Source organism: Alosa pseudoharengus, unplaced genomic scaffold (assembly GCF_046254945.1).
Source record: "Alosa pseudoharengus isolate Yale_2024_CS ecotype anadromous, Long Island Sound unplaced genomic scaffold, YU_APseudo_1.1 YU_APseudo_1.1_scf_12, whole genome shotgun sequence".
Lineage (NCBI taxonomy): Eukaryota > Metazoa > Chordata > Actinopteri > Clupeiformes > Clupeidae > Alosa > Alosa pseudoharengus.
Window position 1 is genome coordinate 1,114,855 of NW_027468587.1, and position 71,488 is coordinate 1,186,342.

The following is a 71,488-nucleotide window of genomic DNA, read 5'->3' on the forward strand; positions in this document are numbered from 1 at the left end:
TGTAGCAATTACATAGCCTCCGCTTGCCCTCGATAATATGGTGAGCACTCCAGTTTGTGCAGACTCCCGGCAATGGTGGCGAGGGCTCAGCAGAGCTGGCCTCTTTCTTCACATACCTAGCCTGAGATCGAGAAACAGCGCACACACAGACACAGACACAGACACAGACACACAGACACAGACACAGACACACACACAGACAGACACTCACTCACTCACTCACTCACTCACTCACTCACTCACTCACTCACTCACTCACTCACACACACACACACACACACAGACACAGACACACTCACACACACACACACACAGACACACACACAGACACACAGACACACACACACACACACACACACCTCAGTGCTTTTTAACTGTTGGAGTTGCCTTTGATGTGCAGCTATAGTTAAAAGGTGAGTTGAGAAAAAAAAAGCGAAGGGAACTTTTGAACTGTGACTCTTATCAAACCTGAGAGGCGGACTATTAGTCCTGCGGCTGTTTAAGTGATGCATATCCAACTGTTCAGCGTCCTAATAATGTCATTCCTGAGGATGCACACAAAGCGACTGTGAAAGCTTTGTAAGAGTCTGTATTTAATCTCAGCCATGTAATAATTGAAAGGATTTCTATGTAACAGAAGATAATACAGATTTTGTTTTGTTTCTAAACATTTCCTTGCAAAGATAAACTGAGTAGAAAGGAGTTAATTTTTCTCAACAAAAGAAAAAAAAGCACCACAGAGCTCTCTTCTGATCTTCCTCACGTCCAGATGGCAGATGATGATGATGAAGTAACAAACATTAGAAAATATTGGTGTCTGTTCATTGTTTCAAATCTCAAAGACAGTGGACTACTCCCCCCCCCCCCCCCCCCCAATATCAGATGGGGGTGGGGAAGAAACAATTAGCATTCCGTTGAAGCATAATGAGGACAAATGATAATTAATACAAATCAAAATGAAAACAAATAACAACAAACTCTAGGCAAACCCATGTAGGGAACTGACAACACTATGTTTTACAGAATTAGCCTAAAAAGAAACAGCAAATTGATGTACATTCTTTAGAAATCGGCTATGATCAGTCAGTAACAATACAGACCCAATAAACAAAATACTTTCGTTGAGGGCCTCAAAGCCTAGTATTTCACCAATCAGAAGTTATTTGCCTTATTGCTTAGGCCTCATAGAAAGACCACATTTCTTTGCTTTGAATTTTGGCATCCACGACGGTCTCAGTGAGGCTGAAACGTCCTTGAAATGCCTTTGGTCCTGTTGCCAGCATATCACCTCACAGATGTAGTAAACAGAATGTCTTGAGCACCATTTTTTTTCCTTTTCTTTGCTTTGGGCACAGCAAGAAAAAAATAACGATAACAAGGCAGAGAGCTCAGTTTGTCAATTACAGACTCACAATGTCCCTTCTCTCATACAGGCTAAATATGACAGGTGATGCCTCATTGCATTTTCAAATATGAATATTTCCATATGCAACTGATGATTAGCAATAGGCTGAGATTGCTTCTAATGACAACTTTGGTCATGTTTAGCATAAGCTTGAGTCCCTACAATTAGGCCACAGTGGATTACACAGTCTCTAAGGAATCTAGAATTCAGGATAAAACACAATATTATTAGTATTGCTCTAACGTAAATGTACATTATAAAATTGACATGGTGCTGCAAGGTCTGTTTGTAATTATGGTCTGGGTTGAGAAATACATCAAACCTTTTAATTTTTATCTTTTTGATATTGTACAGCACTTTGTAACTTTGTTTTGAAAAGTGCTATATAAATAAATATTATTATTATTATTATTTAAATCAAAGATGATTATGAGCCTTATGTATATTCGTAGAAGTCATTGATTTTAAACCATCATCATCAAAAATTTGCGTCATGTTTGGCATGGCACCACTACTGAACAATGAACTAAATAGGTTCCCATACATCAGATGCCAAGAAAGCAACAGTTCCACCAGGTCTTCCATCATGACACACAGAAAAATACCCTTTAAGGGTAGACTACAGTGCACTGAAGGGCATTAAGGGTAGACTACAGTGCACTGAGGGGCATTAAGGGTAGACTACAGTACACTGAGGGGCTTTAAGGGTAGACTACAGTGCACTGAGGGGCATTAAGGGTAGACTACAGTGCACTGAGGGGCATTAAGGGTAGACTACAGTGCACTGAGGGGCATTAAGGGTAGGCTACACAGTGCACTGAGGGGCATTAAGGGTAGGCTACAGTGCACTGAGGGGCGTTAGTGGGAACTGGGTCCCCGTGGTCTTTTTGTATGTGACTGACTAATTAAAGCAATCGATTATCTTTAGAGTGTCGTCAGGTATAATCCCCCCCCCCCCTGGCCTTCATTATTCACTAACGGTAAGGTTAGCACAAAAACCCCATCTCATGGTTGCTGCCTTCAAGGAAAAAAAAGGGAAAAAAAAAAAAACCTTCTTCTGCCCTTCCAAGCGAGATATCTGATCATAATATACACAAGCAGTATTTTTTTTCCTCCTCTGGTCAGTCAAACACGACCGGTGTCCCTTCAAGGTTGACATGTGATAAGAGAGCGATCTCTTCAAACAGGGCCTTCTATTTGGGCAGTTCAGATGGACACATTGTGTTTTACGGAGTTGTGCCTCGCTCTTCAGGAGGCTTAGTGGATAAGGCAGTGCTCAGTTGGCTCTCATGCATACAGTCGGCCTGTTCAAGGGTTAAATCAAGAGGAGCTGATGCAGGAACAGGTTTAAATCAAGAGGAGCTGATGCAGGAACAGGTTTAATAAGAGGCGCAGTGGAAGGAGTGTGTGTGTGTGTGTGTGTGTGTGTGTGTGGGGGGGGTAGAGTAAGGTGAAGTGGGGGGGGGGGGGGGTGGGATTGAAATAATGTCATATGTGTATCAAGTTGATATGGAAATGAAATTCAAGAAATCTTCAAAAAATTAACCAGCACAAACATCCTCAGTGTCACGCATCACATATCTGACAATAAATATTGCAATATTGCTGATACTGGGAGCAGGAATACCAGGGGACTGCTGGTAATGGCGGCAGTTTCACCAGGAGAACTTGCCCTGGGGGGGGGGGGGTGGGGGGGGGCTAGCTGTGGAGGGAAAACAAGTGGAATTAAAGATGAACCGTGAACTGCAGTCCAGTCCAGAATAGCCACCACACAGCACCAGTGAGGTGGCCGCGGCCTCCAGCGGTCCAAACAGGGGAAAAAAGGCAGAGAAGTCAGCCAGATGCAGGCCAGATGCAGGCCACCCACGTGAAGGAGCAGGTGGTGAGGGGGGATGGAGTGCACAGAGGGGGGTCTTCAGGTCTCAGGCTTTACAAGTTTTTCGTCCACCTCCTGAACTGCAACGCATACGTGTGTGTCTCTGTCCACTACCTTTACCGAGACGTCCACCAGCAGACTCCCCCTGAGACTCCGCCTCCTCTGACCCACCTCTGCCTGCGGTCACTGGGGCGGCGCCTCCAAAACCACCTCCATGCCCTGCTGCTGCAGCTGTGCTCTCAAAAGTGCATTCTCACTCTTCAGCTCCTCAATCTGAGAGGGAGAGAGAGAGAGAGAAGGGGAGAGAGAGAGAGAGAGAGGGAGAGAGAAGGGGAGGGAGAGAGAGAGAGAGAGAGGGAGAGAGAGAAGGGAAGAGAGAGAAGGGAAGAGAGAAAGAAAGAGAGCATGAGAGAAAGAGAAAGATACTCAGTCACTCTATTCAAAACAAACACTAAAGATACTCAGTCACTCTATTCACAACAAACACTAAAGTAATTGTTTATATCCATTAACAAGGCAAGCTCTCAGAATTCCATCTCTGACTAATCGCACGCCTCTTCTTAAAGGACTTTTGAAAAGCTGTATAGAGGAAATTAGAAGGACACGCTGCTTCCAGTGTAAATTGCTGTGCTGCTTGTCTCCTGGCAGCAACTTGCCTCATTAAATTATTGTGCACTTGCGTATTGACCGTTCCACATTGCAAGACACATGCAAATGATGCAGCCGTTGATTCCCCACTTCAGAGCGAGTGCTAATCCATGTGAATATGATAGAATGTGTAAAAAAGTGAAACTATGTGGCTATGAGACACCAACTACAGGTTTTCTGTTACTATATTTTTCTTTGTGCATGTGTGTACATGTGAGTGAGTGTGTATGTTACATATACATATCTATATATGGGTGTGTGTGTGTGTGTGTGTGTGCGCGTGTGTGTGTTAGAGTGTTTGTGTGTGTGTGTGTGTGTGTGTGTAGCCCTGACAATGATGTCTGCGAGCTAGAACAGGTGGGCCTTGATTTCTGCCATGTCGGCATTTTTCAAACCCTCACGTACACAATGAACTCCTGTCGTCCTGCTCACAGCATAATTGGCAAATCAACATTAACAAAGAAATCCGTTCTGGCCCGGCGGCAGCCGTGACATTTGCAGTCTTTATTTGGAATGGGCTCGGGCTAATTGTTGTGTGAACTAACGAGCTCTGCACTTTGCAGCGTCATTTGCGTCTGTCTTTGCGCGGGAGACATCGGCATATTACTTCAATTACTATTCAGCTGAACAAACAGACAGCAGCAGACCCTGGACCACCTGGGGGATCATTTGAATTTTTTATAAACTCGAGTAAACACTTCTCGCCAGGTATCCTGTCTCACCTGACCTTTTCCCGCGGTGGAGGAGAGGCTTTCATCCCGGCTCCTGACATTAAGGGTGTTAATGTGATCACAGCCTAAAAGCAGATTTTCAGGAATACATCGCCATCATTTCATATGCTGAGGCAATTTCTCGATTTGAAGCTGCCTTTCCATTTAAATAATTTTGTGTGTGTTGCCCATGGAATTGTAATCATTTGTATCGTGATGGGTGTGTGTTTTTGCCATGAGCTTTGTATTAGCCCTGGCTGGAGAATAGTTTTGTGCGAACAAAAAATACAAATTGACAAAACTTGCCTAAGTTAAGCATGTTCAACTGTAATGCTGAAGTATGAAATAGCCCAGATGGCTCAGATAAAGGTAAGCTGGCTTGCTTGACTGATGTATATTTGTAAATGATACTGTATGTGGCATGTGGTAAAAGTTTATATATTTCTTTTTTTTTCTGATGATCTACAAACAAACCGAAAAATAGTGAACAGCTTCGGTAGCTAATGGATTCAGAAATGCTACCAGAGGATCTCAATTTATGTGCACGTGTATAAGGCACTAAGAGGTCAGACATATAGCAAGGAGCTTTAAAAGAAATTTTAAAAAAATCTTGAAATCAATTGTTTATAGAATGACTTTTAAAAACGTACATCCAAATGAAAGCACAGTCCTTATCTACATGCTGGTAGTAGGCTGGAATGATTAGGACTTTTAAAAACGTACGTCCAAATGAAAGCACAGTCCTTATCTACATGCTGGTAGTAGGCTGGAATGATTAGGATCTGGGGTCCCACCTGCTGTGCGAGCAGCTTATTGTCCACCTGAATGCGCTCCACTTCCTTGAAACTTTCCTGCAGTCTCTGATTGGTTTGTCTTAACTCACGGATGTAGTCACACGCCTTGGAGAGGATCCCGCCTTTACTCTGAGAGGACAAAGGGAAAAGGAGGTTATTCACACACACACACGCACGCACAAACACACACATTGATGTAGTCAAAGACTGGGTTCAGCTAGTATTTACTCAATTCTTAGAGTCAATCTGTCTCTCTCTCTCTCTCTGAAGCGCCAAACTACACTTGTCAAATTCCTGACACACACACACACACACACACACACACACACACACACACACACACACACACACACACTGCCCATTCCGGTCAACAGCTTCTCGCTCACCGCTGTGGTCTTGCTCTCCATGCTGCAATCGGGGATGATTTTGGAAAGCGTGACGATCCAGTTGTTGATCTTGTCCCTCCGTCGCCTTTCCACTGCACATGGTCAGACAGACGGAGAGGTCAAGAGACAAACAGCCAAAAACACTCAGCAGGCAAGTCTTCCATATGAAACGTACGGGTGCCCATCCATGTGTGCCTGACTTACAGATTGCTGAATTAAAAAAAAAAAAAGTGTTCTTCTATAATCAATTTTAATTTTTCACTCTTTGAGCCCAAATCCTAACGATGCTCAATCTAATAAACTATGCTCCCATCTACTGGGGGTCTGTGTGGAACATTTGGCCTGGACACAGCACTAGCACCTTTGCTGCTACATGTGGATGGCTTCGCAATAACTTTGTAAAACCATAAAGTGGAGCTAACCCTCCAGCTGTCAATGAGAAGAGCTCTGAGTAAAAAAAGTCACATAGAAAAGTCACACAGCTACACCTGAAGATTAACGGCATCCCCTAGTGGCTGCTTGATGTCAGGTCAATGTCATGGGCTACTCATGCATACAGTGTTCTGTGGTGTTTATTCCGGAGCTGTAAGCAGCTATTTTCAAATCCTAGAGGAGGACTGTGAAAACGACAGAGCTCTGAAAATTCTCTTGAACTCCTCCGATAAGGACCCAACGGTGAAGAGCGACACTCTCACCTTCATTGTGTTGCGCTCGCCTCCTCTCATCTCTGGGTGTGCGAGTCCCGTCCACCTTCCTGACAACACACAAACAACGATGACAACAGATGAGCACGTTTCTACCAAATCTACTAATGCAAAGAGTTCAGTGAGGTCAAATCTACTAATGCAAAGAGTTCAGTGAGGTCAAATCTACTAATGCAAAGAGTTCAGTGAGGTCAAATCTACTAATGCAAAGAGTTGTCGCTCAGTGTTGTAAGAATAAATGTACACACACACACAGTCACACACACACACACAGTCACACACACACACACAGTCACACACACACACACACACACACACACACACACCTCCCACATGCACACACAAATGTACACTGCCTGACTATATGGCACTAGATCTCTAGAGGGGTCAATATAAACATAAACCTACATCAATAATGTTTTTTGCAATAATAATATAACGATGCGATAACACTAGATCTCTAGAAGGGATGGTCAATATAAACATAAACCTACATCAATAATGTTTTTTGCAATAATAATATAACGATGCGATAACACGAGGAGGATACGATGAGGACATCCCCCGCGGCGGTGATTCGGGCACCGTGGTCCACTGGGCACTAGCGGTCCACTGGGCACTAGCGGTCCACTGGGCACTAGGGGTCCACTGGGCACTATCCTCTTTGCCACAGGTCACGTCCTTACAGTCTTAAGACCCAAAAAAAAAACATTGATCCAAAGAAGTAAAACCTTAATCTTAAACTCTCGAACCTCCCCATGTAGGTTTGAGCTCTGTCTTCCGCCATGTGTGTTCTCGTTCAACATGTAAGCATGTTGTGGTGCATATGAACATGTCATTAACTAGATGGTTAAAATCGCATGATGACAAATTCTTATCATGGGGAGGAATTCTCCCGGTATATCATGGATGTTATGATGTAGCACATTATTAATCTCGCCATGTTCCTCTCAACAGCCTTGCCTTCTGGCATTTGTGAACTCTTTCCCTCTCGGCGCCTTCCAAAGCCATTTGTGAGGCAGCACACAGGCTCTGCGGGGACCAAGGGAGGATTCTACTCTATGCAGAAATTGCATCATCTGACACACCATCAAACATCCTGCAACAGCAGGCCGCCTGATCCTTGTGAGTGTCTCGTCAGCTGTGTGTGTGTGTGTCGAGTGCGAGTGTGTGTGTGTGAGTGTGTGCGTGTGTGTGTGTGTGAGTGTGTGTGTGTGTGTGTGTGTGAGTGTGTGTGTGTGAGTGTGTGTGTGTGAGTGTGTGTGTGTGTGTGTGTGTGTGTGTGTGTGTGTGCGTGAGTGCGTGTGTGTGTGCGTGAGTGTGTGTGCGTGTGTGTGTGCGTGTGTGTGAGTGTGTGTGTGTGTGTGCGAGTGTGAGTGTGTGTGTGTGTATGTGTGTGAGTGTGTGTGTGTGCGTGTGTGTGTGTGAGTGTGAGTGTGTGTGTGTGTGCGAGTGTGAGTGTGTGTGTGTATGTGTGTGAGTGTGCGTGTACAGCATGTGTGTGTGTGTGTGTGTGTGCGTGAGTGAGTGTGCGTGTGTGTGTGCGAGTGCGTGTGAGTGTGTGTGTGCGAGTGTGTGCGCGTGTGTGTGTGAGTGAGTGTGCATGTGTGCGTGTGTGAGTGAGTGTGCGTGTGTGTGTGTGCGTGTGTGAGTGTGTGTGCTGGCTGAGTGTTGTTGTAGTGTGCATGTGTGAGTGTGTGTGAGTGTGCTGGCTGGGTGTTGTAGTGTGTGTGTGTGAGTGTGTGTGAGTGTGCTGGCTGGGTGTTGTAGTGTGTGTGTGTGTGTGAGTGTGTGTGTGTGCTGGCTGGGTGGGTGTTGTTGTAGTGTGTGTGTGAGTGTGTGTGTGTGCTGGCTGGGTGTTGTAGTGTGTGTGTGAGTGTGTGTGAGTGTGCTGGCTGGGTGTTGTAGTGTGTGTGTGTGTGTGTGAGTGTGTGTGTGTGCTGGCTGGGTGTTGTAGTGTGTGTGTGAGTGTGTGTGAGTGTGCTGGCTGGGTGTTGTAGTGTGTGTGTGTGTGTGAGTGTGTGTGTGTGTGTGTGCTGGCTGGGTGGGTGTTGTTGTAGTGTGTGTCCCCATGGGAGTCTGGAGCGTCAACTAAGTTCATTATGTTAAAAATCTGAGCAGCTGTGAAACAGGAAGAGGAGGAGGAGGGAGAGAGAGAGGGAGGGGGGAGAAAATAAAGGGCTGGTGGAAGAGAGAGAGAAAAAGAGAATAGGGGGGAGAAAATAAAGGGCTGGTGGAAGAGAGAGAGAAAAAGAGAATGAAAGAGAGGAATATAGATAGAGGAAGAGAAGGGAGAGAGAGACAGTGAGAGAGAAAGCGTGTGCCTGCCCAGATTTAGTCTAATGACAAACTGTTCGCCGCATGGCACAATCCCCTTCAGGTGTGCTTTAATGAAGTCTCGACTCCCACATAAAGGCATCGCGGTGTGAGCGCGCTCCAATCATGCCTCATGGGACCTCGCTTCGCGAGGACGATGATGCAGAGCCAAAAAGACGCCGGCACCGTCATAAAGAGCCCCAGAGCCGAGTCGACAGGGCTGACAGCTCCAGGAGATGATATTAAAAAGCCGGCATCTGTTGATTTGTTTGGTCTGACCTTTTGTTGTTCAAATGCCATACTGGATAAGAAAGTGATCCAAGTTCTTATCTACTCGTTGTTGTTTTTTTTTAAACATCTTAAACGAAGTGCAATGTTATAGTAAGTGGAGGCTCTCAACTACTTTATTTTCAACAGACAATAAAATGCTAAATTAGCTAAGTGAGTAAAGTGCACATTTGAGACCTCATTCCAAAAATGGACAAATCTTTAGTGAATACAAAGACATTTTTCAGGATCAGTAGATATGGGTGATGACACGCTTGGCAGGGTGTCTGTGGGTTGCCAAAGCATCTCTTCCCTCAACTGCCTGGTGCCGAAGCATCTCTTCCCTCAACTGCCTGGTGCCAAAGCATCTCTTCCCTCAACTGCCTGGTGCCAAAGCATCTCTTCCCTCAACTGCCTGGTGCCGAAGCACTTCTCATTATCCCTCTAATGGCAAATCGAATGGGAAAAAAAATGAAAACAAAATCAACCTGTGATTGCCTGAAAGGCCGTCCTTCAAAACCCACAGACATCGTCTGCCCTGCGGAGAGAAACGGCGGCCGGCTCATCCTGCTGTTGAATTGTTTCCTATAATTGAACACACAGCCAGGGGTTTGTGAGGACGGCTCAGGTGTATTTGTTTTGATGGCACAATAAAAGCCAACAGCCTTGAGAAATGTCTTCCAATCTCACTCCTGGGAATTGACGTTCGACGCCCACGTTAGGTCACCGCATCAGCACTTAGCGGTCACATTTTTTTTCTATTGCAGAGAGATTTAAAACGTACAATGGGCTCCCCCGCAAAAAACGACTGACTTAGAGCATCGAGAACCTGATTACCTGGAAGCCATCACACCTCCCTTACCAATGACCGATGAAGGGAAGAGACCACACAATCCTGCCCTTCTACAGGCCACACGGGAGACTGTGCCGGAGGCGCGGGTCTGGTTCGGAGGAGAGATTAATATTAAGCATGTGATCAGTGTCTACGTGGGTGAGCGTGTGTGTGGGTGTGGGTGCGTGGGGGGGGGGGGGTGAAGGAGAAGGTCCTCACCAGCTTGATGGCTCTTCCTGCAGCTGCCCGACTTCTTGTCTGTGAATGGCAGGTTTAGTGTTAAGGTTGTTGGGTGGAAAAGTATGTATTTGCTCAGACGTTCACATGTCCCAGCGCAGTACGCACATGCCCAGGAGCTGAAGAGTGACCGTAGATGCATGCAGCACACCGCCAGTCCCAGCCCCACAAGTCAAACCATCCCCTGTGCTGCACAATGGACATCTCTTCCTGGTTCTTCCCTCCCCAAACCGTCAATGTGTTTATTCATTTGTATCTTTATTGATCTTTATATTTCAATGTGTTTATTCATTTGTATCTTTATTGATCTTTATTGATCTATTGATCTATTGTATCTTTATTGATCTTTATTGATCTTTATTGATCTTTATATTTCAATGTGTTTATTCATTTGTATCTTTATTGATCTTTATATTGCAATGTGTTTATTCATTTGTATCTTTATTGATCTTTATATTGCAATGTGTTTATTCATTTGTATCTTTATTGATCTGAACTCCCGTGCTCTTTTCTCTCCCTTATGTTCAAGCTCGGCTTTTATAAACTACACCAGTGCTGCTGTGACTGAGCACTGACCCAACACTGACCCAGCACTGACCCAGCATCGCTCCAGCACAGACCCAGCACTGACCCAGCACTATCTATTGGAGCCAAAGCCACAGATTTGCTCAAGATCAGCCCACACTACATTTTACATTTTACATTTACGTTTAGTCATTTAGACAATTTTATCCAAAGCGACTTACAAAATGAGGATTAACATTCAAGCTACATTGCCAAGGAGATCATAGTAACAAATACCACTACAATAAAGACTAATACCACACAATAAAGACTAGAGTAAAGAGAGCAGACATGTAAGCAGCAGTGTAGTCAAGGGAGATAATGGAAGAAGGAGAAGAATTGTAGGTGCATGTTAGGTGTGCTGGGTTGTTAGTTGTGCTGAGTTGTTAGGTGTGCTGGGTTGTTAGGTGTGTTAGGAGAGGAAGTACTCCCGGAGGAGTTGGGTCATCGAGAACGACGCCCCTGCTCTGGTAGCATTTGGTACTGTAGGTCATTCCACCAACGGGAACTACAAAAGAAAATAGTCTGGCTTGCTACGAGTGTGGGGTAGCAATACCAGACGATGTTCCTTGGAGGAACGTAACGGTAAAGGGGGAACAGAAAAAAGCCTTCATAAGAGCACATAAGCAAGTGGGAGCAGAGTCAGAGCAGAGACCCAGAAATCACTTTGTAGGCAAAACCTTGTGACTTGTATGTGATGCGGGCAGCTAAGGGCAGCCAGTGGAGCTCAACACACACACACACACACACACACACACACACAAATACGACCACCAACACACACACACACACATTCCACAAATACGACCACCAACACACACACATGCAGAGTCAGCCTCCACAAACACCACTTCAGTATACGAGCATCCATCACCATAACCAGGCACACCAAAACAAACAAACAATATAAACACACCAACAACCCACACACAACACAGAAGCAGAGTTCTACACTCACCCCTCCATCAGGGCAAAAACAAATGCTGTGGGGTGGGGTTGGGGAGGGGAGGGTTAGGGTGGGGTTGATCCGGATGCTTCCTCTGCTGAGCACGCGCCAAACGGCAAATTGTCTTAAATCTTCAATCTTCTTAAATTAAGATAAAATTACTTACTCCACTGGCAGATACATTTACTTGTTTTTATGTCTTAATTTAAGAAGATTTTAACTTATTTTTAGTCAAATAATCCTAAAAGAGAGCTCAAAGTAAGTATCTTTTTACTAAAAACATTACTAACTAGATTCTTTATCTTAATATAAGATATCATTTTTTGCGTGCAGCAGAAAACAGGCCTAAACTTGTTTGCAAAAACAGTAATCGGTATGCCTTTTCAGTGGCCAAGATCAAGAAATCTCATGGAGTTGAACGGAAGTGTCTGCATCTTCTGAGGAGCAGTAGAATGGGATAAAGAGGAGAGCTGATCGTCACCATTAAGCCAAAACTGCGTCCACAACGCTGCCAATAAAACCAAACCCGGCTGCTTTGTTCCCACATCCGTAGGAGTGGGATGATACATCTGGTTGCCTTTCACCACTTCAAAAGACTTACTAATCCACCTCTCCTCCCCTCAGAGAGAGAGTGTGAGTGAGTGAGAGTGAGAGAGAGAGTGAGAGAGAGAGAGAGAGAGAGTGAGCGAGAGAGAGAGAGAGAGAGAGAGAGAGAGTGAGGAGACAGAGAGAGAATCATGAGATCTCTCTGGATGACTAACAAAAAGCACCAACTGTGGCGAAATGCCTTTTTAACCCTTAGAACCCTAAGCTGTTTTTAGGGCATTTTCACTACCTTTATTCATAAGGATTTATTCTGGTCATTGTAAGTGCCACAAACACATATTATATTTTTTTTTTTTCAGCATGTATTAGTACTAGCATTGATTTTATTTTGATTTTTTAAGATATAATATAAAATATAAAATGTGTATTATAAAAATTCTTATATTTCAACATGTATCTCACCACAGCAAGCCCATTGCTCTACATGCATTTCATGTGTGTGTAGGGCAGACTGTCCTGAATCGGGCATTACAATTGTGGAGGGATACTCTGGGGCTGAGCAATTTACAGAAATTTGTGGTGTGTGATTTACGGAAATGAATGCCATTTTTTATTTAGTGATGAAAAATGACCTTTTTGCGCTCCATATCTGTGACACGAACTGATCTGACCTGACTTTACCCGAGGTTGCGTCTTAGCCTGCGTGCCTATGGTGTATGTACTCATAATGATACTGCATTGCCATGAACAAAGTAAAGGCAAAAAAGGTGTTTCTTTGTTGAACAAATTGGGATGCAATGTGAGCCTTGAATTGGATGCCATGCAGGAATTTGCTAGGATCTCAAAACCGGATTATGAACATGCTTTGCCATAGAGAAACACACGATAGCGTTGGATTATAAACATGCTTTGCCACAAAAACAGAAAAAACGTGGGGTAAGTCCAGCTATATGATGAAGTACTGTTTTATAATGTCCATTATAATGTGTTATAATGTACTTGGTATCACTCTGAGTCTCCTCTTTCATCTGACATGCGTGGCATATCTATCAGATCACGGGTCCGCGAGTAATTCAAACAAGAGTAATGGATGTGCAGCGTTGGTTTGTGTACATGATGTTATTATTTTGCAGTCACTTCGTCTGTTTTCATAAACCAGAAGGATCGATAAACATGGTACCAATGGATAGCCCTGTGTCCCCTCTTTCATCTGATAAGCTTGCCATATCTATGCGTTCACGGGTTCGCGAGTAATTCAAACGAGAGTAATGGGTGCGCAGGTGAACGCAGAGAAGTATAGACTGTAAATATGATGCAATTTGATTTAATTTCATGATTTTTTAAAATTTTCATACTTTAACGTACAGACAAGTGTGTAGTCTCGTTGGAAAGCCCCACTTCTGCTCTGTCATGCAATAAAGGTTTCATCTCGCTGCGATGAACAGTTCTGGAGCAATGTAACAGAGAAGAAAGGTTTTTTGACGCACTTTGCGTCTATCGGGTTCTAAGGGTTAATAAACATGGCAAAGCTGAATGGAGCCTTCTCTCCCCTGAGTGTGAACATTCAGGCATGTTAGTAGCACTCCCTCTTCAAGTGAAGTAAGCAGCCCTCTTTTGATCTCAAACTGATAAATTTCATGTCTTTTGATCATATATTTATTAATTTAATATATTTCAGTTTGTGTGATTTTTACTTTCTCATCAAATCAACTATAAAAATGAGGTATGTGGCCAAACGCTTATATATAAACATGGCCTTTTGTAAATGGGGGGGCACTCCCTGCATTGGTTCATTGGATTATCCTGTAATTTGCGCTGGTTCTTCTGGATTACTTCACACAAACACATAAAGATCACCACGGAAAGCAGTGAGGATGATAAGGGAGAAGAGAACATGAGGACAGACCTGCTGCAGAGGAACCAGGAGTGCACACACACACACACACACACACACACACACACACACACACACACACACACACACACACACACACACACACACACACACACACACACACACACACACACACACACACACACACACACACACACACACACACACACACACACACACACACACACACACACACACACACATTACATAACCCCCATGAGGAAAGACATGCTGCAGAGGAACCAGGAGTGCACATACACACACACACACACACACACACACATTACATAACCCCCATGAGGACAGACCTGCTGCAGAGGAACCAGGAGTGCACACATACACACACACACACACATTACATAACCCCCAGTGAGGCAAAAAGGAACACACCCGTCCACACACAAACACACACACACATAAAGTCCCCTTAGAAAGTACCACACAGTGAGAGGCATCTACAGTCATTAGCTGCCCATGTTCTCAAAGATCTCTTGCTCTGGCAGGATTTAAATGTGAACTCCAAAACAACGACTGCCCTTGGTGCTTGGCAGTCTAACTATCTCCGAGCCACTAGGTAGCTAGAGAGAAAAAAAAACTCCACACACACACAAAACACACACACACACACACACACACACACACACACACACACACACACACACACGAACACACACACACACACGAACACACACACACACACACACGACAGCGGTCCTCAACCTGCTGCATGTTTGTGTGCAGTCACAATTAGCCAATTCAAATCAGCCTCAGATGATTAGGGAGAGGGGCTGGAATAGCAGCTGTGTGTCTGAAGGGGAAGCGGAGCAGGTGAGAGGGCCTCTGGAATGCCTCACACACCCATGGAGCCCCTAGAGCACCCTACAGCACCCATGGAGCCCCTACAGCACCCATGGAGCCCCTACAGCACCCATGGAGCCCCTACAGCACCCTACAGCACCCATGGAGCCCCTACAGCACCCATGGAGCCCCTACAGCACCCATGGAGCCCCTACAGCACCCTACAGCACCCATGGAGCCCCTACAGCACCCATGGAGCCCCTACAGCACCCATGGAGACCCTACAGCACCCATGGAGCCCGTCAGAGGGAGGCTGGCAGGACCTGATGCCAATTAGAATGCCTGACATTGCTGAGAGCTTTGGAGCCCACCTGCTTCTGAGGCTCAGTGTGTCCTCTCTGTGTATCCGTAGAGACTGGTGTGTGTGTGTGTGTGTGTGTGTGTGTGTGTGTGTGTGTGTGTGTGTGTGTGTGCACTCACGCGGTGTATGGGTGTGTGCGTGGGGCAATGGTGCGCGGTGTGCCGGACTGGAGAACATCAGGGGGGGTCATCATCACATAGAACTGACCTGAGGAGAGAAAGACATGAACAGCTATTGTGTGTGTGTGTGTGTGTGTGTGTGTGTGTGTGTGTGTGTGTGTGTGTGTGCGCATTTGTCACATACATAACGTCACTGCTGTAAATGTAGTGTAGTGTCCATGTAGTGAAATGGAAGTAGTTGCTCAACTTCTTCCTGTGCAGTGGTGTCCTGAAGGATCACCAACTATTTATAAAAACAAAGAAAGATTAAAAAGATTTGATAGATAGTGAGTGTGAGTGTGTGTGTGTGTGTGTGTGTGTGTGTGTGTGTGTGTGTGGGGGGGGGGGGGGGGGGTGCAATGTGTCTTGAATGTCTATGTAGTGTAGTTTAAAAATGTAAAATGGAACCGTCTACCTGACCTTATGACTCAGTATCCTCTCAGTGTAAAAAAGCTGTATGGAAGTTTGGTCTAAGATGTCAATCATGTATTTCATTCCCTGTTCCTTACAGTACATAATGTGTGATGCTAATGTGATCGATGCAGGCTACTCCTGGGATAAGGTTGAGCGCTGCCAACAGCACCCCTGGTTTCTACTAGCTGACTGCTGGCTGTGTGTCGCAGCACAGGTGTCAGGAGCAGAGAATGTCCGTGGGCTCTTACCCCCCTGTGCGAGCGTGGGGTCGGCCGTGGCTTGGACCGAAACGGCCGTGCCGTCACTCACAGTGGCTGCTGGGAAATAGGCGAAGCGTGTGTCCCCTGCTGCGGTCTCTGCGGTGGGGCTGCCACCATTGCTGAACGGGTTATGGATCACCGTCTGGAACACACACATGGAACCAGGGGCTAACAAAATAATCATAATTTGAAAAAATCAGAGTGTTCAATCATATACATGCATTCATACATACATTTTGGTATAAAACAATGAATTCAACTTATGTATAAAATATACATAATCTAATCTGCTGGCAGTGGAGAGGAGGAATCTGTGTGTGATGGTATGACACAGCATGCAAATGACCAAATCTGATTGGTTTATGTGCAGCCACAGCATCAGAAGGCGCCAATGAGAGAAGATGGATAACCTCATCAATGAACGGATTCATTCAATCATTTGCTTCATGCAATGAAGTGATATTTGGCTATATCGGGTGATGTGACAACCGTTTTATATGGGTGAGAATCAACAGTCGGTCATTTTAATTTGGTGACTGATGTCTTGATTTTGTGAGATCAAGAGATGTATTACAAGGCTTTGGGTGCAGGTGGTAAATACCTGCGGCTGGGGACTGAGAGAGGAGGGCTTGATATTGCTTTAGCTCCTGGCAATGCTACATGGGTTCATGCGGGGCTGTGAAGGAAAGCCAACAGACGCCAAATTCTTTTTAAAGGTGTTTTTTTGTTTGTTTGTTTTTAAAAGCTGGGCTGCTTCAGGTTTATGTATTACACAACCAATTGTAAGGAGGGAATATTGTAAACAAATGCACAGGAAGCTTTGGAATGGAATGGAGCTGCTCATCTTGAATGAACTTGTGACTTAATTACACAAAGTTCCCCCTGAAACCAGCACATAAACCAGCTCTCTCCATGTGAAACCAGGACATAAACCAGCTCTCTCCCTGTGAAACCAGGACATAAACCAGCTCTCTCCCTGTGAAACCAGGACATAAACCATCTCTCTCCCTGTGAAACCAGCACATAAACCAGCTCTCTCCCTGTGAAACCAGGGCATAAACCAGCTCTCTCCCTGTGAAACCAGGACATAAACCAGCCAACCAGCTCTCTCCCTGTGAAACCTGGACATAAACCAGCTCTCTCCCTGTGAAACCAGGACATAAACCAGCTCTCTCCCTGTGAAACCAGGACATAAACCAGCTCTCTCCCTGTGAAACCAGGACATAAACCAGCCAACCAGCTCTCTCCCTGTGAAACCAGGACATAAACCAGCTCTCTCCCTGTGAAACCAGGACATAAACCAGCTCTCTCCCTGTGAAACCAGCACATAAACCAGCTCTCTCCCTGTGAAACCAGGACATAAACCAGCTCTCTCCCTGTGAAACCAGGACATAAACCAACCAACCAGCTCTCTCCCTGTGAAACCAGCACATAAACCAGCTCTCTCCCTGTGAAACCAGGACATAAACCAGCTCTCTCCCTGTGAAACCAGGACATAAACCAACCAACAAGCTCTCTCCATGGGAACAAGCCATGAACTGTTATTCATTAGTTATTCATTAGTCTGATGCTTGCTTGGTGTGCAGTGATGGGAGGTTGTCCTGACGACTGCTGTTGTGTGCATTACCTGGGCAACAGCCTGTGGGGCATTGGCAAATGCTGCAGCAGAGACAACGCTCACTGTCCCACTGCCCTCATCAGTCCCCTCCAGAGACTGATCGTTCACCTGGACCACACGGTATGTCACCTTGGACAAAGAGAGGGAGAGACGGAGACACAGGAGGAGAGAAAGACAGATGAGGGGGGGGGTATATGATGTAACACTTGCAACACAGATTCTCTCTTGTTTGCAGGTCGTATGAGGCAAACCAGGGCCCTCCTGACAAACAGTGCGGTAAAGGAGATAAGGTTTAGAATGAAACCATGCAGTGCGGTAAAGAAGATAAGGTTTAGAATGAAACCATGCATGCAGTGCGGTAAAGAAGATAAGGTTTAGAATGAAACCATGCTTAACAGTGTGGTAAAGAAGATAAGGTTTAGAATGAAACCATGCTTAACAGTGTGGTAAAGGAGATAAGGTTTAGAATGAAACCATGCTTAACAGTGCGGTAAAGGAGATAAGGTTTAGAATGAAAACATGCATAACAGTGCGGTAAACGAGATAAGGTTTAGAATGAAACCACACATGCAGTGCGGTAAAGGAGATAAGGTTTAGAATGAAACCATGCTTAACAGTGCGGTAAAGGAGATAAGGTTTAGAATGAAACCACCCTTAACAGTGCGGTAAAGGAGATAAGGTTTAGAATGAAACCATGCAGAATTGTCGCTTCGCAGCTCAACCTGTCCACCTGACCACATGGCATGGGGTTTGTAGGCCTAAGCATGTCTGTATCTCTGCACGCAAACACCCCCCCCCCCCCCCCACACACACACACACACACACACACACACACACACACACACACACACACACACACACACACACACACACACACACACACACACACACACACACACACACACACACACACACACATCTGGCCAGTACTGCTGATCTAATTTCACCATTTCTTTCCCAGGCCCAGAAAAGCCCGGTTGTTTGGTCAAAAAGAAAAGTATTTGTAAATGCTCCCGTTTACCACTACAAATCATGTGACCAGCCTGCTGACTGACATGTGACATGGGCCCCATGCCAATCCCAGTGAGGGATTGGCATCACATGATCACACACACCAACGCTGTTTACAGCCAGACTGTGGAGAAAAGGACCAACTCCACAGGACCCCTTTCTCTCCTCAGCATCCTCATGAAGATTTTATAAATCCACGAGTAACTGTTATCATGAAAACCAGTGTCTTTACAGACATCGGGAGTATTGTTAAGTACATATAACTCTACTTAATTCAATAATCAGCCACAGGTGTTGAATTAGATTTGTGATGTATCCCTTGTCTGTCTCAAGCCAAAACATTATGCTACCATTCATAACAGTTAACATTTTGTTTTGCTGAAGTTACAGTCTGACTTACAAAGGACTGGTATCATCTAAGATCAGCTTCAAAGGTTCGTGTTGATGTTTTTGACACATCTAGTTAGAAAACACAGCAGCATACCTGTCCACCGCTGTTCTCAGTGCGGAACTGATACTGAATATTTTGGTCAGTAAACGCTGTGGCCTGTTGAACATTTGCTATAGTAACCGCAGTCTGCTCCACGCCAGGGGTCTCTGTTGACAAGAAAGTCGTTTTAATAGGTCATCATAACACTGCTGCTTGTCTTAATAATAAAATAGACATAGTAAATGTGGCTACATACCTTCAGTTATTTGAACAACCTCTTCCTCTTGTTTTTCGTGGCTGAAAATGCAGAGGTGGTGAGGAATTATGTTTTGTGTGTAATAACAAGGCAGAATTGAAACATGCTCTCTATTAATTCAAAGTCGCTAAACGATTTACCAAACATATAACAACTCTGAATACAATAAAGACTACGTAAATGACCCATGCAAATAATAATGTTGTTCAAGAAAGAGGTTTCTAGAAGTTTCCAACCAAGTAAAGGAATTGTGGACCAACACCTGAACGTCAAAGTAACGTGAACGCCATCAACTCCAACAAACTCATAAAACTGGAAAAGCAGCAGTTTCCGCCCACCAAAAACACTAAATCGCGACGTTGCCCACCATCATCATACTAGTAGATCACAAAAATAGAAGAGAACATTCATTACTAACATGCACCTTGACGAAAATATCAACAAACGTCGTGATTAATCAGCTGGCTAACTTTATTTTTCATCATCAACAAACCAGACCGCTAGCGAGCGAGCTAGCAAACAACTCTCGTTAGCTCATTTTCTATGACTTTTCTTCTTCTATGTTGCAAAGGTGGGGAAAGGACAGCTGGCTAGCTTATCTAGCATCGATTGTAAGGACATTCAATAAAAAATAATTAAGCATAAAACTCAATTAAATAACTGCAATTTATCTTAAACATTCCTAATCGCTCAGTTTAACAACGTGATAGTAGGCTACAATTAAAAATAGTAGTGCTTGATCTTAAAACTCCTGCAACATAACTAGCTTGCCATTGCTAATAGACACCCGTCTTAAAATTGCAAGTCGGATAACTCATTTGTAATCTCCTTGTTCATTAGCTACCAAATGTTTGCGGTTTATAACATCAACAACACACATAGTTACGGAGTTACAAGTTCACTTGAGGTCTAGCACCTGTTTTAAAATGCAACAAGGCCTTAAGCGAGGAAGCTATGACGAGCCGAATGATTAGCTATCAAGAAAAGTAGTTACCTTGACGTGTTGTCCAGACCCTGTTCAAGCATATCCATCAGGGTAAGAATTAAAATGTGATATACTGTGACAGACTGAAGCAGAGATGGAAGTGCTGATCACGGGAACAAACACTCGGGTCATGTGAGAGAGACAGTCCAGACACGTGAGGCATCGACTGGGCGCACAGTGATGGAGTCCGCTACTGGAGGTGCGGTGGCACATGCGGTGGCACGCTCTCTAAACCGTAATATGCTGTATGTCAGGTAACGTTAACGTTACGATAGCTAATTTCACTGTAGAACTGTTGAAGTTCTCTAAATTGACTTTGCGTATTTGTGTTTGCAGTCCCATATGGGTTTTTTTTTACAGGGGTTTCCGGTTTCCGATTGATTTTCTCGCGTTTTTATTAGCTGTTGGATTCATAAATTGTGGTTTATGGCTTATTCCGACCAAAACCTCGTATCACTCGAGTCATTATTTGATGCCTGGCCTGTTGCGATCTTAAAGTTCTGTATCTGGTTATTTTAATGCCATTGTTGGGGAGCATCGACGGGTCCTAAATGGTGTTTATTTCCCTGCTTATTGATAAGTCCCACATCAGTCCCTTTGTTGAAATGAAAAGCAAAATTATTAAAATACATTTTTGTTTCTTCATGCATTGGAGAGTGCTACACACTTTTTGGATAGGCTTACACATTATGTGCTGTGTAGCTCCAGTTCCAGTTTCCCATATCCTTGCCCTATATTTTGCCAGTAAGTGGACAGATCCCTGTGTCTGGATCATGTAGGAGGACAGATGGTGTATTTTGTATGAGATTTGGAAGTGGGCAATTCCACGGAAAATTTACTTTTTGTAACATCCGTAACGCCAGTGAAATGCCTTGTATGATGTGAATGATAACATTTTTTGTGCATTTTTCCTTATACATTCTTCAGCCAAAAATGGCAAATACTCAAATGTCATGTAATCATTCACATCATACCACCATCACATTTTATTGGCGTTATGGATGTTACAAAAACGTAATTTTCCATGGAATTTGCCAAGTACATTTTGGCCCTACCTGTTATCTACTATTCAAGTATGTGAGTGGGCACACAAACACTCACAGAAAGTATATTGTGGCAAGATATGCAGTACTATACTGGCAAAGGTGAAAGAGGCCACTGCAACAATTCATTGTCATTGCCATAACCGCATAAAGTAGGTCCACCTCATTCACACCGATGTATAAGCTGGTGAAATTGGTCAAATTGAAATTCACATGAATACCACAGCCAGTGTTTCCCTGCATCAGCACCTAATCCCTACACCAGCTCTTCCCAGTACCTAAGACAGTGTGAATTTGTGTTGTCCTTTGCCACTTATGCCACCTCAGGTCTCTTTCATTGCTCCAAGATCCTGGTCTGATGTACGGGGATGCATGCATGCACACTTCCTACAGACACATGCACACAACCACACACACACACACACACACACACACATGCCCAACTGTAAAGAGGAGGAGCCCTTTCCCCACTTCCTACAGACACCTGCACACAACCACACACACACACACACACACACATGCCCAACTGTAAAGAGGAAGAGCCCTTTCCCCACTTCCTACAGACACCTGCACACACACACACACACATGCCCAACTGTAAAGAGGAAGAGCCCTTTCCCCACTTCCTACAGACACCTGCACACACACACACACACACACACACACATGCCCAACTGTAAAGAGGAAGAGCCCTTTCCCCACTTCCTACAGACACCTGCACACACACACACACACACACACACATGCCCAACTGTAAAGAGGAAGAGCCCTTTCCCCACTTCCTACAGACACCTGCACACAACCACACACACACACACACACACACACACATGCCCAACTGTAAAGAGGAAGAGCACTGCAGCGAGACGCTCTTGCAGTCCTTTCCCCACTTCCTACAGACACCTGCTGATTGTGGACTCTGTCTGGGACATGACCAAGGCTGTCTCCATAGCAACTTGCTGTGTTATCGCTTTGACAGGCACTAAGACTGTGGTACCAGGCGGAGCGACTCACCAGGCCTACACATACTGTACATCTAACACATATACAGACATGCAGTCACCCCCCCACTACCCCCATCCCAGGCCTACACATACATCTAACACATATACAGACATGCATCATATATCACCAGGCCTACACATACATCTAACACATATACAGACATGCATCATATATCACCAGGCCTACACATACATCTAACACATATACAGACATGCAGTCACCCCCCCACTACCCCCCATCCCTCACCTTCACATACATCTAACACATATACAGACATGCAGTCACCCCCCCACTACCCAACACCCCACGCCTTCGCCGCTTTGTACCCCCAGTCTGTCAAGCGGGTCTGTGACCAGCGCCGCAAATGGCTGCAGGACCGGATGGCTGCCTGCCTGCACTGGTATCCCTCCACCCCCCCACTGCAGGACCGCATGGCTGCACTGGTATCCCTCCACCCCCCACTGCAGGACCGGATGGCTGCACTGGTATCCCTCCACCCCCCACTGCAGGACCGGATGGCTGCCTGCCTGCACTGGTATCCCTCCACCCCCCCACTGCAGGACCAGATGGCTGCTTGCCTGCACTGGTATCCCTCCACCCCCCCACTGCAGGACCAGATGGCTGCTTGCCTGCACTGGTATCCCCCCCCCCCCACTCCCCTGTTGCAAGCCGTGTGTCTCTCATGTTGTGTAAAGTGTATGTTCTAATGTTGCTGAGGTGTTTTTTTCCTGTTCCCACACTGTACTCCCCATAGGAGCATAGTCTGGGGGTTGCTTTTTTTTCTCCTCCTCTCTCCTCATGTTATGCTGTATTCTTCCTTAATGCCCTGTCTTCCTGCCTACCCCCCTTGTCATATTATATGTATGTTTGTGTAATGTATGGACAGGTTGGTGGTTAAATTCGCTGGTTACTTGTGACTGTGACAATAAAGGCCTACTACTACTACTACTACTACTACTACTACTACTACTACTAAAGCACTTTGAGCTGCATTCTGTGTATGAAAGGTGCTATACAAATAAAGCTTATTATTATTATTTATTATTATTATTATAGCTTATTATTATTATTGTCATTTTGTTTAGCCTTTGTCAGTAAAGTCTTTATCCCCGCCCCTGTGCAGCATCCAGCATGCCAGCTATGAGAACTGTTTGCTTACTGTATCCCAACGTTACAGCCATTATCATTTGCTATTCAATGTTATTCAATCAATCTGTCATCTGTCTTAAAGGGGGTTTAATGTTTACAATCCCTTGACAGATTCCACAGTAAAAACAGCATAAACAGCAAGTGAATAATGATGATTCTACTGTGCATGTGCCCCATGGTTGTGTTTGAGCCCCTGTCTGTCGTGTGGTCGCAGCTTGGATGCACATCTGTGACATTTGTGAGATCGTAATTAATCAAAACAAGGTCTGCAAGTAGAAATATGTTTTATTTTAAGAAACATAAAAATAGTATATCAATTCAAATATATATTATATTTAAAATCCAAGATCTCAGTGTTGTTTGACTAATGTGCTTCAAGGTCAGCTGCCCATGAGCAGAGGTCAGTGTAGTGATCGTCTGAGAGGCTGGAGGCCCAGTCCGCAAAGCAGTTCAGGTTGAGTGAGAAGTGAACTTCCACTTGGTGGCTCAAAGAGTCCGGTGATGTTGATTTGGGTGGCTTCACAGCACGATCGAATAACAGATCCATATCCTCCAGGTCCTCAGAGCTATCGTCTTGGCCATTACAAATGTTGGAGTTCAACTCCGATTCAAAGTCCAGGGTGCTTTTTACTGGTTCTTCTGATGCTGTTTTAGCTCCCCAGATTCCACATAGAGACTTTTCAAAGTCGGAAAGTGGTCCCCAAAGCTGATATATTTTCATCCTGTGGAAACATATTTTATTGTTTAGTAGTCTTTCCAGGCTCATTGTTTCATTCCTTTCGCATGAAAATTAATCTGAGTTATTGTTGCCAAAATAGGAAATATAATGTAGACTCACATGGAAAGGTTCTCCTCAGTGTAAGTGTCAGTTGCTAAATGTAAATGAATTTTACTTATCAGAAAACTTAGAATGTTATTGCTTTGATGACATAGAGGGGACATCTTCAGAATTTGTTTATGATGACAGCAATGATGTCATACAGTATAATACTGTTCCTTTGCATGAAGTTATTTTCTTAATTTTATGTTTATGTTTGGTATTTAGCAAATGCTTTTGTCCAAAGCAACTTACAATGATATTTCATTAACATTAAAATGACCAGTATGATTAAATAGCCTAATAAAAAGACTAAAAAGAATTTAACAGAATTTAATAGCCTAAGCATTCATTTATTTTTATGATTCTTAGCTATATCTAAATATGTATTTATGCTATATTTAGAAATATCATATAATATTCATGTGAATAGTATGTATTGTATGTGTACACTACAGTTCCTGTACACTACAGTTCCTGTACACAGGTAGGAATGTTGTAGACCTAATGACCACTGGAAAAATGTTTTTTACAACATGTGATTGTCACAGAACCTGTCTAAGTTATAATATTTTATATAACAATCCAGACGATACCGCTTTCACACAGTTTAAAAAAGAGCGACCTTCGGCCCAGTTCTGTAGGGATGTATGCGACCAATGGCTTAAAAGAAACGGGAAACGAGCACATTGTCGATTCCTGTGATTCGCTTGTAGCCCAATTTTGATAGACAGTGAATGTGTTTCATTCGCTGAATAAGCAGGCGGCACCACAACGACCGCCTCCAACGTCATCCTTGTCCTCACCTTCCGCAAGCTGTACTCGGATAGTGTTTTGGCAGGGACGGGAGGACCTTGCCTAGCTACATTAACCGCACCAGGGTCTCGACATGACTGGCCGGGCGCTTGTCGGAGTTAAACGGGTCATTGACTATGCTGTGAAGGTATTTTACCACATTTCCCGTAAAACACAAAAAACTAAATATGTAACGTTAGCATTGTGTTTGGCAAACGATAACTGATAGCGTAGCCCAATCCCAGCGAATGAACACGTTAACGTTAGCACCCTCAGCTAGCCTTAGCAACCAATAGAACATACTTTTTGTGAAATAACGTTAGCTGGTAGTTAACGTTAAAATCAGTTGTCACCCTTCTAATTTGGCTTGCTAGCTGTCTGCGCTGAGTGGTTGAGGTTAGCAGAGTGCACAGAGGAGTCAGATCAAGGTCAACATTACTAGAGAGATGTAAAGTGGCGGCTCGTTTCATAATCTTAAAGGCGTCCATTTGGTATGTTTATTTCATCTACGTTAACGTTAGGTTCTAGCTGCTAGTCACTTACGGCGGCTAGTTAGCTAGTAAGCTATCAACAGCTGGTTTAGGCGTAAAACAGATCATTCCAATCATTGGAGCCAGGTAAACGTTAGCAAGCTAGCTAACGTTAGCTTGTTATCTAACGTTATTCCTGTTAACCTTAAGTTACCTCACTCAGAAGCGACAACAAATACCAAACAGTCGTAAACAAACCGTATAACTACTTGTTAATTATGTCAGTAGAAAACTTTGTGATTAACGTTAATACCGTTTCAAAAATAACGTGACACCTGCGGATCATGGAAAAGTTTCATTGCAACTAGAAGCTAAAGCTGTAGCAATTCCCATTCATTTGGTGTCCCTGCAGTGTATGTGGCAGTTGTTGGTGGACGCTTCACCTCGTGTCGAGTATGTGTTGTGTCTGTTTTATAAAAATAAAAAAGCTAGTCGAAGAGAGTCTATTAGAAGCTACAGCTCAGCTCTACGTTATCTTTTATCGTTTCGGTGTGAAAATGAAAATGCAAAACTGGACACATCTCTCCCTCTTAGCCTTGATTGAAGACTTGTCAAAACATTTTAAATGTGTAGGGTTGTCTAGCTAACACCAAGTTAGCTAGACAACCCTACACCACGATGTCAGGTTTAGCCAGTTAAAATCGCCCCAGCTGTTCCTGGGTAGGCCAGATAGGTCCTGTCAATTCTACTCTCAGCTGGCTGAGGTCGTGTATGCCTGGCCCTTGTCGTCCATGGCGCAAGACACCAAATCTGTCCTTATCTGTCAAGCATGACTGGAGAGGTTATGGGCAAATAGACACCTATCCTCCACTGCAGCGCAAAGATCTGTGCACAAATTGTTGCTATGTTATTTATTTGGATGGATTTGGGTGATTTCATTATGCACCATATTAATAATAGCTTAAAGTAAACAGAATTATTTGACTCTTCAGATTCACAAAACGTTTCATTTTTTACACACAGTGACCTCGGTGTCCTCCATTGAAGGATTGTTTTCTGTTGACAAACCACAATACCACCAATAAACCTTTTCTTTGGTCTCAGATTCGTGTGAAGCCAGACCGCAGTGGAGTGGTGACGGATGGAGTGAAGCACTCCATGAACCCCTTCTGTGAGATCGCCGTGGAAGAGGCCGTCAAGCTCAAGGAGAAGAAACTGATCAAAGAAGTGGTGGCTGTGAGCTGTGGCCCACAGCAATCCCAGGTGAGAACACTGCATCTGCTTACCAAGGGCCACGGACACCAAAGGCTTCAACTGCGTTTTGAAGCACAAGTTGTGTCATGCTGCTTCAAAGATTTTTGACCATGTGCCGCCATCTTAGGTTGCAGCTTAGTTTTGTTAGAAATAAGCAGTGTACATTTTGAGCTTTAACTGTCACCCTAGAAAACTAATTTTCTTGCTTTCTTCCACCCAAAAAACAAAATGATGAATGTTTTTGAAATTTTGGCACTTTAAGAGTTTTCTTGTAACTCAGCCTCTACAAAACAGACTTTGGCCACCATGATTGCACCAGACGATAGTTAATAAAGTTTGATGCGATCAACTGTTGAGGAGGTTGAGAACAGAAATCTTGCCTCAATGAAAAGATTACTATTGTCAAGTAAAATTACTTTTGTCAAGTTAGACTATATGCAGTTGTCATTGGGGTTTCAGAGGCTTGTGGGGTTGGTGTGTCCTGGCCTCTCTGTCTCTGGACTGTTGTGGTGAAAACATTATGTGCTCCAACATGTGTGATTCACATCTGTTGTCATCATTATGAGTAGTGTTGGTGGATGCATTCGGTTTTTCACCAGCTGGTCCGTAGGCAGCCGTGGATGTGTGCTTAAGCCACCATTTCTCCCCACTGTTGCTCTGAGCAAAGACATGCAAACTGTAAAAGCTGGCAGGCTTTATAGTTTGCAAGTCTTTGTCTTTGCATGTCTTTGGAGTATTCATAGAGAAACATCAAGCTGCTGTCTGTGCTTGTGTAGCCACCGTAAACAGAATCTGTCCCTTTTGTGTCCTATCTCCAGGAAACCATTCGCACAGCGTTGGCCATGGGAGCGGACAGAGGAATCCACGTTGAGGTTACTGGCAAGGATTACGAGACCCTGGGCCCCCTACAGGTCTCCAAGATCATGGCAGCCCTTGCCAAGAAGGAGGAGGCAAAGCTCGTCATCCTTGGAAAACAGGTGTGAACCACAAAAACGTCCACCACAGGACGTAAACACATCAAACAACAGCACTCTTGGTGCATCTCCATCATAACCAGCAATCTGTGTTCAACAGCTGTATGCATAATATGTTCAGAGTGCTGGAAGAAGTCGTTATTTGTTTTTTATTCTCTTCGTTTTATCTAGTTTGTTTGTTTGTTCTTGTTTATTTTTTGTTCATTCATCCCTTTGTAGGCCGGCAGTATTTGCCTTCTGCCTCAGCAGGGCGTTAACAGTGCATACGCTCTCGTCTCGGCTCGGCTGTCCTTTTAAGTTTCCCAGTCCCAGTGTCCTCAAGGGTTTGTTTTATTTTAGTTTGTGTTTCTCTCGAGTCTTCTGTTGCTCCTCTCTATCGCTCACTCTCAGCATCTGTCAGTGAAGTTCAGTCGGAGGCAAATTAAACAGGCTTAAGGGGATTAGGCTAATTTCAACCAGGGAGAAGGGCCCCCTCATTGGCCTGATTAGTATCATTAATCTCCCAAATTCACTCCACACTCTGGCACCAAGGAGCTTGCACTTTAAAGCACGTCGGCCCATCAACGTGTTACTCAAAGTAAGATTTACAAGCACTCTGAGTGTGAGGGGAAATGACTGCAGTTAGCTGGGGTGTGGGGAAATGACTGCAGTTAGCTGGGGTGTGGGGAAATGACTGCAGTTAGCTGGGGTGCTTGTACTGTCATGTTATTGTTATAATGTCATTGTAATTCCATGACTCCTCCCCACTTGTTTACTTGTACGGTGGCGTTTGTGTTTCTTGTGTGTGTGTTTGTCATGTGTGTGTTTGTGTTTCTCATGTGTGTGTTTGTGTGTGTGTTTGTGTTTACATTCACAGGCCATCGATGATGACTGCAACCAGACTGGCCAGATGACAGCAGCCTTGTTGGACTGGCCCCAGGTCAGTATGTGGTCAGCTTGGCAGGCTTATCTTATCCTTGTTGGACTGGCCCCAGGTCAGTATGTGGTCAGCTTGGCAGGCTTATCTTATCCTTGTTGGACTGGCCCCAGTGGGGTATACTACGAAGCACGTTAGACATATCTAGGCTATGTAGACATATCAAGGCTTGACAAAGCCTTGACTCAGGGGTATACGATAAGTGATACTACGATAGCAGTTATGTGATATATTTGTCAAACTAGGCTTTCAGTTCAGATCTGTGCGCGTTCTCGGAGTTGGGATGACTTTGGCCAATCGTGAAACGTGGAGACGCACAAGACCGCCTCTATTTAAAAACAATTACTTCCGCATTCATGAGCGATAGCTTAATCTACACTGCGGTCATTTTTTGTGTCTAACCTTTAACATCAAATAATTGTCATCAGTTGTTGTATGGTATGCACGTCCATAGTGGGATATTTGCACGCACAGCACTATTAAAGCGCATTCAAGATCCAAAATGTTAGTAGAGGCGGAGCTCCACCTGTAAGATATATGACAGAATCCTACACGTGAGAGAACTTCGTTTTTAAGACAATTGATTGGTCAGTGTGCGGTAGATTACACGATTTGAGCTATAACTTAGCACATAACCTCCTCCCGACCAGGTTTGGTTGACAGCATAAGATGCCATGGTGATATAGCGACACTAAAACAAATCCACTTTCGTGTCACAGCATACCCTAGCTTTGAGCGCAACATACCTCGCTAACCCACTAATCGAGATTCGTAGTACACCCCACTGGTCAGTATGTGGTCAGCTTGGCAGGCTTATCTTATCCTTTGACCTTTGCACCACTTTCTGCTGTTGGCCTAAGACTCACATCACAAATGATATAATAGATTCTGGAAAATATCTCACTCTAAATGTACACTTGCAGGCCCTTGTGTTGTCATTCTCGCTTGAAACTCTTTCAAATGAGAGGTGTGTGTGCGTGTGTGTTTGTTTTTTCACCTTTGCTATGCCTACTACTACTACTATTTTCATGGACATTTCAGTGAACACTTGTTTGTTTTCTACTGCATGGTATATTGTGTGAAAGTTTTCAGTCGTGTATCTTATCAGGGTGAGATGAGACCAGTTTGATTCAGCTAGCACTAGGAATAGAGCTTTCCAAAATCCCAGGGCAAAGTCAGCCAGTCACCTTTGTGGGGAGGGGTGTGTGTGTGTGTGTGCGTGTGTGTAACCCATTCTTACCACTAGAGGTCATGCTGGGCAAACTCATAGTGCATGATCAGTTCGTTTGGTAAGCTCAATGGTCCCTCCGGGATGGATGTGCCTGTCTTTCCAAATGCTTTCTAAATGCCTGAATGGAAAGGTGACTTTGAGTTGCTTTTGTGGTAGAGAAGGATATCTCTTCCTCTCCATCCCGTCCTCTCTCTCTCTCTCTCTCTCTCTCTCTCTCTCTCTCTCTCTCTCTCTCTCTGATTCGTCTTTGTTCGTAAGATGGAATCAAATCGAATCAATTAAAAATCTGAGATGAAGGCTATTCCTTGCTATTGAATCTTTTTAACTTGAGCTTTCAATATAGTCCTATTGTATAGGCTGAATTCTACACAATAGTCTTTTTCCCTCAGTGTCTACATCTTACATGCTCGCATGACAAAACGGCTGACAACTCCGTTTTCCTTCCTTTTTCCTTGAATCAATTTGAGGACCATTAATTCCTCCCTGACATGTTATATCGGGCAGTAGAAATGACCAACCTTTTCACATGTCACACAGATGGATGTACCTGCCTTCCTCTGAATCCGTCTCTTCTTGGTTCACAGGGCACGTTTGCTTCCGAAGTCACAATAGAGGGGGATAAGATGAAGGTGGTGAGAGAGGTTGATGGGGGGCTGGAGACCATTCAAATCAACATGCCAGCAGTGGTGACTGCAGACCTGCGTCTCAACACACCCAGATATGCCACCTTGCCCAACATCATGGTATGCTGCTTTCACACCCAGATACTCCACCTTGCCCAACATCATGGTACTGCACCCAGATACTCCACCTTGCCCAACATCATGGTACTGCACCCAGATACTCCACCTTGCCCAATATCATGGTACTGCACCCAGATACTCCACCTTGCCCAATGTCATGGTACTGCACCCAGATACGCCACCTTGCCCAACATCATGGTACTGTATGGTGCCTTCACACCCAGATACGCCACCTTGCCCAACATCATGGTACTGTATGGTGCCTTCACACCCATATATGCCACCTTGCCCAACATCATGGTACTGTATGGTGCCTTCACACCCAGATACGCCACCTTGCCCAACATCATGGTACTGTGTGGTGCCTTCACACCCAGATACGCCACCTTGCCCAACATCATGGTACTGTATGGTGCCTTCACACCCAGATACGCCACCTTGCCCAACATCATGGTACTGTATGGTGCCTTCACACCCAGATATGCCACCTTGCCCAACATCATGGTACTGTATGGTGCCTTCACACCCAGATACTCCACCTTGCCCAACATCATGGTACTGTATGGTGCCTTCACACTCTCTGCTGCTTTCTTTCATGTTCCCTCTCTCTCTGTACATCTGAACACTGGGTTCTGAACACTGGGTTTCTCAGTCCTCCTATTCAATTCTTCCTAGTGAGTTCTGCATTTTGAGTTTGTTTGTTTGTTATCCTTCCAATCTTGCTGGGTTCCCCCCCCCCCCCCCTTTTTTTTCATATCCATATCAGTTCTTCCCTCATTTTTAAAGTGCCAGAGTCTGTTAGAGTTAAGATGAACACAACAGCCAACACCCTCTCATGTTGTATCCTATTCCATCTCTTCCTCTGCCCTTTCAGAAAGCCAAGAAGAAGAAGATCGCCAATGTGAAGCCTGCAGACCTCGGGGTGGACCTCACGTCGCGCATCGAGATCCTGAGGGTGGACGACCCCCCCCAGAGAGAGGCTGGGGTCAAGGTGGAGACTGTGGAGGACCTGGTCACCAAACTCAAGGAGACGGGCAGGATCTAGACGGCGCATGACCACATGTGGGCACGGAGACGTAGCCTGGGGTGAGAGCTGGAGCGCTACAGCAGTTACACATGCAGCAGCAGAACAGATTAGATGCAGCAGCACAGTATCACTGCAGCAATGAATTTATTTGAATAATTCGCCAACGGTTTTGATGATTAATTAGTTGAGTCATCTTTAGTTGAGTTGAGTCAACTTTTTGTTAGTTATTGATAACTAGAGATGCACCGATATGGAATTTTAGGGCCGATAACGATAACCGATATTTATTGGTTTGTTGTGACCGATACGATAACCGATAATATTACTCTTGGAAAAAAAATTGTGAAAAGTGATTTGGGGAAAGCATTTAATGAGCATAATTTTATTGCAGTAATTTTACCTACCACCAAATGATGGACAGAACTCATAATAGTCCTCAATAGTATGGCAGTCAACAACATAACAGTAGCCTAGCCCTACAGTATGTGTGGCTCCTTTAAGTGAACCTGACGTCAGTGAATTGCGAGTGAGTGGCTAGAGAGTTTGAATCGTTTTCATTTAGGACTAAACGCTCATAAACGGCTCAGCTTGGAATAAGCTACAGTATAGCGACCAAATCAGAGTTTGTGAGGGAAACTTAGGTTTAGTTTCAACTGCGGGTAACTGAATAAAGCTGCAACTCTTCAGACTGTATCTTATGTCCGTCTACTCTGTTGCGCACAACCTGCTGCAGCAGAAATGAAAGGCGTTAGCCCCGAAGGTTTTAATAACTTATTATGATGACCTGTCTGGAACTGAAGCACGAATGGTTAGCATATTTCTAGGTAATAATACAAAACCCAAGCTAAAGTAATGCAAATATAATACTAAAACACAACTTAGAACTAGGCCTACTTATGTACTCGTCCCACTAACGAGTTTGTTTATTTGTTTCCCCGACCAGCACGGTAAAGTGCAAACACACCAGCACAAGACGGCTCTAGATAGGGCTGAGCTCCGCTCTGTTAAGGTTAAATGGCGGATCATTCACGAGAGGATTTTTAGATGCACAGATTCCCAAATGAACGCATATCCACAGATTTTGTTAGAGTGGTGAAATACATTCACACCGCTGACATTATATTGAGGAAGAAGTATAGCCAACCAAGCTCAAGTAGGCTAGCTCAGTGTAGCCAGACGGACCTTACGTAGGCCTATATTAGGACTTTAAAAAATATGGGCGCAAATTATCGGCCAGAATTCTATTATCGGACCGATAATAATATTTTCATTTTTTCACTTATCGGTTAATAATATATCGGCTGCCGATATATCGTGCATCCCTATTGATAACAATTGGCATTCCTCCTGAAGATCTTGTCCTCCTACTGAAATTTGTGATGGCATTATCTAACACGTCTTTGTGACAGAGTGCCGTCTCTACGGCTGAAAAGAGCTTGGCTCTTTGGCATTGCAGTCAATCTGCAGGTTTGGTACCCTAGAGCCCCAGGTTTGAGGCTAAGTGGGCTGACTGCTCCCTTTGCAACTGTCTGATTTAGCCCAGTCATGTCAGTTACACTTTTGTTTGATGTCAAGGTCTGTAATACATTTAATTCAGTCTAATTTAAGTCAGTGTAATTAAGTCGATCTCATCTCCTTTAATTGTGCCAAAGAGGATGAACTGTATATCCAAGAAAGGTTTGTTCCATAGTCCCTAGCCTGTACTGCTGAAGAACTAGATTCTCTCTCTTCCGTCTTTTTCCCAACCTTCCCACAGTGCAACCAGGACAGATTCTCCTCAAGTTCATTGTGATGTCACCAACTCCTCCTGACTCCACCTCCATGGCCCCCTCTACGTGTGGCTCCGCCTCCCAGTCTTTCTGTGGCAGTAATGTAAGATATTGAGAAGGTGCTGAGAGATCCCATCTTCTTGAAGACTGCCTTTTGTCAATAGTGTTTTATTTTTTATCTATAAATAAAGCTGCTTTTCTACCAGGTAATGCACTATTGCTGTGTGTATGAGTTGATGGACTAAGAGGTGATTTTGCACTCTTTTGAGCAGACATTCATTAGCCCTATAATTCCATTCTCCTCTGGTGCCTGACTGTAGATGTATTGTAATGAATACTTCAGTATTTTGAATGTTAGAAAAAGTTCAAACCTGTTATGATCATCTCACCACTGAAGTTCATAGTGTAAGCTGTGTAATTTCCATATTAAGTTATGTGTTCAACGTGGACTCAGGAGGTACTGTGCATGACTAAGCACTTATATGATTAGGGCAGTCTTGACTAGATTGGTTCTCTCAGCAACGAGATGCATGAAAGAGGGATTTAAGAAACACACAAAAAAATTACAAAAAATACCGCAAGCGCCTCGTAACTGTTCTCTGATTGTACAGAAACCATCCAGAAGAATAAACATCTGTTTTTCCTTATCCCTTTTACTGTCCTTCACTAGATTATTTGCTGCTAATAAAATAATATTGTACAGTGCTATACAATGTCACTACATAATGCTACACAATGTCACAATGAGTAAAAAAAAAGGTCTGATTGTATATAGATGGCTGGGCTAAGACAACAGCTCAACTACCATATTAACTTCTTGAGCCCCCTGTTGTCATCAGAAGCCTATAAACAGGGCTGCTGATAGCCTAGGCATTAAGTCCTCACTGTGATACTCAGCACATTCCTCATGCCATTGCCTGGGGTAACATTTCAGGTGAGATTCAGCAGGCTTTCCTGGTAGCTTACTAGTCTGTGCCTCGGTTCAATTTTCCAAAACAGGGATGCAAACACGGCGCTTTTCGGCGCCTCCGGCTTTTTTCACGTCAGTGTGGGTGACTTGTGTGAATCGTGCAGATCCGAAGAGTTTTTTTTAATGGGGGGGGGTCTGATCATCAAGGATGCTTTCCAGCGACTCTAGCTTTTTTCACGTCATCTACCGCAGGCTACAAGAGGAACCAGAGCGTTTCTCATATGGGCCTGCTGGTTAATGTGCTTCTGATAACCTCCACTCATCTTTGATCATGTAGCAAAGGAGCTGTAGTCTATCGTTCTAGCAGCTAAGAAAATATAGGCTCCGTTAGGAGGCAACTCTCTCAGTTCGCGCTCTTACCTCCGCAGTAGCCTATAGCTACTTCAGGTGGAAGTTTCAACACGCAACACGCTGCCATCTGACTGATCATCCGGAACCGTACAATAATACAAATATTCCTGTCAGTGACCTACGCCTAGTATTTAATGTTATGTGGGAATTGCAAGAATACGGGTAAAAACAATTCCTTACTTCAACCACGGAATTGCCTGTGTCATTAATTAAAACGGTAGGAAAACTGAATGAAAGACGGCGCCGTCCATCAACAAAAACTGCAGAGCCTAATTTAAAGTCCCAGACATTTAAAGGGACAGCGATCACTCAAGACATACACCACGAGCCTCGTGGTCAAGGCCTACACCACGAGCGATGAACGTGAAATGCTTTGAATAGCCTACTACAAAACACGCAAAACAAAACAAGCATTTATATGACAACTGCGTATAGAACCATTTTAATCTAGCTAATGGTAAATTAAGTATATAGCATTCATATATAAAGCATTCAATAGCCTGATGAAAACTTGTTCAGTCAGTTAAATTGCTCTTATAAAAGGAACAGCAGGCCCAGTGTTGGGAGGGTTACTTTCAAAACGTATTCCGTTACTGAATACAGAATACATGCCCAAAAATGTAATCTGTAACGTATTCCGTTACGTTACTCAATCTGAGTAACGTATTCTGAATACTTAGATTACTTCCGCATTGAATTGCATTTTATAAGTGTAGGAATGCGGCCATCAAATCCCGCTTAGGCCTACTAAACAGGCCTATTCTGGTGTGTTCTTCTGTTCCAAATGGCTGAAGTGTTAGGCCCACATAGGAGAATGTAAAGTCAACTAAGCTACCTGATACAACTTTAAAATAGCAAGGTGACCACTAAAACTACTGTACAGCAGGCGACTAGGCTAATTAAAACAAACTAAATAAATAGGCTATAAGGGCGTAGCCAGAAAATATATTAGTGTGAGATTTTTCGGTGGCATCAACCCAGTACAAGTGAGGGGCGCATATGACAGGTGGAACGCAAATGACCTGTAAATGTAAACACTATAGGCTACTGTATATCAGTGCTCTCAAAATGAACGTGATTGCGTAATGACAATCAAAAACCGCACATTAAAATATGCTAGCCTACTCGCAAGAATAATTCTTCAGAGGCTGCACCATATAATTCATTTTAAAACGTAAATGTAGATTAGGAAAAAATTTTTATCCATAAAGCTATTTTAAGTTAGAATAAAAAACTTAGAATGCAGTGCCTATTTTAGAGATTGGTTTAATTGTAGGTCTAAATCAACACGTGAACTAGGCTCTGTTTATTGATTAGCAAACTGTGTAACCGATTGGCCGAAGTAGCCTGAGCTATTAATACTTGGGAAAATATCCTTTGAACAGACATCAGGAACCGCGATCAGTGAGGAACAGGAGTTACCTCCACTTACTTTACTCCTAATTTGCTGTGCAAACAGTCATTTCAGGGTCTCCGATGACGCGTCCATAATGCACACTGGCTGCGTTTTGAGGCTAGTGCAAGACGGCGGGGCTTAGATTTGAACATGGAAATCATAGATTGCTTTCAGGAGCTTCTGGGAAATGGAGTTGCCTTAATTTATTTAGAGAGTGAATAAACTTATGAAACAGAGAAGTATCGTCATGTAATCCATTGATTTCAACAATGTAACTGTATTCTAAATACCAACTATTTAACTTGTAACTGTATCGGAATACAGTTACTCATAATTTGTATTCTGAATACGTAACGCCGGTACATGTATTCCGTTACTCCCCAACACTGAGCAGGCCTACAGAATATTCCAAATAGGCTAGTTTCCTTTCACTTCGACTGCAACATATGAGTTAAACCATGTTAAATTCAAAAGCATCTGGCAAGTGACAGGAGGTTTTAGGGGAGGAAAAGAGAAAAAAGTGTGTTACCTGATTCCACAGTCAATGTTCAGTATTTGGCCTATAATTAAGCCTATAATATTTGGCATTTTTGAATCCATGAAAATTAATAAAAAATCTTTCATTTCCTATGAACAACAGACCCCAGTAACACATGGAATTGCTAAAAATGTTGAAGGATCGAAAATAATCAAATCATTGGCTTAAAGAATCAATATTGTATCTAATCGTGATGAAACTTGTGATTTACACCCCTATATGGCATCCTTACAATTAGGGAAGGTTTTTGGGAAGTATTTCTCATGCAAGCACTGTGCAACCATGCTGAGTAATGCAATGAAATCATTGTAATAGTTTGCAATTTTGCATTAGTAAAGCAGTCCACCGATGTGCATGTTTTCACTTACTGCTTTAGTTTCAATTGTGCAACAACAAGACCATAACAATGATAATGGTTTTATATATCCATAAAGATACATTTCTGGAACTATCTTAGACTGTTTTTTTAGACAGTTGGTTGGTAATGTTTCTCTCTTTTTTCACCTCACATGTGTTTGCATCACTGCCAAGGAACTGGGACAGTGTATTTTCATATAAAGAACATTTTTGTGTGAATAGGGTGAGCCCTGGATGGCAGAGGTGGTGGCAAAATGTAATTATATGATATTTCCTGCTTGGGCGTGGGCTTCGATAATCTCACTCCTTTTTGACCATACCTCTGTTTGCATCCCTGCAAAAGCAAGACATGGAAGCTAGAGCTATAGGCCAAAATAATCACAGAGCAAAGTTACAGACAAAAGTTGCAGGAGAAAAGTAACTCCTGAAGTGTAATGATGAAGTCAAGTTGGTACTGGGATGTATGGTGCTGGAAACTGAAAATGTCTCTTAAGATTTGAAGAAGATGACCGTTGGCCTTGAACGACAAAGGGGGTGCTCCTCATAATAGTGAAATGATTGCTTTTATGTGTCTGTACCAATGTATCTCTAGAGAGTAGCTGCTATTGTTCAGATGAAATATATATATATATATATATATATATATATATAATCCAGAAGTATTTAGTTACTCATTTGCAAGCGTCATTTTTGAACAAAGAATGTGAAATGGAGATTAATAACCAGTGATAGCAGGAATTTAAAGTGTTTCACAAATTAATTACGTCCTCATCAGTCCATGTTCTGTTTGTCTGGAGCGCTTGAGTCCTGTGGAGATTTTCTTTTGTGCCTGTTAATTAAGTAAATGTTCAGAAATAAAGCGCACATTTAATCACATTACTTCCCCAAGCATTGCACTCAGGAAAACGGGGACGATGGGAAGAGAGAGCTGCTTATGATCCTGCGAACACTACACCACCTGATATGCATTGGATCATTTTGGTAGGGTTTTTTTTTTGAGGGGGGTCCCTCACAATAAGGATTGTGAAGATAAGCGTGTTGGTATAGCTCCAAAAATTAAAGATTTACAGGAAAAGAACAAAACTGCTTAGCTTTCATTTTATTTTATACAGAATTATTCAAATGTGACAGTGGCTATGAGCCAACTATCTATGGTTTAGACTTTAAGTACAGGCTGCATTCCATTACAATGTCCTTGACTCATGGATATGCATAAGCTATAGCCTCTCATTCATCTTTCGTACAAAAGGTTTGGAAGGGGAGGCTAACACAACTGCAAGAATGGGGTACTTGGTGTTAAGCTGTGAATGCATGACATTTTGTGAGGTCAGAGTATGCCACTTGTGGACACGTAGACTACAGAAGGCAAGCACAATTTAATGTAATTGTGTGAAATGAAATGCTGATATCGTATTAAGACAAAAGAGGACCACGTCCATGAAACAGACAGGCTACGTAATGCTACCCATACAACAGAGGACACACGATTTGTGAAAGATTGGAGTCTTTCACATTCAAGCTTTACTCAAAAGACTACAATGTTTCAAGAATCTTTCCCAAATATTGTCAAAGTCTTCTGGTGTAAGGATGGCTTAAAACTACTGGGAAACTAAATAAGGCGCGATCTCTCACGTGTGTATTTAAAGTGATTTCCATGCGCGCACAGGTGAGTTCCACCTGGCAATGCTGACACTGCTACCTGTGTCTAGAAAAGGAGCCGTACCATCAACAGAGGAGTGGTTGTTGTAATTGTATCCCTGGTTAGGCTACTTCTGATTTCCCAAGGACGAAGAAGGGAGACATAAACTAACTGCTGGCTGATTAGGAACATGTTCATTTTAAACAGCGTCGATTTTCACCACACGTATTTTGGACTACTTCTGATTTTCCTTATTAGAGGTCAGACTTTGTGTTATTTTATTTGCCATGCTTTTACCATATATGCATATCTGTGTGTTGTCATAAATCAACGTACTAGTCTGTTTTTAAAGAAAAGCCATGTCCTTCGTCGTTCCCTGCCGATGTTTAAGTCGCAGCATGTTTAATGGGAATTAATTAGCCCGTTTTGATGGTTCTTGTGTAATGGATTAGTGTTTCAAATGTGCTTGATATGGTGACCATTTCAGCGTTGCCATTCGGTGTTAACACCTTGTCATTTTTGGATTTCACCCAATGTTCGCGGTGTAAGAAAACTTGTATACTTTCAAGGTAGACATTTTCTTCCAAAGGAAGGTCTCTAGTTTGGATAGGTCATACCAAGAACGTAAGAACGCGCACACACCTATTCTTTCTGAATCTGTCTTTACAGGATGCGAGTCATCAGTCAAGCCTATTGGCCCTTCATTGTTCAAAGCCCTGGTTGGCACCAACGTAAGCCTTGCCATTACCTACACCAGTCAGAACGCACCACCACAGGTGTCCTGGTGGAAAGATGGCGTCTCCATTGCTCACTGGACGGTTGGCATTGGCGAACCTCAAATTGCTTCTCGGTATAAGGATGTTCTGTCGCTGGAGGATGATGGTTCCCTGACATTCAGCAATCTGACTCTTGATTACACTGGAACCTATGAAGTCATTGTGGTGCAGGTGATGTCGGAGCAACGCAGAGCATCATTCAACCTAACAGTTTATGGTCAGTTTAAAGCATATCATTAAAGAACAGCAAATCCTCCGTCACCTGATCAGATTTTCTTCATGTATATGCACTGGTGTATGTTTATGTTCATGATCTGTGTTTAACCCTTAGGTGCCTTTTGGTCAATATTTAGTGATGTTATTTCCAATCACCAAGTTACTGTTTTTGTTGATTTCACAGACATAATTGAAGAAGTCTTGTTGCACACTCGGCCAAATGATGCTGTTGAAGGCAATGGAACATTCACTTTATATTACACCACAGCAAAAGGAGAGGCAGAAGAGGTGCAGTGGTTCTTCAATGGGACAGAACTGCAGCATGGTTCTCACTACTCCGTGAGCGGGAAGAACCTCTCCATCATTCATCCACGCAGAACAGACACAGGCCTGTACAGAGTCACCCTTAAGAACCCGTTCAGCTTTGGAACCTCCTCAAGGAATGTCACTGTTTTGTGTAAGTGAGCTAGACATGGGCTCCTGCTGCTATTATGCTTGTGCCTTGCCTATTATGATTGCTGTGGTATAGATGTCCCTCTGGCTTAATATTGATCCCCACATGATTTACAAGTTTGTCTTTTCTTCATTTGCTATAACTGCTTACTTTTAATTTTACTCGACTTGAGCTTCCAGTGATTTAGCCCCTTGAGCAATGGTTGTGTGGTGTTTGTTTTCCACAGATCAATTTCTCATTTTTTTAGCAGCAACTCTTGAGCATTTAATATGGATTTGACTCGAAATTGCATTTCATAATTTTTGGCTCAGGCCAATCACTCTAGCAGCGTTCCTGCATGTTCTCACATTTGCTGTTTAGTCAAACTGTGCCCCACCACACCACCTTTAGCCTTCACTCATAGTTAGTCACACTGTGCCCCACCACACCAGCCTTTAGCCTTCACTCATAGTTCGGCTCCACAGGTAAAACAAAAGCCTCTTGAGTGTTTTTCGGAATGAAATCCCTGCAGGAAGGCTTTTTAATAAAGCAAGCGAGCAGCCAATCTCTCTGACCTGTGTTTCTTGCATCTCTGGTGTCCCCTCAGATGGACCAGATCAACCCATGCTGGAAGTGAGCCCAACAAAGGACTTCTTTGTTCTGGGGGAGTCTCTGTGGTTCTCCTGCGGGGCGCAAGGGGAGCCTGTGCCAGCGGCCTCCTGGGCATTCATGGGACAGGCTGTCCCCAGTGCCCAGCCAGGGGCACTTCACATCGCCAATGCCCAGACCAGCCAGAGCGGCGTTTACACCTGCATGCTGATAAACACCCAAACTGGAGCACAGCTGAACAAGAGTGTCACTGTTAACATCTATAGTGAGTCTTCACCATTTAGACCAACTCACTGTTAACATCTATAGTGAGTTCACCATTTAGACTACATGAAGAGCAACATTTCAACAACTGTTTCACATTAAGTGTTTTAGAGACCTCACTGGTGTACATTTGGGCATATATTGGAATAACTTATACAGCACACATGGTGTGAAAGCAGTATATTCATTTTACATTGCTCATAGTTGTAACAAGTGATTTTGCCAGCTGGCAAGCTCATCCTCAGCAGTGTTGAGGTAATGAGCTGTATCATTAATTCTGTGTGTGTGTGCGTGTGAGTGAGTGCTTTACAAAGCGATCTCTGCAGTTCCACAACGATGTTCAATTTTCTGCCTCCTTCGCTTGCGCAGAGAGCCCTGCGGGCAGCCCTGTGTGTTCCGTTCACGCCGTGGACGAGAACGCAGCGCTGCAGTACCACTGCCAGTGGCCAGGGGGCACCCCAGGGGCACTGCTGTCCTTCCCTGCTCTCAACACTTCCAGCGCTGGGATCGGGGAGCTCAACGTGACCGTGGATAACCCCCAGGGCTTAGACGGGACAGAGGTGGCATGTGTCGTCCACCACCCCGTTTACCAGGGACAGTGCAACATCACTGCACGCAAGTTTACACCTCTCTTTCTCTTCCTTATTCTTGTTTCTAAAATATGATATCAGCTGATGCCCTGAGCAAGAGGTCATGATGGTTTAAAAATACTGATGGAAAAAGAGATCAATCTCAATTCCTCTTTTTGTTCCATTTCAGTAAATGTAGCGCTTCTTGTTTTGTTTATGAAGGCAAGACAGCAGGCCTCCTCCCCTCGGTCTCAGCCGCTGTGAATGAGAACGGCAAGCTGCTGGTGACCATCGGATGTGTCACTGAGGCCATACCGAATGCCACAGTGACCTGGTCAATGTCTGGGGAGGATGTGAGCTCTCTGAGTGACCATGAGGTCAGCATGGACACCACCTGGCTCCACATTGGGAATTTCAACATCATCACCACTGGCCTGCACACTTACAAATGCACTGCTGCCAATCCTTTAGGCAGACAAAGCGGCGATATCATTCCGACAGGTATATATGGATAACATGGTTGCAGCGTGTTCATTCCCCATCTCTTATCCAATAATATATGATTTTTCAGATATGGAATTATTTTGACAACAAATGTCAATAACACTTCATTAAAATCTATGCAGGAGTCTCAGAGATTCTTTTCAAGGAATGGCAGCAGCTGACAGCAGTCCAAGACAGCATGTTGCTCTGTGTTTTATTGCTCACTCTTTCTTTTTATCCTTATTTCTTTCAGGTCCTGCCATTTCAGAAGCAAGTCTTTCCTCAAATGAGGAAGGAACAGTAATTATGCTCTTTTGGGAGGTACCATCTATGGCTATAGTTACAGGTAGAGTTACCAGCTCACAATTGGTCGGCCTGGGTGTAATTTCGGAATCCACTGTTGAGTCCATGTCACTTTGAAAAACAGCGTCTGCTAAATACCAGTCACTTTACTTTTACTTTAAGTGTATCCTTAGTTTTATATTGGATTAGTTCAAATGAAGCTTTGCTTGTAGCAATATTAAGCTACTTGGGAAGTTCTGTGTGAAGGATATATCAGCATGCAAGACAGGACAAGGAGTGTTCTCTCCCTCCTTCAATGTTTGAGTGATACACCATGAGTCATACTTTCCCAAGGTTTGCTGAAGTTTATAGTAAACACACGCTGAACCACTGTGAGAGTGGTGATATGTCACCATTTGAGACAGAATCCCAAACACGTGAAATAGGGGTGTAAACATTACAGCCAAGTGAAAAGACGGACACTAACACTCATGTCCTGTCCTCACATGTATTTAGCTTCTTGTTGCTTTTTTTAAACTTTTACTTTGTCCTCTACTAGTGGAGCTTAAAGCGGTAGCTCCACTCATCCATCTGGGACCAATCCATTAGAGTGTTGCATCAGAAGGCTGGGCCTAATCAAAAAATGCTTGCATATGATTGAATAAGCCACTTGTCCGTCATCTATTGACGTGCTACTTCAACCACTCACATCGAAGCCAACCCGTGACGCTGATAACAGTCTCACAGTCGCTTCTACGCTATGTCACATCTATGAAAATCCCGCCCTGCGTCCTGATTGGCTATACCATAAAATCGGGTGCAGAAATCACTCTCAATGGAAGAGGTCCCAGATGGATGTGAGTGAAGCTAGGCGGAGCTAAGCGGAACGAAATTCATCTGGCGAGAGTCAGGTTAGGAATTTACCATAATCATTTAGTAATCAACTTTGATGGCAGATATGAAGACCTCTCTCTTTTTTTGTTGTGTACTTTCTTTTCAATTGCCTGTACGATCTACTATCTGTGCTGAGAGTAGTATTGTTATGTTCAAAATCAATGCAGATAAGTTGTAATGAGAATGTATCAGACTTTAGCATAGTAGGCCTACTCTATACAATGTCAACTTTAAAATGGAAATGCCTTAGTAACGCACATTTGTTTATGTAGTTGGAAGGGTCTATATTTTCAAAACTATCCTTGTTTTTAAAGGTCTGTATGTTGGTCTTCACTTCCCATTAATAAATAGCATGTGTACGCCTTTCATTGCTCCACACAGACACTCACTCTTGCTATGCCTCTGTCCAGGTTTTGATATCCAGATGAAGGGGCCTGACCTCTCTGATCCATCCACCAACATAACGGTCAGCCAGAGTGAGCGAGCCAAGGAATTCCAGACCCTCCAGGTGAGGCCTGCCTCCTCAAGAAGTGCAGAAATCTCAGGACTTGACCCCAAAGCAAGATACCACTTCCGGGTCATCCCCATGGCAGGCCAGAGTGCTGGGAAGCCGTCGGAGCCGTTGGGTACTGGGCCAGGTGAGCTTTTACACACACAGTTATATCCTCACATGAAATGCATGGGGGAAAAGATGCTTCATGTCATGTTCGAAATGAAGACCAGTTTTGAGAGCCTATTGATGTAGCCTATCTCAGATGTATCTCAGAATAAAGGAATACTTCATATTACTCTAAACCACCATCTGTAAATCAACTGTATACTACTGTCTACATTGCACTATATTTCTGGACCTGTCTCTGTATATTTCATCACCTTTCTATACTTTGCCTCACATTGCAACACAGCTCAGATCTTTGGTTGCTATGAAAGGCCAGTTCTATCTCTGCCGTTTTCAAGTGGGCATATCGTAGAATTCTGATTAACCTTATCTTATTTGAAACATCTCTATTTTACTTAGCCCACTTCCATACAGTGCGTCCCATTAAGAAGTGGCCACTTCATTCGCGCTTACCGTGATTCACACAGCAGCATTATTAAATGAATCTGTCACCATATGCCTATGCCTACGTTTGCAAAGAAAACATTTTAATTTGATTCACATGAAACGTTACATTTAATGTACATGTTGACAATGAGTAGGCTAGTTTTGGTTGTTGGTGGTGTTATTGCATCCCTTAGTTATGCCTACAATGCAAGTTCCCTCGCGATTGGAAGCTCCTGTACACAATAGTAGACGCATTTCAAAACATTGCGTTAGGAGTTAGGAGTCCTCGCCACTTCTTTTAAGCTGTCACAGACTTAGGTGCTACTTTTAGGGCTAAAGTGCTAAATAGCAGTCCTAAAGTTTTAAGTGACGAAGTTACGAGTGCAAGCATCTCATATCAAAGGACCATGGCATTACGCTAAACAACATAAATCCGAATTAGCAACATGCATATATATGTATACAACATCCCTATAGCTAGCCACACAAGAAATTAATGATACTAAATCTCTGCTTAGCATGCTTCAACGCTTAGCATTCTAATAACAGGAGGGGCACTTTTATGTTGACCACTACAACATGACTCATTATGTCTGTAACTCTATAAAACACTTACTTTCATAAAGGAAGCACACCATCCAGCACATACACATGGAAACCGATATTTTAGGTACTTGGCCACGAACTCAAAACGTGTCTCTCTGAAGCCCTGTTCTAGAATCTTTGCTCTGAATGCTGTGTTGCTAGGCAACATCAAATAAACGAAATGAGAGTATTTTCAAGGTATTAAAAGTGTACGTGTGATTACGAATGGATGCGTGTGGTTTGCAATTAGAATAAACAAGAAATAACATTTCCAATAATTTCCCATGATAAATTACATAATATTTGCACCTTCCTTACTTGTGAAGCTCACACCGTATTTCAAGTACACTAGTGAAATGTAATACAACGTTGCCACCTAGCGTTCAGATGTAGGCTATTTAACATTAACATGACATTGCTTGCTTATTCTTTCGTCAACTCCATGCTTTTAGGAAAACAATCTTTTTATCATAGTTCCCTCTTCAATGAGCGATTACCAGCTCGTTTTTGTAACAGAGATAGCTGTTTATTGTCCCTAGGTTTACAGAAACACCTATTCATATTAATACGTAGCCTATGGAGTGCTGCCGACCACTGTTCATTACGGCCCAGAATGCCTTGCATGTCTTTACAACAAAACAACACCGTAAAACCTAAATGCCCGTAAACATATGCATTTGCATACTTGTAACATTTTTAATAATACTCTCCCATCATGATATTTAACAATAATGAAAATTTTAATTTGAATACCGTCAATGTGAAAATAACTGTACTACGTCAGCAATAAATATCTAATGTTCTCCTTACCATCTCAGTTCGTAAGTCCATACCATCCTGGTACCTGCAAGCGGATGGTTCGTACTCCTCGTCCAATGGTGTACCTGGCTCCATCTTTTCAAGGCCAACCACGTTGTGGGTTTAGATATTGCATCCTCAATCAAATGTCCAGGCCCATGTTTCCTCATCCAATTACTGTACATGATCAGTCTTTCTCTCAAACGTCCAATCACCGCAGGTGGCCAATCTTTCGAAATCCTCGTGCTACCTTTACGTCATTTGTTGACAACGTTCAATGTACATTCCATCAGTTTCATCCGCCAGCTCAGCGATCAAGAATATAAAACAGGTATGTTGTTTATATTTTGTTGATAAAATGGCTATTTTGTTGTGTTTCAATTATGGAAAGATTTATGGAAAGTTATGCAGAATTCAGATAATTATACATCACTAGCTAGCCGATGCTAAAAACATTCAGTTAATGTATGTATGTTCAGTTAATGTGTAACGTTAAATACTGAACGTATGTAATTACTGTAGCTATATATTTGTAATGTAAATAGTATCCGACGTTGTCTGACTATGTGTAGCCTTTTAGGTCAGCATATCGTTTCTTTGGTTAAGTTAAGCATAGTTGAGGCTAGCATCAAGCCAGTGGCAGTGTTATTCTTTTCATTAACATGAACGTTATTTATTTCAGACGGACAGGAATGCTCGGAATTAGTTAACGTTAACGTTACTCAAGTTAGTTGTAAGACCGCACATCTGACACTTTTATGGAATATGTGTATGGTCTGCAAGCAGTGGGGTTAATGCTGCTACGTATTTGTTTATTATAGTTAATGGGGTCAGGTCATCATAAAGAGGCGAAATTGTTCTGAATGTAACGTTATAGACTATTAAACATCATGTTATGCGCATGCAAGCAATTGTGTACCTTTCAGAGAACCCCTTTTTAATTTCCCTTTATTTTTTCCCTATTACAATGTTTGCTTAGGGGAGCTCATTGGAGTCCAATACCTGTTGAGGCAGAGTAAACAGCCCCTGAAGGACATGACCCCTGGCTCAGACAGGACATCAGAGTTGCTGGAGGACATCACCATGGAGGAACAAGAGGAAGATGACGAAGGCTTTATTGATACCTTGGGAGGCCATTGTTGAAAATCTAGTGGCGCCAGATGATGAGCTGCCCTCTGCCGTGCTGCCCTCTACCCAGCCGCCCTCTACCCAGCCGCCCTCTGCCCAGCCGCCCTCTACCCAGCCGCCCTCTGCCCAGCTGCCCTCTACCCAGCTGCCCTCCTCTGTGCCCAGTGCTGTGCCCTCCTCTGCAGCTAGTGCCCAGTGCTGTGCCCTCCTCTGCAGCTAGTGCCCAGTGCTGTGCCCTCCTCTGTGCCCAGTGCTGTGCCCTCCTCTGCAGCTAGTGCCCAGTGCTGTGCCCTCCTCTGCAGCTAGTGCCCAGTGCTGTGCCCTCCTCTGCAGCTAGTGCCCAGTGCTGTGCCCTCCTCTGTGCCAGTGCCCAGTGCTGTGCCCTCCTCTGTGCCCAGTGCTGTGCCGTCCTCTGTGCCCAGTGCTGTGCCCTCCTCTGTGCCCAGTGCTGTGCCCTCCTCTGTGCCCAGTGCTGTGCCGTCCTCTGTGCCCAGTGCTGTGCCCTCCTCTGCAGCTAGTGCCCAGTGCTGTGCCCTCCTCTGCAGCTAGTGCCCAGTGCTGTGCCGTCCTCTGTGCCCAGTGCTGTGCCGTCCTCTGTGCCCAGTGCTGTGCCCTCCTCTGCAGCCAGTCTCCAGTCTCAGTCCGCTGCACTGTCCACTCACCTGCCCACCCACCTGCATACACACAGCAAACACCCACCCAAGCACCTGCAGACACAAAACGCATGTACGCACTGTGACCTCAAATGCATGTTGTAAATGTGGCCAGTTTCGCACTGTTGTAACTGGCCACAGTCAGTATAAAGGCAAAATATTTTACCCAAACACTGAGGCAGTTACAAAAGATAGATAGATAGATAGATAGATAGATACTTTATTATACTGAAGTAGTTAAACTTATTACTTTACTATTAATAAATGTATAAATGTTTTTATTAAATGTTTTTATTGCCGTCTAGTGTTAATAATTGTTCTATCAATAAATCAGTTTTTCTTGATTGCTTACATGGGCTGGGATCCTCTCGACTGTTTGTACAGTATAGGCCTATTTATATGTGGTTATTGTTGGTCTTGTACATCAATATCTTTATAATATTTTTATACATCTTTATCTTTATAAATCTAAAATATATGTTTTATTATTCTGGTTCCTTTTCAGTCAGAAAGTAATCACTGACCTGACTGAAATAACTGACTGACCTGACCTAATTGCCCTTTTGCCTAGAATATGTGTACTGTTGAGCATGTTGTGTTAATAAATATATATGTTCTTGTGGAATTGAATATGTTGTGTTGTATTCCTTTACAATATGTTCATTCTAGAAGCACTTATAACATCAAGAAGCTGCTTACAGTTTGAATGAGATATAACAATTACAATATAGTATGAATAATATCCCCCAAATTAACATATAGGCCACAATTGCATAAGTAAAAGTGAGTTTTTAATAATTTACTTAAAAATTTTATGAAAAGATAAGGAATTGATTGTAAAACAAGCCAATTTAAAAATGTAATCTGTTCATTTGCTCTTGCTCTGGTCTGGATTCGACTTGCTGGAATTTCTTATACGGACGAATGTTCCCCAGCTTGGTCTGTGTGTGTTGGTAACTGGTCTGTGTGTGTTTTGTAACTTGTCTGTGTGTGTTGGTAACTTGTCTGTGTGTGTTGGTAACTGGTCTGTGTGTGTTTGAAACTTGTCCGTGTGTGTTGGTAACTGGTCTGTGTGTGCTAGGAGGGCTGAGTGGACCGGCCATCGCTGGCATTGCTGCTGGGATCCCCTGCAGTCTGCTAGTCCTTGTGCTCATCTGTGTGGTGTTGCCCTGTGTCCTCCACCACAAGAAGAGGAGTAGGTGTTCACCTTTCTGTGTCCTTAGTTACATCGTCTTGTGTCACAATTGTTCTGTAATTGAACGTTAATGTTGAGATGAATCAGCACTTATTTGGAACTTATATTTTAACACTGACATTGCACTCGTCCTTTGCATCGCTTTCACAGACAGCGAAGCAAGATATCCTGTCTCCAGGGCTGTGGAGAAGGTAATAAATCAGCACAGACGTATTGTTGTGGAATTCCGTTTAATCATTACTTCATGTTCGCTTACTAAATATTGATTTCTGATATTCTCTCCTAGGCTGTAACAACTCTGAGCTCACCCCACCACTTTTTAACAAGCGGTTTGAAATTGCCGCCAGACTACAGACTTCACCAGGTAATGAACTCAATTCTTGGTAGGCCTACCTCTGAACATTTGATGGTTGTTTATTCAAATCAAAACTTTAATCTCTCTCTCTCTCTCTCTCTCTCTCTCTCTCTCTCTCTCTCTCTCTCTCTCTATCTAGCCTCCTGTTGCGGGGCACTCTCGTCCTATGCCCTCAGAGCCCCCCCCTGTGAGGATGGCTACCACTGTATAAAACAAGCTGACTTGCCGTTCTGCTCTTATGTGTGTGTGTTTTTAACGATTTTGAAATGCTTTTATTTGCAATGTAAGTATTTGTTCATATTTATTGTTGACATCAGCTTTTGTATCGAATCTTGTATTTCTGTTAACTTTCTATGCCTTTTTAGGTACCACAATGGACATGCCTACCTCTATTAGTAGGCTCTTAATTGATGCCTAGCTCTATTAGTAGGCTCTTAATTGATGCCTAGCTCTATTAGTAGGCTCTTAATTGTAACTCTGTGAGATGTTTTATTGTTCATATTTACCATCTGATTTGTCATTCAACTTAATTATTAAATGTATATAAATCGATGTAGCTGCAAAAATAAATATTTTTTTGCTTAATCAGTGAGAATGCAATGCGTCTGAAGATCACATAAAAGTTCTAATGAAAGTCTTGAATTTCCCTTTGGGGATCAATAAAGTATCTATCTATATATCTATCTATCTGATGTGTCATTGGACTAATTAGTAGCATCAGCAGTGAGACAGGGTGTTTTTTCAGAAGCGCCTATCTCAAGAATTCCCTGCAGAGGTGAGGTGAGGATAATAATGATGATGCTGCTTGCAGATGTGTATCATTTTAGGAAGCCACATTAAGCTGGCCATTTGAAGGACTGTTTGTCCTGATGTCAAGTGCAAATCTGGGCTACCCACAGCTGGATGCAGAAAAGTACAGTGCCTTTAAAAATAATTCACCCATTTTATTGCTTTAATAAAAATAATCTTTAAAAAAATTAATTTGCCCTTTTTTACAATAATTTACAAAAATCCCCTCTTTAATGTTAACGTTAAAGCACATTTCTACAAAGTAATGTACATTATAAGAATAAATATTCACCCCCCTTAAAGTAACTGACCTAAATCAACAGCAGACCAGCCAATTGGGGCTAATAGTATCACAATGAGTGAACTGGAGATCACCTCAGTGCAGTGAGTGGAATGGAGATCACCTCAGTGCAGTGAGTGGAATGGAGATCACCTCAGTGCAGTACGTATAGTAATATAGACTGGAAGGTCCAGTCACTGGTCAATCATTATTCCTGGCTATAGTTCCATCATGACGACAAAATAACAACTCAAAGAAAAGGTTACTGATGGGCATAAGTGAGGGGATGGATACAAAACAAAAATCAAGTCACTGAACATCTATCTCTCTATCCATCTATCTATCTATCTCTCATTTAAAGTGTAAACCAAGCAAATGGGTTATAATTTATTCAAGTATTTATTGTCCTGTTGCACTGTAACTTGAATATTATTGTTCATTAGTCCCTCTGGATAAAAGGGTCAGCTAAATGAGCACATGTACATATAAAGGGTCAGCTAAATGAACACATACATATAAAGGGTCAGCTAAATGAATACATGTACATATAAATCATCATTGGTGAAAATAATGAACTCCATGCATCATTCTACTACCTGTTTTTTTTTCCAGATTAGTGTGGCTTTATATGACTGGTTTAATGGCTATGTTGCTCAGGGACGGGTGCACTTGTGGGTGGTTATGTGAGGAGTCACTAGAGGGTGCTGTTAAAGGATGAACTCCAGCAAAAGAAGCAATCTCTGCCTACATTCACACCAGAGCTCTTTCTGCAAACCAAATTATTATTATTCAGATTCCTCCCAGTTTGATGTTTTTCCTACATTAAGCACCTACACAGTCTACTTCATGATTCTAAATCATGCTTGTTCTGTTACATTTTTGAATAACTTCAAAATGACGTTGATGAAAACCCAAAAGTAAAACTGGGAGGAATCTGAAGCTGAGTTATTAATTTGATATGCAGAAAGAGCTATGGTGTGAATGTAGGCAGATAGGTAGGTCTCTGCTGCTCATATTAATAGATGTGGTTTGATATGCAGAAAGGTCTCTGCTGCCCCTCCTATTTGTACTACTAGTATATGCAGCAAGTCTCCTTGTATGCTTATCACTCAGTGACTTTGTTCACATTTCCTGTGAAGATGTTCATATGTGTTAAGACCGTGGTTCTCAAACTGCAAACTGGGGGGTGTGAAAAATTCAAATGTATCATTTGAAATCTCTTTCACCTTCGCCTTCCTTCGCCTACAGAAGGATAGCAATAATAATGATGGGGACACTGGATATTTGGGCCTTGGGCATCTTGCCCCACACATCAATTCAGACATTTTTACAGTTTTTTCTGATTGCTTAAGCACATTTTTTGTAACTATTGACTATTTTTGCAAAACTACACACAAATAAGAAAACCTTTCACCAAATCAGCAAAACATTGTAGTTCTCTTGCAAAAGCTAATAAACCTTGCTTAACTCTTCACCTTCGTAAAAATTGTGTTTTCGTATCAAACCACAAACACAAGCCATCACATTAATAAGCACACAACTACACACTGATGGTATGAATAAAAAAACGCATTTTTGCTTTTGCTTTCTCTGTGCACAAGGTAGGCTATGTCAGTTTGAGGTCATACTTTTGTCATAGTTCTGTAAACATACAGGGATCTAAACTTCAAGTATTTGTGTTTATTTACACGCATCAAAACAAACACAAGTGTGTTTTTCCAAGTCAAAACACAAAATAGCAATTTCACTGAGACAAAAAAAAATCAGTCTACATCGTGTCGTCTTCCTGTTTTTACCACTAGTATATGCAGCAAAAAACACACTGATACGTGTTAAAGTGTGAAATGAACATAAGTAGAAGTTATATAAATATAAATATATACTCTTTGGTCCCGTGAGGGATGGAAATGGAAGCTATAACTAATTGTTGTAGGAGAAGACCAATAATTCAAACTTTTGTTTTTTGTAACCACACTTGTGTCTTCAGGTATGTTTGTGACTTCAGTAATGTTGGCACAATCAGATACATTATAAAATACTCTGCATCAGTGTACTTTATAAAGGTAATAAATAACGCTGACTAATGAAGCTGAAGAGTGTAATATGACTAGTGTTTGTGTATGGAGTTACTGACTCAAATGGACATAATGCTTCACACTTCACACACTAGTGTGTGTGTGGAGTTACTGACTCCAATGGACATAATGCTTCACACTTCAATCACACATCATTAAAATAGTCAGAGAATTCAGATACATCTTTGGCTGAAAAACAATATTGGACAGATAGTCTTTTGGACCAATCATTGTATGGGCTCAGGAAATTTCCGATAACCATTGTCTAATAGCAGTTTGAAATAGTCAAATTTGTCATTTTCAACATTTGATTTGTTGTCTGATCCTTTTTGCAGCTAAATATGGGTTAACAAGATTTGTAGATGATCACATTCTGTTTTTATTAGCATTTTACACAATGGCCCAACTTTTTCTGATTTGGGGTTGTATGTTATAGCTAATGTTTAAGGTTCCGAAATCCCTACTTCCTATTGTTAAGAGAGCTGTAGTTTTATGTGTTTCATAGGGTGGCTATATATTCTATTCAGTGGTCTTCTCAAACTGAGTGCCCTCCTTCCAGACAAGAGGGATCCGGTTACAATTAGAGTAAGCCAATAAATAAAACACTTCTGTCCTGTCTAAAGGAGAGAAGAGGCTCTTAGCGGTTTTAAACTATAATTCGTCTATTTCCTAATCTCATTTTCATTTCCTTACAAAGCCCTGATGATGTTAATGTGTCTTGGTTTTTTTTAAGGCAGTTGATCGTTTTTCCATCAGTCCAAAAGCAAAGTTTAAAGCTATAAATCCACAGCAACGTTACATTTTTCTTAAACTGTGAAACCATGAAATTGTGTTTCCTCTTAGTCCTATTGTGTAACACCTCCAACACGCTTTTATCAGGCGCCATATCACACACATTTGTGATGAAATGATGAGCAATTGGTGAGTAGCTCTGCTTCGTGCATTTGTATTGGTGTGAGCATGATGTGTGTGTGTGTGTGTGTGTGTTGATACATACAGTGGTGTATATCTCACCCCCTCTTTGCTTGGGCCCAACGCTGTGCTGCGCTGTGCTGCGCTGCGCTGCGTGTTGTGGCTGAAAGAAAGTGTGTGCTTCAGCATGTTGCATTGACCAACACACACCAGTACTGCAAGCCTCGGCACATCCACAGTTCCAGAAGACCAAAGAGAACAACACGCCAAAAAGACCCCCCCCCCCCAAACCCCTCCACACACACACACACACACACACACCCTGGTGCCCCTCACATCCCTGCATCCTGCCGCACCTCAACCCCCCCTCCCCCCCAGTGACCCCTGTTCATGACCCACCCCCCTCCCTCTCAATCCCACATCCCAGAGAAAGGTCCAGTCACGTGTTGCACCCCCCCCCCCCCCCCCCCAACAAAGCTCACTGGCACGCTTATGGCCATTTGTTCCTGCTGCCGAATTGTTTTAAAGGATTTTGCCTCCATCGACAGAAAAGTGAGGGGGATAACTTTTTGGAATTCAGCCTAACGGTCCTCTTTGACGTTTCTCTCACTCTAGGCTAGCACTGTCTCTCTCTCCTTCCCTGGGGAAAGGCTGATCCTTAAGAGGCTTTCTCGATCCTGAAGAAATCAGGTAAGAAGCATCCTGCGCTGTTCTTTAGGCCGCCATGTTAAACTGATATCTGTGTTTTACTCTTCCCTCTTGGCATGAGGTGGACACGTCTGGGCTTTAATTATTAAATAAACAGCTAATTAGGCCATGTCAGGATCTTCACTTCAAGATTGTAGGACATGGGCAGTGAATGATTAAAAGGTCTTCTTTAATTATTAAATAAACAGCTAATTAGGCAATGTCAGGATGATTAAAAGGTCTTCTACTACTCATGGACAAGTTGGTTATAGTTATGATAAATGGATGGTTGGTAAATTAACTTCTTCTAGTTTAGATTAATAAGAAAATTGCATCTTTTGACTCAATTATGAAGACCAGGAGAGAGGAATGGTGCAGGGCATCAGGAGAGGAGCTGTAGAGGAATTGTACGCTGTAACTTCCCCCTCTGGGTCAATATTTAGTGATCACCTGTGTGTGTCCATGGTAATATGGAAATGTGTCATTCAGTTCATGATGCAAATCAAGATATCTTTACATGTGGTTCAAAAATCAATAGTAAACAAAAGAATAATAGTAAACAAATTGAGCTTGAGCACAGTCGATGGGAGGCATAGACAAATAGATGTTTTTCTTATTATAAATAAATGTGTTTTACTGTAGAGCCCGACTACAATGGGATGTTTGCATGTGCAACAGTTGCCTTTTGTCAACCTTTGTCTTGTCAGTTAGGCTTGGCTTATTTGTCAACACTGCTTACAGCCTTATCATGAGGTTAGTAGTAGGCTAGGATTAACTCCCCGTTTGGAGATATGCTGAAATGAGTTTTATTTAGTATTATTTAGCAGTATTTATCCAGTATTGTTCAGCAGATTTTCCTTTTCTAAAGTGTCTATCTACAGAGCTTATATGTGTAACATAACACAGGCGTGTGAAAGCGCTTGTGGGACCTGGCACACTGCAGCAGTGCTGACCATACATGGCCATGGCCACAACAACATGGCCGCAGTGGATTTGAAAAAGATATCCTTGTTATTCTTGGGCAGAAATGTGGTGGTTGCTTACACTCATGTGCTGCAGCTGGGCTGTCTCTATGTGAGACCCTCACGGTGCATTTGGGGCGCAACAACTCAGCAGCCTCAATCCGGCACATATATGTGGACTGTCCTGCACATGTATTAACTATTTCAATACATATATTCCTCTGTCCTCCTCTGTCCACTGAATGGTGACCACTGAACTTTTCTGTGAATTGAACTTGAGGTGTGACTGACTAAGCACCAATCAGTGAACTTGATCTTTTGTCTCCTTTTCCATAGGAAACATCAATTAGGTTGTTTACAGTTAATGAGGCGGCTTAATTCATGGATTTATATAATAGAATTTCCTGCCAAGTGCAATCCTTCAATTGATTGCTATTTGTGTGCATGCTGTGTGTGTGTGTGAGAGAGAGAGTATGCATGCTGTTTGTGTGTGTGTGTGTGAGAGAGAGAGAGAGTATGCATGCTGTTTGTGTGTGTCTGTACCCATAAACACCACCACCTGTTGAGGTGTGTGCTGGCGAGGTTACTGCTGCTTTACGGCAGACTGCGTAGAGGCCCTTACTCTGCTCTTTACTCTGTAGCTAGTCCCAGGTGTTCACCAGCTAAATGTTCATTTCAGAGGGAGAAAAACTAAATGCTGCTCAGGCAGGGATGGATTACTGCACGGGCCTACCGGGCCCAGGCCCAGGGGTCCAAGGGGTCAGGGGGCCCTGAAGCCCAAGCCTTTGCATGGAATCATTGCCTCAATATCAACAAATCAGGATGAAGGCTATGAATCTGATTGAATTTATTATTGGCCATCCCCAAAATGCACCAGAATACAGGAAATCACATCAAACAAATAAAATTCTGGGGGAGGACCCCCAAACCCCCCCTCCCACATATACGAAAATGAGTGGGGGGCCCTTAATACATCTGGACCCAGGGGCCTGAAAGTTCATAATCCACCCATGTGCTCAGGCCTATAGCTTCAGTCTTTGTCACTGGGATTAAGTGTTTTGTGTTTGAGTGCTAAACATCACAAAGTTCTAAACAACAGCAAATAAAGTCTAAAAAACTAAAATCCAGATGTATTGCTAGCCACCTGGCCACCCCTGTCACATTGTAATGCAGTGCACTTCTGTCATGCCAGTTAAATATCCACTCAGTGCCCACCTGCCTGCCCTCTCTCTCTCTCTGTCCCTCCCTCTCCCTCACTCCCTCTCTCTTCCTCTCTCCATGCCCAGTGTGCAGAGCTCCACGGCCTCCACCACAGCGCCACTCAGGATGTACAGCTTTATGGGAGGGGGCTTATTCTGCGCCATCGTGGGCAACATCCTGCTGGTGGTCTCCACGGCGACCGACTACTGGATGCAGTACCGGCTGTCGGGTAGTTTCGCCCACCAGGGTCTGTGGAGGTATTGCATGTCCGGCAAGTGCTACATGCAGACGGACAGCATCGGTGAGCATCTCCACCGGTCACTCCGATATAACCCACCAGCTCATTTCCTTACCAAGCACTCGTCATGTTGTCCTTCTGCACAGAAGTCTGTCTATGATGTATGTCATGAATGAAACATGATACCTAAACTATATCAGTAGTAATTTGACAAGAATTCAAGGCTTTGGTGAAATAGATTTGACAGTTTCCATTTCTTTGGAAGCTTAAAAGAGCCGCACAACTTAATGTAATTCTGAAGAGGAAACAACTCAATGATGTCATTATGTTACTCTGCACCACTGTCCACTGGGGTCAGACATTAGGACGCTGTGTAGAGGCAGCACCAGCTCTAAGCATGGATCAAATAGAAGGAGGAAGATGAGATTTTACATTGTAAAATACACATTACACAAAGAAAGACAAATAAACACCATCACGGCTATAATTGGGCAAACCGAGTGATGAGCAGCTTTTTCTTTTGAAAATGAAAAATATATCTCCTCTTTCTGCAGAATGACTTCCATGAAATCAATAGGCACACTTTTGAGTGGGGGAATGTGTCAGATCTGAGGCGGCATGTGAAAGCTAAAGATTGCGGCTGACAAGTCAGACTGCTGATTGACAACCTGTGTTCTTTCTAGTAGCATCATGACTGAGATGCTGTGTGTTGTTATAGAGATTTAGCACTCAATCATGACTGCTCTTTGGGCTGTTTTACCATGTTCCCCGTGTATGTCAATATCTGCGCAGCTTACTGGAATGCCACCCGTGCTTTCATGATTCTGTCGGCCATGTCGTGTTTCGCCGGCATCATCGCGGGTATTCTCTCCTTTGCCCACTTCTCCGCCTTCGAGAGATTCAACCGCTCCTTCGCTGCAGGAATCATGTTCTTCGTTTCAAGTGAGAGTCACACTCACTCCCACTGACACCAGCATTCACACTTACCTTCAAACCTTTATGTACATTTTGCTTTCATGTCATGAACAACTTTTTTACATCACAAATCACAAAATATTGCACATACTGCACAATAACATGCCTTTAAAGCTGATCAATCCTCTCTCTCTCTCTGTCTCTCTCTCTTTGTCAAACACACGCACGCATGCACGCACACACACACACACGCATACACACACACACACACGCACACACACACACACGCATACACACACACGCACACACACACACACACACACACACACACACAAACTCCTTTACAGCCCATATTCAAAGCACATATTCAAAGAGTCTGTGACTAGTGTATGTGTGTGTGTAACATCTTGTTCAACTTCTCTCAGCTCTGTTCGTTCTGCTGGCGATGGCCATCTACACGGGGGTGACGGTGAACTTCCTGGGGAAGCGCTTTGGGGACTGGCGCTTCTCCTGGTCCTACATACTGGGTTGGGTGGCTTTGCTCATGACATTTTTTGCAGGTCAGTGGTGGCAGAACAACAGCTGAGATGTACACAAAAGACATACTTTATCTTGATAACACGTTTCCCATTTTCAAAAGATTTCCTATGTGTATGATATAAATATTATGATTTGGTGGAGCTGTTTATTGTTATTATTAGTATTGTTGTTATTGTTCCTCTTATTATTATTAGTAATGTTGCTATTACTGTTATAGCCACAGATATAATGTGTTGTTTTGTTTTTGCAGGGATATTTTACATGTGTGCCTACAGAATGCATGAATGCCGGAGAGTGGCCGGGCCACGCTAAGGCAACAGGAAGAGGAAGACTTTTTTCTGAAATGCTCTCGCCTCAAGGCAAAACCTAACCAACGTGAAACAATAGTTCAATGGCTCAAGCCAAGTTACTAAACAAAATATAAACATCACTTTTCTTTGGAAATACGAGCAATAAATAAAATCATGAAAAAAAAACAGGTTTACGTCTGTCTCGACCATTTCCTCTCACACACAAAAAAATAATGAACGGAATCACAAGCTCTGTTTTGGAGGATGATACATACAGCCCATGGAAGATAGTCTTTTTTTGTACCAGACACTGGAAGTGCAGTATGACATTTCACTCAATGTTGGGAAAAAAAGTTTTCACACATGTTGGGATGAAACTTTCAATAAAAAATGTTATCATTTCTCATGAGTCCGGTCCTTCTTTTCCTTTACGGCCGCATGTGCAGTTCAGCTGTGCAGAATTGTAATCATCCACAAGCCAATCCCCCTGTCCTCCCAAATACTAACCGTTGATGATGACAAAAAATATATTTTGTATTGCATTTTAATTGTCTGTAAGTCACATTACAAGCATCTATCTTGTACTTTACATCATTACATAATGCATTTATTTTCATAATGAATTGTTGATTATCTAATAACCACAACACAGGTCTGTGTCAATATATTAAATAGTATTTACAGATAAGACATCACCAATGGGGCACTCTATTATGAAGACTATGGACCAGGGATCTCCAACCTTTTTTCCTCCGAGAGCTAAAATAGACATGGCCGAGAGTCTTTTTTTCTCCGAAAGCTACTTTGACAAAATGGACATGGCCAAGAGCTTTTATGTTAGTAGCATAGATCTCCACCCAAAACCTGCCATGTATTCACATAGATCTCCACCCAAAACCGCTGAATAAGATTTGTATGCTTTTTAAAGGTTCATTTCAACTCATCTACCTTCTCTCTTTGTAGACTGTGAATTTGATTTCATAGGAAGTTGAACATGTTTCCCAAGTGACTGGGTTTATCAGATTTATGAACATCTTCCTCAAACCTTTTGGAGAGCTACATAGTAGAGCCCTGCGCGGGACTGTTTTCTTCATCCCGCTCCCGCCTGCTCTTGCTGAATTTCTGACCATTACCGCCCGCTCCCGCAATGTGTATGTCCACTCCCGCAAAACTCTTAGAATTTATACCCGCACAATAATAGAGATGCTTTGATTTTGTGTCTTCTCCCGTCCCGCAGGGGAAAACACGTCATTATTAATAAAGAGATTCATGGGGATGTTTGTTTCTCCATCCTGTCGCTAGTGTTAACCTTTCCTGATTGCTTCGTTTCTGACCGTGGTCAGAAAACCAGGGGAGACTCGTTACCTCCAGGGCCGACGTTATAAAATAACTAGATGTACCGCATAGCGGTACAAAATATGACCAACTCTCAGTTCTGTACATCCATTCCTCGAAAATAAATCACATTAATCAATTTGTCTCCATCTTCCATCCCCCACTCTTCAAACTTTTGTGTATGCTTGTTTGACATGTGTGTTTGCGGGCCGCACAGACAGTGGACACTGCAAAGGTGAATAGATTTGTATCACTTGCCAAAAAATGTGTAGCATTGTTATAAATCCATCCATTGCTACTGGACTAATGAAAGGTACACCTGTAGGCTACATTGTATTTGGGAAAAGCAGAAGGTAGCAGCACAATGTATTTATTTATTATTAAACAAAACAATCCCTGTCAGATCCATGCAGTTTTCAACAGCTATGAAGAAGAGAGGTCATGTCATGGATTTTTGTGAATGTTTCTTCTTCTACATAGAGTTTAGTCATCTAGTTCATATGATATTCAACTTAATTGTCAACGCACAAATTAAATACCTGTAGTCTAAAACAAAATGCAGTTTTACCCAGTGGTGCAAATAACTGACATGTCCAAAAGGGCCTTCATGAAATGCGTCGCTAGACTGTTCATACACATTTTAACGGGCCAAGTTGAAGAGCTGCTGTCCGTTATTGTTTGTGCAAATATCGGCTGATTCATGTTCCCTTGCATTTTGCAACTGTGAGCTCAATCTTTTAAGAAATCGAAAAAGAAATCGCCGGCAGATCAGGCTGGGTTCACCCACCTAGTCCATGGTAGGCTGTTACGCCCCTCTTCTACCCATAGGTGGCGTAGTTTCCATCATGTCCTTTTTGGCTGCTCTGCTTTCTGTTCTGTTCTATTACTATCTTCAGGTGTGACCTGTGTGAGGGGTGGAGCTTCTCCATATATATACACCTGTGCCTGGCGGTCTGCTGGTTGCCTTTTGCCATTTGCATTGGCCTTGTGCCAAGACCGGGTGCCCTCCACGCTCACTAGACCGTGCCGTCGTTTCTCTACATTGTTTATTTTTAGTTGTCCTTAAATTTCTTAATTATGTATTAATATTTTTGTAAACTAGATGTACCGCATAGCGGTACAAAATATGACCGCCGCTCAGTCCTGTACAGCCGTTCCGCGGAAATAAATCACACTTCAATTTGTCTCCATATTTTACTCCATCCCCCACTCTTGAAACTTTTGTGTATGCTTGTTTGGCATGCCTGAGTGTGTGTGCGGCTGCACAGAAAGTAGCCTACTGGTGCTGAAAAGTTTGTAGAATACAAAGATTACAAATTACAAAGATTGTAGAATAGCCAAAGAAGATGTAGCATTGTTATAAAACCTTTAAAATCTCTAAACAATCACAAGTAGGGCAGTTCATCACAGTTCATCCATTGCAACTGATTGATGAAAGGTCATTTACACCTGTAGGCTACATTGTATTTGGGAAAAGCAAAAGGTATCAGCATAATGTTATTTATGTATTTATTTGTTTGTTTGTTTGTTTGTTTGTTTGTTTATGAACAAAAACATCTCTGTCAGTTCCATGCCGTTTTCAACAGCTATCAAAAACAAAGGTCATTTTTGGATGGATGGATTTTTTGTGAATGTTTCTTCTTCTACATAAGATTTTAGTCATCTTTAGTTCATGTAATACTTTATTGTCAATGCACAAATTAAGTAACAGTAGTCTGAAACTTTATTGTTAATGCACAAATTAAGTAACAGTAGTCTGAAACGAAATGCTGTTTTACATGTAACCAGTGGTGCAAATAACTGACATGTCCAAATGGGCCTTGATGAAATGTGTCGCTAGACTGTTCATACACATTTTAACGGGACAAAGTTGAAGAACTGTTGTCCGTTATTGTTCGTGCAAATATAGGCTGATTCATGTTCCCTTGCATTGTGTAACTGAGGTCCATGGCTAGTCTGGCTTTCACCAGACCAAGATCAATCTTTTAAGAAATCAAAAAATAAATAGCGGGCAGATCAGGCTGGGTTCACCCAGCCTAGTCCATGGCACCCGATATTGTTTGATTTTCCGATTGAGATATCCACGCTCTGGCAATTCTAAATGCAAAAATGCATCAGGGAGTTATGACAAAACTGTGACTAACAAACTAGATCCTAATAGAAAGCTGTTAGCTTCCCTAAGCTACAGGTAGGCTTATAAGGTAGGCCTATTTACAACATGTCAATAGGCTATGCTGGCGACACAAATAAAATCTCCTTTGGAAACCAATGGCTTACGCCTTACAGTATCAAGCGGACTTAAACTGCCATATTGTGGCGAAAAGTTGTAATAAAATTCATGCAGCTCCATGAGTTAAGGAAAGCGCGAATGAAGTAGCAACTTCTAAATGGGACCCACTACACAGTAGCTTAAGGTGTGTTGCTAAAGCAACCATAATGAAATGAAGGTGTCATTGTTTGGATACTTCACACACACACATGCTTTTTAATTTCACAGACTACAACTACCAAGCTGGAATCAAAGCACATCGATTCCCCTCTCACACACCCTGCACGCACTTAAAACAAAATAAACAGGCGTCTTAGTCTCACGCATGTATAGGCAAAACTGTATCAGTAACGTTGGTAAATCTTCCATTGCACAGAATGATTTTTGTAGCACGTGCAACAAATGTCGAAAGATACAATTACAGTGCTGCTATCAATTTGCTTGGTATATCCGCATTTCTAGTTTTCTACAAATGCAATCAATCAAATTGGCCTCCATCACTCAACCAACGCTAACAGTAACATTACCTAGGTCCTTATTGATATTGTAAGATTAACGTACCTGCAGTAAAAACCAAGCATGTCCGATAAACATCCTCAGATTTATGTCGGCTTCAAGAAGAAATGGGAATTACATTTCATGTGAACATCGTCCTATCCTTATTAGACGTTCTCTGCGGTAAATTACAGTCCTTGTAGGAAGCGTCCATTGTTTTTTTCAACCCACTTTTAACTTCCAACAAAATTACGTCTCACTGCAACGATGCGCCATCTAGTGGACAAACGACTACTTATCGCCAATACTGGAAATGCAGCCATGATGATGGTGATGAATATTTATTATGGCTTTCTTTTAATCCTACTGAATTTGTAATTATGTATCGGCCGTTCTAATACCGATAGTATGTGGGTGCCTGTGTGTGTGTGCATGTGTATATGTGTGCACCGCCATCTACAGGCCAATGAGTGTACAGTCACTAAATGTACACATAACCTAATTATGACCGCCGCTAGCAAAGCTAGCGAAGCGGTCATATAGGGATTGTCAAAGTTTTTTTTTTTTTTTTTTTTTTCCCGTCATCTACTTCCTGAAATTTTGGTCAACGATACCCGGGGCACCGAAACACCGGGGCACATGAAATTTGGTGGGTATGTAGCCCCACTAGACTTTTACGGAAAAAATTTGTTTGGTCCCTGGGGGCCACTCCCCCTCCGCGCTGGGCCCCCCGAAACCCCAAAGATGCAGTTTTTCCTAAATAACTACCTGAACCGTGGCACCGAGGATGAAGAAATTTTTATGGTATGTTGGTCTCAAGGGCCCACATCAACCTAGCCCATAATCATTCATTTGTGATTTGCACCCCCCCGGTAAAAAATGAAAATGCAATATCATTCTGCTTTAATCGCCCCTCTCTTCAGTAAAGACGTTCAGAACTGCACCAAATTTTATGTGTATGATTAACCTTACATTCTCTGGGGGTATGCCAAGTTTCGTAGAATTTCATCCATGGGGGGGTCTAAAAAATTAAGTTATGTGTACATTTAGTAACTGTACACTCATTGGCCTGTAGATGGTGGTACACACATATACACACGCACACACACACACACAGGCACCCACATACTATCGGTATTAGAACGGCCGATACATAATTACAAATTCAGTAGGATTAAAAGAAAGCCAAAATAAATATTCATCATCATCATCATGGCTGCATTTCCAGTATTGGCGATAAGTAGTCGTTTGTCCACTAGATGGCGCATCGTTGCAGTGAGACGTAATTTTGTTGGAAGTTAATCTAAAGTGGTTTGGAGGGACACTATGCTTCCTACAAGGACAAGACTGTAGGCTACAGTAGTTTACCGCAGAGAACGTCTAAGGGTAGGATGATTTCTGCATGACATGTAATTCCCATTTCCTCTTGAAGCCGAAATAAATCTGAGAATGTTTATCGGACATGCTTGTTTTTTACTGCAGGTAGGCTACGTTAATCCTATCAATAGCAATAGCATAACGTAGGTAAAATAATGTTACCGTTAGCATGGTTGAGTGATGGAGGCCAATTTGATTATTGATGTATTTGTAGAAAACCATAAATGCGTTTATAGGCTACCAAGCAAATCGATAACAGCACTAATTGTATCTTTCGACTGTCATCTCATTTGCTTATGACCATAACCTAGGCTACTAACAGGAGCCAAGTGAGTTAGCCACAACACGTTCGCTACGTGATGTTTTTTTAATGGAAAATATATAGGCTACCTGAAAGATAACCTGTCTATGATGCACCCTAAACACCGGGCTGGGACCTTTCTGCTCAAGGTCTCAAAAAGCATCTGAGTCAACGTTCATTCCCAAACACCCATATAGGCTACTTCAATCCTCTATTTTCAAAGGTGATTCAAGTAAGGAAGAGCATGGCTCAAAGTAAAGTAACTGAAACTACATAAATTCGTCAAAGTGAATAATTTGTGTCAACTCGCCGCAATGTAGATTTATTAACGCACCCGTGATGATCTACATCTCCATTTAAACCAGATGTTTTAGAGCGCACGTTGAGATGTATTCAGGGCAGGGCTGTACCTACACATATTTGTTGCACGTGCTACAAAAATCATTCTTTGCGATGGATGATTTAGTACCAACGTTACACCGGTCAGATACAGTTTTGCCTATGGCTATTCCGTGAGACTGAGGCGCTTTTTGTTTGTTCGAAGTGCGTGTTTAGGGTGGGAGAGGGGAGTCGATGTGCTTTGATTCCAGCTTGGTAGTTGTAGTCTATGCGATTAAAAAACACGTGTGTGTGAAGTATCCAAACAATGATAACGCTTTCATTATGGCTGCTTTAGCCACAGACCTTGAGCTACTGTACAGTGGGTTGGGTTCCATTTAGAAGTGTCCACTTCATTCGCCCTTTCCGTGATTCACAGCTACGTGAAATGTATTACTACTGATATGCAAAACTATTAACTTTTCGCCAAGAGGTGGCAGCTTGATACTGTAAGGTGTAAGCCATTGGTTCCAACGGAGATTTTATTTGGGTCGCCAGCATAGCCTAGTGACAATTTGTGTTGTGTAATAGGCCTAGCATAGGGCCTACCTTATATAGCTTATAGTTTGTTAACAGTCACGGTTTTGTCATAACTCCCTCTATGCATTTTTGCATTTAGAATAGCTCTAAAACCGGGGGGCGAACACGTTGCAGGGGGGGCGCCAGTGCGTGGATATCTCAATCGCAAAATTAAACAATATTTCTATTGGGCGCCTACCATGGACTAGGCTGGGTGAAAATAAAAGATTGCGTCAAAAGATTGAGCTTAACCATGGACCTCATGGTTGCAAAATGCAAGGGAACATGAATCAGCATATTATTTGCACAAACAATAACGGACAGTAGCTCTTCAACTTTGCCCGTTAAAATGTGTATGAACTCGCAACGCATTTCATGAAGGCCCTTTTGGACATGTCAGTTATTTGCACCACTGGGTAAAACGGCATTTTGTTTTAGACTACTGGTATTTAATTTGTGCATTGACAATAAAGCTGAATATCATCTATCTATAAAGCAAGAAGCGTCTGTGTGTCTGTGTCTGTGTGTGTGTGTGTGTCTGTGGCACGCATATCTCGCTGACTTGGCAGGTGTCTTGCTACAGGCATGAGTAAGTGCACTGCCGAATTTGACGTTGTTTGAATAAGAAATGCAAAAGATATCGTTAAATAGCCTATATCGGTAAAAGAAGCACGCATTGGCTTTCACCGCTAGCCACTCCCCCTCCCACACAGCACTGTAGGACTGTAAGCTACCAGTGAGGATAGAAGCAGGGCTTTGGCAGAATTGGATCAGTGTAGGTTACACGGGTAAAAACTTAAGTGCGAGTGCAAGATAACTCCACGGATTTTGCAACAACACGCCAACATGCCAACACACACAGGTAGGCTATATGCAGTGGCTCTTCAAAATGACGTTAACAATGATGTGCAATAAGCGGACACTTCGAATAGCCCAGGCTACTTTGGACTGTCTTTAGACTTTGAATAAGCACATGACAATTCAAACTGCAAGGTCCTAAATTGAAACGAGCGATAATGGTCCCGAATCAAAGAACGTCCCAGAATGCCACACATGCAAAGCATAACCAGCGACAAGCAATGAGTGGCAGACAGAGTGTGATGCTATATGAATAGCCCAGGCTACTTTGGACTTTCTTTAGACTTTGAATAAGCAAACAACAGTTCCAACTACAAGGTCCTAAATTGAAACGAGCGATAATGGTCCCGAATTAAAGAACGTCTCAGAATGCCACACATGCAAAGCATAACCAGCGACAAGCAACGAGTGGCAGACAGAGTGTGATGTCACTTATAGGCCACCAGAGACTGTTTTTGAGTCACACCGTTGCAAATTCCATATGATGCATCATTCCACAAAATGGTTTGTTTTCTCTATCATCAAGTTATTCAATAGGCTAAGCATATAGCCTTGACGCAAAACAGCTGTTAGGATTATGTCATTTTGATTTGTAAAAAATGTCACATGCAGCCATGCTTAAATTCACATTTATTATATTATCTGTAGGCCTATTCATTATTGAATGCTTACCTGGAATTATGTTTTTCCCTATCATCCTATTTTTAAAGCAGGGCTACCTGCAGGCATGTAATTGGGCTACAGGAATAGCATGTTTGAACGGGCACTGCACTAGTTTGAACTAGATGACTAAACTTATGCATATGTAGAAGAAGAAACATTCACAAAAATCCATGACATGACCTCTCTTCTTGATAGCTGTTGAAAACTGCATGGAACTGACAGGGATTGTTTTGTTTAATAATAAATAAATAAATACATTATGCTGCTACCTTCTGCTTTTCCCAAATACAATGTAGCCTACAGGTGTACCTTTCATCAGTCCAGTTACAATGGATGGACTGTGATTGTTTAGAGATTTTAAAGGTTTTATAACAATGTTACAGATTTTTTGGCCCAGAAACAAATCTATTCGCCTTTGCAGCGCCAGTAGGCTACGTTGTGTGCGGAATGTGTGCAAACACACATTCCAAACAAGCATACACAAAAGTTTCAAGAGTGGGGGATGGAGTAGAAGATGGAGACAAATTCATTAATATGATTTATTTTCGCGGAATGGATGTGCAGGACTGAGCGGCGGTCATATTTTGTACCGCTACGCGGTACATCTAGTTTTTTTAAGACCCCCCCCCCATGGATGAAATTCTACGAAACTTGGCATACCCCCAGAGAATGCCAGGTCAATCATACACATAAAATTTGGTGCAGTTCTGAACATCTTAACTGAAGATAGGGGCGATTAAAGCAGAATAATATTGCATTTTAATTTTTTACCGGGGGGGTGCAAATCACAAATGAGTGATTATGGGCCAGGTTGATGTGGGCCCTTGAGACCAACATACCATAAAAGATTCTTCATCCTCAGTGCCACGGTTCAGGTAGTTATTTAGGAAAAACTGCTTTTTTTGCGGTTCGGGGGGCCCAGCACGGGGGTGGAGTGGCCCCGGGGACGAAACAAAATTTTTCCGTAAAAGTCTAGTGGGGCTACATACCCACCAAATTGCATGTGCCCCGGTGTTTCTGTGTCCCGGGTATCGTTCACCAAAATTTCAGGAAGTAGATGACGGGGAAAAAAAAGGGTAAGGCTATTTGCACCCCTGGTACAATTAGCAGTGTATGCTATTCGTACCCTGGTGCAATAAGAAGTGAATTCTATTCGTACCCCGGTGCACACAGCAATGTGTTCTATTAGTACCCCGTACAGGGGCGCCTTAATACCACCTGAGGCCCCTGTAGCTAGGATGCAATTCATGAACTTCTGGCAAAAGGACCATTGTTGAGGCCTTAAATAAACACAACTTCCGAACTATGCCACAGTGAAAAGTTATATTAGGCTTTTCACCATGTTAAGGATCAATATTACATTTTAGTAGCCTAGAAATCTAGACGCAACATAGTGGCTAGTCTAGCAACTCTCCGTTGGCTCGTGAGCTCGAAAAATTCAACTTCTATCAGGCCAATCATAGAGTCCGCGGCCGCGTATAGAGTCGTTAGGCGGGCTTAACATAATGATTGATGGCAGAGTTGCAACGGTTTGGCTTGAATTCCCTGCTACTTGAAAACAAAGAAGATGGATGTTGCTGTTGGTGAACAGTGTGACACGAGTTAAGCTTTTTTTAAGTTGGCAAAAGTTTGAACTAGCCAACTAGCTCCGCTGGTGGGAAAACGCATAGGACTCATAACGCTGTCCTATTGCGTGCAGAGGGAATTTGAAAGACAACCTATTATACCGCCCCTCGGACTGAGCACTGCGAACGGTGAGTGCCCAGACCCTACATTTTAATGTGGGTCTGGCTCGTTAGGCTAACATTTTAGTCAAATAACACAAAAAACAATTCATACTTAAACATCATGTATTATTCAAAGATTTTTGGTTTCACTCTTCATCATTACAACCTCCCTCACACTTGCACAATGTGGTACAGCAAAGTCCAGCTCAGTGGCACTTACAGTTGCCCATACATTCGTGTGTCTGCTTCCTCTTCCTGACATGGTGACAATGTTTCTAGGTCAGTAGGTTTGTCACTAAGATACCTCTGCCAAAGGAGCTCAATGGCAGAAGTTCCTCAAGGACAGTCAAAACAAAGATGAGCTGTTTCAGTACATCAGTGAGGAACTTAAGAAGACCACAGCTGGCTCAAAGTACCACCTCCTCACAACAAAGACTAACTTGGTCCTGAGCAACAAACCTACTGACCTAGAAACATTGTCACCATGTCAGGAATAGGAAGGCCATCAATCTGTTCCAGGAGTTAGGCCTCTCAGAGCTGTGGATTGGATTTGGATCAGGGAAGGCATATAAAGATATTCCAATCCACCACATCTCGGAAATGCTGGGACCTCAAAAACGCCAAGCACTGCCCCTCTTCCACACGTTCACACCGACACCCTCATTCTGATCACTAAGACCCAACCAGCCATACACTGGAATCAGTGCACATGCAAGTTCTCAAATGCTGGACTGTACTCATGTATAGTAAGAACTGCAGTGTCGAGTCAGTCAATAAAACCCGGAAGCTTCTTTTCACTCTGTCTGGGTGCCATATTGGACCGATCTGGAAGATGCCAGCAAGGGATGCTCACTCCTCCTCAACTGTGGCTGTGTGGTTGCCTGTATGGGCAACTGTAAGTGCCACCGAGCTGGACTTTGCTGTACCACATTGTGCAAGTGTGAGGGAGGCTGTACTAATAATAATGAACAGTGAAACCAAAAATCTTTGAATAAATACATGATGTTTAAGCAAAGTCCTTTTAGGCAAGTCCCTCCACTCGGCGGCCATATTGCAACGCTTTTTGGGCACTCATCGGGCATCCATTTCGGCAGAAATGCGCGTGCGCAAGGTTTCACGACACCAATCTTGCTTCAGCGGTAAGATCACAACACATGATTGGCACGATGTCTTCACAATACACCACATTATTGGCTCAATGTATTCACATCACACCACATGATTGGCTCAATGTATTCACATGTCAACATTTTGCCGCGGAAGGGGTGTGATTTGCGTAGACAACAGCCATATTACCGTTAAAAACTAAGCTCATGCATTTCTATGGAGGATTTTTTGAGTGCTGTGTCTCCTCATTAGAAAGTCTCTGGTTTAAGTATAAATAGTTTTTTTTTTGTTTTATTTGACTAAAATATAATATTGATCCTTGAGATGGTGAAAAGCCTAATATACTGTAACTTTTCACTGTGGCATAGTTCTGAATTTGTGTTTATTTAAGGCCTCAACAATGGTACTTTTGGTCACAACATGTGATTTTTGACACTATAGTGATTGTGACCTGTCCAATCAACAGAGAAAAGCATACCTTTGAGGTAAAATATGGGTCTAGGGGCCTGAGTAATATTTCAATGGGACTTTTTCAGAGATATTAACAGTTTATGAGCTAAATATGACTATGATACTAGATTTAACATGGAAACGGACTTAAAAATATAGCCGCAAACGGCAATGGCGGGCCCGAGCACCTGCGGGCCGCAACCCGTGACATTTCAGAATCCAACAAAGCACCGACGTGGTGCATTTGTAAAATGTACATATTTGATGTGTGTGCTATTTGTTTTTGCATTTTATTTTCTGGCACATTTACTTGCTTGGCCAGGTGGGGGCGCAATGCAAGGCAGGCCCATGTTGTGTCATCATAATCATAATATATATTAACCTGAGAAATTTCAGATTATTAATTTTAAGCAAAGAACATTTCTGATACACTTTTTGGCCAGATGGTGGCGCTATATTAGGCATGTGAATTACACATGTGAATATCATCACAATAATGATATCCAATATTCTGTAAAGTTTCAGATCAACCAATAAAGGCATTACCAATTTCTGGCACATGTTCCTGCTTGGCCAGGTGGTGGCGCTATGCCAGGCACAATACAACAATTTAAGACTAAAGGAAGCTGAGATATAACCTTTTCTCTTTTCGGCAGGGGCCATTTTGTTTTTTATGGATAACTGCCACTAGGGGGGCCACCCCAACTTGTATTCATGGATTTTTGAAAACCTTAGGCCTATACCTAACACCCTGCCAAAAATCAAAAACTTATCCAGAAGTGCCCAATCTTCATGTTTTTTCACATATTCCTTCCCAGCTACTTGGCTATATGTTTTTAAGCCCCCCCCCCCCCCCCCCCCAAACCGCAAATATTAATTATGAAACCCGGCCCTCGATCTGACCCGCCTATTGACATAATGTGCGCCTATCATTATTAAGCCTATGTAAAACCTTTACATAAACAGGAACAGAAAGCTCTCCTTAATCACGTCAGCCTACCAATGACATCGCTTACCAAAAAGGCTAGCCTACTGCACGAAAACAACAGCCTTGAACTTTTACAACACTGTAGGCTAAGTTAAAAGATGGGTTACACAAATGGACGTTTCAAGCTTTTCAAAAGTGCATGTGTTTGTCGTGTCGGGGGGTTCCCCAGGAGGTTTTTTGAAATTGGGCCTATGTCTACTTAAAGCGATGGTTCGAAGTAATTTCACCCAATTTCTCATAAATTACCCCACTAATAATGCCCTGAATGGTACGAAACTTCTGCAGTAGTACAACTATGACCTTTAGTCCAATAACGAGGCATTAGAAGAAGTTTGTAAGTGCACCAGGAGTTTATTTAAATAAGACTTGCCTGATTATCTGCTACTATACCGCTGCGTCGACGTTTCTTCCGTGATTTGGGAAAAGCCTGTAAAAGTCCTTGCAGGAAGCGATTACATCAAAGTTTTTTGGTATATCCAGTTTTAAATATTTTTTTCCGAAGTGTTTACAACTTAGTGTTAACTAATAATTGTTGCAAACTGGACTACGAACAAAATATTAGTGCATCCCTGGATCTACATCCTTATGCATGCTTCCTGCCAGGACTTTTACGGGCTTTTCCCAAATCAATGTTTGGCTCGGGGTCATGGTGCAAAGGACCCTAGGGTGAAATTACTCCGAACCATCGCTTTAACACACCATTCTAACGCAGATTGGGAGGGACAGATACTTTTAGCCTACAGATCAAGCAACTGGCTTATGTGACGTGAACATTGGCTACCTTATGCATTAACACTACACTGCCCAACATGGAGACATATCTCACGTTAACAATCAGAAAACATAACATAGGAATTATTTGTGCGAATGGGTTGGCACTAACTTAGCTTTTGGTAAACGGAGATGCAGATCACTAATTCATTTCTTTGCGCAACAGCCCATGTTCTGCATTCACTCCAGTGAGACAAGTGAAATAGGCCTAAGCTAC

General features: G+C 42.8%; 4 protein-coding genes across 8 annotated transcripts; 3 read left to right on the top strand and 1 right to left on the bottom strand.

The window, feature by feature from the left end:
• Window positions 1-3,097: 3,097 nt before the first annotated feature.
• On the bottom strand, window positions 3,098-20,850 carry LOC143118643 (upstream stimulatory factor 2-like). Of its 4 annotated transcripts, XM_076279675.1 has the most exons (11): window positions 20,426-20,847; window positions 19,432-19,472; window positions 19,230-19,342; window positions 17,744-17,863; window positions 16,105-16,258; window positions 15,404-15,491; window positions 10,158-10,196; window positions 6,515-6,573; window positions 5,820-5,911; window positions 5,434-5,562; window positions 3,098-3,554 (listed from the first exon to the last, which is right to left on the bottom strand). In XM_076279675.1, exons 1-11 carry the CDS (start codon window positions 20,461-20,463, stop codon window positions 3,465-3,467), a joined length of 963 nt encoding a protein of 320 aa, XP_076135790.1. In that variant the 5' UTR covers window positions 20,464-20,847; the 3' UTR covers window positions 3,098-3,464. The 4 variants fall into 4 exon arrangements, with proteins under 4 accessions (XP_076135790.1, XP_076135792.1, XP_076135791.1 ...); XM_076279677.1 differs by lacking the exon at window positions 17,744-17,863 and having other exon boundaries at window positions 20,426-20,849; XM_076279676.1 differs by lacking the exon at window positions 10,158-10,196 and having other exon boundaries at window positions 20,426-20,848.
• A 4,389-nt stretch (window positions 20,851-25,239) lies between these two features.
• etfb (electron transfer flavoprotein subunit beta) lies at window positions 25,240-34,256 on the top strand. The gene is made up of 7 exons (XM_076279679.1): window positions 25,240-25,373; window positions 26,800-26,958; window positions 27,768-27,926; window positions 28,780-28,842; window positions 30,655-30,813; window positions 31,688-31,899; window positions 33,597-34,256. Exons 1-6 carry the CDS (start codon window positions 25,320-25,322, stop codon window positions 31,856-31,858), a joined length of 765 nt encoding a protein of 254 aa, XP_076135794.1. The 5' UTR covers window positions 25,240-25,319; the 3' UTR covers window positions 31,859-31,899; window positions 33,597-34,256.
• A 4,195-nt stretch (window positions 34,257-38,451) lies between these two features.
• vsig10l (V-set and immunoglobulin domain containing 10 like) lies at window positions 38,452-49,828 on the top strand. 2 transcript variants are annotated; one of them, XM_076279680.1, is made up of 12 exons: window positions 38,452-39,120; window positions 39,530-39,853; window positions 40,037-40,309; window positions 40,893-41,159; window positions 41,528-41,773; window positions 41,950-42,228; window positions 42,464-42,556; window positions 43,797-44,024; window positions 48,677-48,794; window positions 48,941-48,981; window positions 49,077-49,154; window positions 49,285-49,828. In XM_076279680.1, exons 1-12 carry the CDS (start codon window positions 39,051-39,053, stop codon window positions 49,539-49,541), a joined length of 2,274 nt encoding a protein of 757 aa, XP_076135795.1. In that variant the 5' UTR covers window positions 38,452-39,050; the 3' UTR covers window positions 49,542-49,828. The 2 variants fall into 2 exon arrangements, with proteins under 2 accessions (XP_076135795.1, XP_076135796.1); XM_076279681.1 differs by having other exon boundaries at window positions 38,456-39,120; window positions 48,677-48,790; window positions 49,285-49,489.
• Window positions 49,829-56,176: 6,348 nt separating this feature from the next.
• On the top strand, window positions 56,177-58,182 carry lim2.5 (lens intrinsic membrane protein 2.5). Its single transcript, XM_076279335.1, has 4 exons — window positions 56,177-56,351; window positions 57,081-57,230; window positions 57,629-57,763; window positions 57,994-58,182. Exons 1-4 carry the CDS (start codon window positions 56,177-56,179, stop codon window positions 58,053-58,055), a joined length of 522 nt encoding a protein of 173 aa, XP_076135450.1. The 3' UTR covers window positions 58,056-58,182.
• Window positions 58,183-71,488: the final 13,306 nt, after the last annotated feature.

Excerpts from the sequence above, each read along its gene's own strand:
- LOC143118643 (XM_076279675.1), bottom strand. The coding sequence starts at position 20,463 with ATGGATATGCTTGAACAGGGTCTGGACAACACGTCAAG. Across the intron at positions 17,864-19,229 it reads CTGAGAACAGCGGTGGACAG|GTGACATACCGTGTGGTCCA; the intron begins GTATGCTGCTGT and ends TCTTTGTCCAAG. Across the intron at positions 3,555-5,433 it reads ATAAGCTGCTCGCACAGCAG|ATTGAGGAGCTGAAGAGTGA; the intron begins GTGGGACCCCAG and ends TCTCCCTCTCAG.
- lim2.5 (XM_076279335.1), top strand. The coding sequence starts at position 56,177 with ATGTACAGCTTTATGGGAGGGGGCTTATTCTGCGCCATCGTGGGCAAC. Across the intron at positions 57,231-57,628 it reads AATCATGTTCTTCGTTTCAA|CTCTGTTCGTTCTGCTGGCG; the intron begins GTGAGAGTCACA and ends AACTTCTCTCAG. Across the intron at positions 57,764-57,993 it reads GCTCATGACATTTTTTGCAG|GGATATTTTACATGTGTGCC; the intron begins GTCAGTGGTGGC and ends TTGTTTTTGCAG.
- vsig10l (XM_076279680.1), top strand. The coding sequence starts at position 39,051 with ATGTTCATTTTAAACAGCGTCGATTTTCACCACACGTATTTTGGACTA. Across the intron at positions 39,854-40,036 it reads ATTCAACCTAACAGTTTATG|ACATAATTGAAGAAGTCTTG; the intron begins GTCAGTTTAAAG and ends TTGATTTCACAG. Across the intron at positions 49,155-49,284 it reads CAGACTACAGACTTCACCAG|CCTCCTGTTGCGGGGCACTC; the intron begins GTAATGAACTCA and ends CTCTCTATCTAG.
- etfb (XM_076279679.1), top strand. The coding sequence starts at position 25,320 with ATGACTGGCCGGGCGCTTGTCGGAGTTAAACGGGTCATTGACTATGCT. Across the intron at positions 26,959-27,767 it reads GTGGCCCACAGCAATCCCAG|GAAACCATTCGCACAGCGTT; the intron begins GTGAGAACACTG and ends TCCTATCTCCAG. Across the intron at positions 27,927-28,779 it reads TCGTCATCCTTGGAAAACAG|GCCATCGATGATGACTGCAA; the intron begins GTGTGAACCACA and ends TTACATTCACAG.